The sequence below is a fragment of the Hypanus sabinus genome, chromosome 1 (genome assembly GCF_030144855.1).
Source record: "Hypanus sabinus isolate sHypSab1 chromosome 1, sHypSab1.hap1, whole genome shotgun sequence".
Taxonomy (NCBI): domain Eukaryota; kingdom Metazoa; phylum Chordata; class Chondrichthyes; order Myliobatiformes; family Dasyatidae; genus Hypanus; species Hypanus sabinus.
In genome coordinates this window covers 84093955-84166043 of record NC_082706.1, presented here as the reverse complement: position 1 = coordinate 84166043, position 72089 = coordinate 84093955, and positions in this window count along the sequence as shown.

Genomic DNA, 72089 nt, shown 5'->3' with positions numbered 1-72089 from the left:
ACTAGCTGGGCTGAAGGGCTGTCTTCTGTGCTCTACTCTCTGACTTGATGAGCATAGTCTGAGGGGAATGGTTGGACAGATGATTAGAGTTTAGTCAAGCTCACAACTAGGGTGAAGTTAAGGAGCAGTTGAACCACATGTAAAACGAAAGTTCCTAAGTACTTCATCAGATTCAGAGTTCAGGTGGGAGCAAGTGTGATGAAAGTTACATAAAGAATTGACTGCCAGAAAGATGATACATGCTTCAAACTGCTTGGCAGCAAAGAAGGGAAAGATGGGGCATCTTCCTTTAAAGGCCAACTTTGGTGTGTAGGTTGGCAGTAATCAGTAGTCCCATCTGTGCAGACAAATTTTGCATTTTTCCAAATATTCATTCCTCCTATTTGATGCTGCTGTCCATGCCAGACAGCCTCTGTGGCTTCACCATGTTGTGCACTGGGAGGACTGAGAGCAAATTTGAGGAACAGACAGATGGCACACGAAGTACTCAGTCAGATGCCTGGAACAATTCAGTTTTGTAGCACATAAGACATGGTACTATGGAGTAAAGGTTCTTGACTGTGATGCCCTTCTGATTTAAGTTGCAGTCAGAGTTTAGCAACTTAGACAATTCTCAGACTGAGGCTGGTTCCACAAAACAATCATTAATCATGTTGCAAGTTGCTCCTGTTCACTAACAGAAGAAGGCCGGACATTTCTGAGGTGGAACCACTCATGAAAACTGCTGTTCCATCTTTATGTAAACTTTGTGAATAAAGAGAACAGTCAGAGATCCAAGTACTTAAGAGTCAGATTGGATGAAGTCTGTACTAATAAAATACAAGCTGTGATTTTATAGGGCTTTGCCTCAATCTATGTGAGTAGCTCGAATATTGATAATTCTTTGCAGGGAAAAATTCACATTTTGAAATGCATCTGGAGTGTTTCCCCTTAAAAATGTTACTTGCTTCTGCTGCTGAACTAGTTACACTTTTTGGAATACTCCAGTTATAGCCTCCATATCACCAAAATTAAAGGAAGATTTGAAGAAAATGTAAATATGGCTTGAAGAACATATGCCAGAAATGAAAGGCTTTATTCGTTGGGGAAATCAAAACAGAGTGAGGATCATTTTTTTTCCCGGGGGAAAAAAAAGATGACTGAGGGATGCTACTGAATTTATGAAAGGAGTTTCCAGCTATGGGTAGAGAGCAATTGACGACTGTGAATTTAAACTATCAGAATAATAGCGTACAGGAATTCAGGGTAACTTCTTGATCCACTGGAAGGAATATTAGTTAAAGTAAGTAGCATAGCTAGCTTCACAGGGAAAATAGATACAGTGTTTGTCTATCTATCTACTTATCCAACTAGCTAATTATCTATCACCTACTTAACTAGTGGCCTGCCTGCCTACCTATTTATTTATTATTTTCAGTTTGTATTATTTTACACATTGGTTGTTTGTCAGTCTTAGTGAATAATTTTCATTGATTCTATTGTATTTTTTCGTTTTGCTATGAAAGCCTGCAAGCAAATGAATCTCATGTCTGTATATGGTGACATACATGCACTTTGATAATAAATTTTCTTTGAACTGGAGCATAAAGCAGTTGCTTGAAGTTCCATGGATGTCCACATTCTCAGTTGGGCATTTATTTCAGTGGTATTGCAGAGCTTAATAGATGTTTTGATATTTGCAAGTTCTTGCAGCTTACAGAGGTCTTGATCAATAACAATGAAGATCTATAACATTAGTCACTTTCTTTCAGTCTGTGATTTCCATATACAAATATATTACGAAGAAGCTACCACCAGTAAAACTTATTTTTTTCTCAATCTCAGGCTGGGATCAACATGAACCATGTAGACTTTAACCCTTTAATATTGTCCCAGAATTTTCTGTCAACAATAAACCAATCACACTTGTGTTTATCTGCATGATTAAGATTTTACATTTTAACTGGATTTACCAAGGACACCTATGCAAAGATATGACAAAATATGTCAACCTGTAACGGGGTGGCTACAAGCAGCGCTGCAATAAACGACACGGAGTCGATAAGCTGCAGTTGCAAAAGAGGTTTATTCAAACTTCACGACATCACTTTAAAGCTTTCCTGACAGTCCCGTCTCGTGCACAGGCTTTTCCCCTTGCTGGTGAAGCAGACTTGGCGCCCTTTTTTGGACTGGCCACTATGCTGGCACGTGCCACTTTGTGAGCCGGTTCGAGTACGCTGGGAAGTGTATCACCACATAACCCCACCCCCCCAGAACTGGCGATACACCCCCTCCCCCCCAATGTCCACAGTCTGGGTTGGACTCTGTTTGGGAGGTCTGTCTCTGCGCCACGGTGCCAGAATCTCAACTGGCTGCGCCACGTACACATGGGCCGGTTTGAGTTGGTCCACCGTGAAAACCTCCTCTTTCCCCCCCAGTACGAGTGTGGACCCGTTGTTTCTGATCACCGTAAATGGCCCCTCGTAGGGCCGCTGTAGCGGTGTCTGATGTCCGCCCCATCATACAAAAACGAACTTACAGTTTTGCAGGTCTTTGGGTATGCAGGTTGGGTTCTACCCATGCTGTGAAGTGGGTATGGGGGCCAGGTTACCGAGCCTCTTGCATAGTCTGCCCAGGACTGCTGCGGGTTCTTCCTCTTGCCCCCTCGGGGCTGGTATGAACTCTCCTGGGATGACCAGGGGTGCGCCGTACACCAACTCGGCCGACGAGGTGCGCAGATCTTCTTTGGGTACCGTGCGGAATCCGAGCAGGACCCAGGGAAGCTCGTCCACCCAGTTAGGCCCTTTGAGGCGGGCCATGAGAGCCGACTTCAGGTGACGGTGGAAACGCTCCACCAGTCTGTTCAACTGTGGGTGGTAGGCAGTTGTGTGGTGCAGCTGCGTCCCCAAAAGGCTGGCCACAGCTGACCACAGACTGGAGGTGAACTGGGCGCCTCTGTTCGAGGTAATGTGGGCCGGTACACCAAAGCGAGATACCCAGGTGGCGATCAGTGCCCGGGCGCAAGATTCGGAGGTGGTGTCGGTGAGCGGGACCGCCTCTGGCCATCTTGTGAACCAGTCCATGATAGTCAGGAGGTGCCGCACTCCTCGTGACACTGGCAGGGGGCCCACGATATCCACATGAATGTGGTCGAAACGCCGGCGGGTGGGGTGGAACTGCTGCGGCAGAGCTTTGGTGTGCTGCTGCACCTTGGCTGTTTGGCAGTGCATGCACGTTCTGGCCCATTCACTGACCTGCTTGCGGAGTCCGTGCCAAACGAACCTGTTGGAGACCATCCAGACGGTTGTCCTGATGGAGGGATGCGCCAAGTTATGAATGGAGTTGAAAATGCACCGCCACTAGGCTGTCGGGACGACGGGATGGGGTTGGCTGGTGGTGACGTCACAGAGTAGGGTCCTCTCACCTGGGCCTACAGGGAGGTCCTGAAGCTGCAAACCGGAGACTGCAGTCCTGCAGCTAGGGATCTCCTCATCTGCCTGCTGTGCCTCTGCCAGTGCTTCATAGTCTACCCCCTGGGACAGGGCTAGGATGTTAGGGTAGGAGAGGGCATCCGCCACAACATTGTCCTTTCCCGAGACATGCCGGACATCCGTCGTGTATTCAGAGATGTAGGACAGATGTCGCTGCTGGTCGGACGACCAGGGGTTGGATGCCTTCGTGAATGCAAAGGTAAGCAGTTTGTGGTCCGTAAACGCGGTGAAGGGCCTACCTTCTAAGAAGTACCTGAAATGCCGGATTGCCAGGTATAGTGCCAAAAGTTCCCGGTCAAAAACACTGTATTTGAGCTCGGGTGATCGTAGGTGTTTGCTAAAAAACGCCAGGAGTTGCCAGTGACCTGCAATGAGTTGCTCCAGTACCCCACAGACTGCCGTGTTAGATGCATCCACTGTGAGGGCAGTAGGGACGTCTGTTCTGGGGTGCACTAGCATCACGGTGTTTGCCAAGGCTTCTTTGGTTTTAATGAAAGCGGCGGCGGACTCCTCGTCCCAGGTAATGTCCTTGTCCTTACCCGACATCAGAGCGAACAGGGGGCGCATGATTCGGGCAGCTGAAGGAAGGAAGCGGTGGTAGAAATTCACCATACCCACGAATTCCTGAAGGCCTTTGATTGTGGTGGGTCGGGGGAAATGGCGGACTGCGTCTACCTTAGCGGGCAGAGGGGTTGCCCCGTCTTTAGTGATCCTGTGGCCCAGGAATTCAATGATGTTGAGCCCGAACTGGCATTTGGCTGGGTTGATTGTTAGACTGTATTCACTCAGTCGGGCGTAGAGTTGACGGAGGTGGGACAGATGCTCCTGACGACGGCTGCTGGCTATGAGGATGTCATCCAAATAGATGAAAGTGAAGTCCAGGTCGCGTCCCACTGCGTCCATTAACCGCTGAAACGTCTCTGCGACATTCTTTAGGCTGAATGGCATGTGGAGGAACTCAAAAAGGCCGAACGGGGTGATGAGTGCCATTTTGGGGATGTCGTCCGGATGCATTGGGATTTGATGGTATTCCCGGTCGAGGTCTATCTTGGAGAAGATCCGTGGAACGTGCAGGTTTGCTGCAAAGTCCTGAATGTGCGGCACAGGGTAGCGGTCCGGTGTTGTAGCCTCGTTCAGCCTGCGGTAGTCACCTTATGGTCTCCAGCCCCCTGTTGCTTTGGGCACCATGTGCAGGAGGGAGGACCATGGGCTGTCGGACCGCCGTATGATCCCCAATTCCTCCATCCCCTTGAACTCCTCCTTCGCCAGTCGGAGCTTGTCCGGGGGAAGCCTTTGAGCACAAGCGTGGAGGGGTGGTCCCAGAGTCAGGATATGGTGCTGCACGCTGTGTCTGGGCATGGCTGCCGTGAACTGCAGTGCCAGAACCGATGGGAAATCCTCCAGGACCCTGGTGAAGTCGTTGTCGGAAAGCGTGATGGAGCCGAGCTAAGGGGCTGGCAACTGGGCTTCACCCAGGGAGAACGTTTGAAAGGTCTCAGCTTTTCCCCTTGCTGGTGAAGCAGACTTGGCGCCCTTTTTGGGACTGGCCGCTATGCCGGCGCATGCCACTTTGTGAGCCGGTTCGAGTGCTCTGGGAAGTCTGTCGCCACAAACCCAATCTTTCCTTCAATTGTAAGTTTGGATTTGCTGGAACCACAAAGGTTTGGTTAATAATTTTCATACAGTATCATTACCAAGACAATAAAAGAATAATTATCAGATTTGGCTTAGTTAAATAGTGCTTCTGCTCATGAATAAGAATATTGCATTTTCAAATCGCACTCAGGAGACTTAAGAAACTCTAAGCTCAGAAAGATTACATTGTTGTGGGTGCCAAATTTTAAATACGATATAAAACTATGTGTACAAAAATTGTCTTCTTTTGATCAGTGTTTATACCTCATTTAACACAAATAAAATGTGGATATCATTGGGCATTATTGTTTTATGGAGGAAGTCACTATGTAGAAATTGCCTGTTGCATTTCCTACAGCATAACAATGAATATGCTTTAACAATATTTCACTAGCTGTAAAGCACTCTGAGCTGAGCAAGGATCTTGAAAATACCAACACTCAGCTGCAGTAAAAAATACTGAAAACTAAATATGCTAATTTTAATGAAAATCTAAATGATTTTAGAAGTAGCAGGTGATGCTAAAAAGGATATTTGGATAAACATATGGACAGGAATAGATTAAAAGGATATTGGCTGGACACAGGCAAATGGGACTTGTTTGGATGGCCATCTGATTGCCATGGACAAAGTGAGTTGAAGGACTGTTTCTATTATTCTAAGTACATCTGGTTATGTTTTAATGCATTGCCTTAAAAGTGGTACAATATGATTTATAATAATATGAGAGTTACTAGCACTCTTCTGAGCAAGGTTAGATTTCCATTTTGCCACTGTGTTGCTTCTCTTATAGATTTGATCACACTACATCTTGCATTATGGAGGGCTTGCATTCCTAGAAAACAATCCATAATTGCAGTTTTCTGTAACACAAGCCATTAGCAAATTTGACAAAAATCGTTGTTTCTTTTGATTTTGCGTTTAATTTCATAAATAAAACAAAAATTTATTCCTTGCTCAAACTTTATAGCAATGTTTTGTGAATTCCGTGAGATAAAATTTCTGTTACTCAAGCCACCAGAACGTGAATGTTCACTGTACTTATATAAAATAATCTGCTTTACACCATCAAGTTCTAGTAACTGATTTGCTAATGTGTACATATTAGTCAATTCTGTAAGATTGATTGCTGAGTCTTCCTTGGATGTCTTTGATCATTTAAGATATTCTGGACATTTCTCGTGTAAATGGTCAACAATTCTATATGGCTTTTGGTGCCTTAATTAATACCAACCACCACCTGAATCAAATTACTACCTTAAGCCTCATTTACAATATTTCATATTCTTCATTAATGTGATACAAAGTGGTTTGGGATACCTGTAAAGGTTGTGAAAAGTGATGCAGTAGTGCAAGTCCCTTTGGCTTAGAAGAGAGTTCTTGCCCAAAAACTGCCTCTGCAGTATTACCCTCCCTTTTCTCCAGTCAGAGATTTCCAGGTACAATTATATTACAAAGCAATTGCCACCAGTAAAATGTATTCCTTTCTGGAGATCAGGCTGAGATCAAACAGGAGCCATGTAGTCTACTAACCTTTATATATTGTTCCATAATTTCCTGTCAGCAGTGAGCTAGTCACACATGCCCTTATCTACGTGATTTAAAACGTCAGCACTTAAATGTAACAACTCCTTCTGCTCTAATTGCCTGTAAGGTTCCAAATCCATGCTACTGGTGGATCACTGAGGAAGTTAAGGAAAGACATTCTTTTTTAGAAGCTTGACTAAATATTTAAGTTTTCAATTAACAATACTTAATTAATTAATAAATAAATAACATTTTTATTTTGTTAGCAATGTTTATTTTAAGTAATAAACCAGTTTTAATTATTTTGAGATATCCTTGATCGTCAGATTAGGCCTTTGAAACACAAGAAGAGGGTGCAGATGACCTAAGGATGCAACAAGCCTCAAGGAATAGCCATGGAAATCAGTCATGATCACTGGTAACCACATAGCCATAAATAGTTAGTGAGACTGCAGGACTTAAAAACTATACAAAATTTAATAAGACTTAGGAACACTGAAAAGTAATTAAAATGTTTAAACTCAATTAATTAAATGAGGTACCTTGTAATAGAGACTCAAGGGACTGCAGATGCAGGAATGTGGAGCAACACAAAACTAGATACATTTATTTAGAATTATTTATTCATTTACATATTACATGTACATTGAAACATACAGTGAAATGTGTCAGTCGTGTTTATTGACCAACACAACCTCATGATGTGATGGATCTGCCTTGGACCTTCCCAGCTCCTACACTTAATACACTGATCAATGAAGGCCACTGTGCTAAACAACCTCTTATATACCTTATCCACTTTGAGCGGAACATTATCCCAATCTCTTGGCATTGGTCTAGACAAATATTTGATGCTGTGGACTTCTCTCCTTTTGTTAACTATTCCCTCCAATAGAACAAGGTTTTCAAAGATTAACTGCCTCACAGAGAAAAAAAAACTGAGGGTTATTCCATCCCACCTAGACATGTATCTCTACATCTACAGAGCAACATATTGTGGCAAACATTTGGTCCATAATGACAGGCAAGGAAGATCGTTATAAATAACGATTTTTGTTATAAATACAAAACAGACCAGGCATCGCGACCCGGTGAGTGAACCCAACCAGTCTCACAGCGACGGGGGAGGTGACCATCACACGCCCCGGTTACAGTCAGGGTGACTCACAAATACACAAGCAAATAACTGTATAACCCAAGCTAAAGTGTAACAATAAATGAACTGGAACTTCGCACCAGAACCACAAAAGCATTTAACACAAGAACAATAAACAGTACAGATCATTAGAAAGGCAGGGGCATGCTGTTGACCACACCCACCCACCCCCACCGCCCCTGAACGTCTCAATATAAAAACTATTTGATCAAGACCTGTAATTTGTTAGTTAACTTCGTCACTACCTCCTCCCATAGATGCTGTCTGGTTTGCTGAGTTCTGCCAGCATTTTTTGTTTTTATTTATTTCCAGCATCTGCAGATTCACTCGTGTTAACTTTTATTAATTGTTTTTCTCTCCTTCCCAGGATTTTTAACCGGAGACTTTAATTTCCTTTCTCTTTCCATAAACATGGCTTAATGACTTGAGCATTCATTGGAAATCAATCTGAGCTGGAGTTTGGGCAAGTAAATACATAATGCAACATTTGCTAATGGGTACTGTCTGTTCTTTAGCTAGTTCCCAAATGCAAATTGGATTGACATCCTTTTTCCAATGATGTATTAAGATTGCAGTCAAGACTCTCATAAGGATATAAGGAATGAATCTTTAACTTAATGACTATGTTCCCCTCCAACTTCACCCTCCTCCTTCTTGGTCTCTCTTCCTTTCGTCTAACTTGATCTATCATCCCCAGCTGTCTTTGTATCCCAACTTGATCCAGCCTTCTCTCTTGTCTGGCTCAATTTACCTGTCGTACTTCCCCACCACTCCTTTCCCCCTCAGTTCAGCAAGCTGCCGGTGACACAGAGAGCACGGTGCACTTTCACTAGATCTGGTTCCACACAGTGCCACAGAGATCAGTACAACTCAGGGGTTCCCTATCTTCTTCATGCCATGGAACCTTACCATTAACCAAGGATTCCATGGATCCCAGGATGGGAACCGCTGCATAGCTTTAAGGACTGACAATTGTCTCAGTACAATAGGTGGATCATTGGCTTTTCCAGACTCACTCATTTGCTGTTGCTTAAGACCCCCATGAGAAAGAACAGGAGGTTCCAGGAGGCTGTGATCTCTGCAGCCTTTTTCTTCTGCAAACTAGCACAGAAGGGTTTGCAGCTCTCAGGCATGTCCATCTGATCTGAACCCTTCCTTAAGGCTGCAGAAATCACCAAAACCTTTTTGCGAATCCTTGGAAAAAGCAGGACAAGCATGTCTCTTTCTACTCCAGAGAGAGGAGGGTGGATCTGAAGATGATCTTGGAAGATTCCAAGGCAAACAGTAAGGTTTGTTGGCTCCTTATCTTTCAAAGTTTCTCTCTCACATCCATCCCTTCAATGGCAGAAGGGGAAAATTCTACGAGTCTATGTGCACTTGACCCTCTGACTCTCCTGCTTTTGAAACACCATTGAAGACAAAGAATCTCTTTAGGTTTTCTTAATTGCTTCTCGCCGTTGCATGGGGGAGGGATGAAATAGGGTACTTCACTGTTCTCAGTCTTGCATTATTCCTCTTTATTTCATCAATGTATTCTGCAATTCTTAACATTCCTCCTTGTTGCTTTCTATCTTTCTGCATGTGACAATCAGATTGAAGGAGGAAAGGTTTGGAGAGGGACATTAGTGTGACCTCATCTGGGTGACTTGGACACAACAACAAAGTCTGACAAGAACCAAGCAGAGTTCAAAGTTCAAGGTCAATTTATGATCAAAGTTTGTAGATGTCGCCATATATTAGCCTGAGATTCTTTATTTATATATTTATTTATTGTGATAAGGTGGGGAATAGGCCCTTCTCCCCTTCAAGCCTCACCACCCACCAACCCCTGATTTAACCATAGCCTAATCAAGGGATAATTTACAATGACCAACTAACCTACCTACTGGTATGTCTTTGGACTGTGGGAGGAAACCGGAGCACCGGGATGAAACCCACATGCTCACTGGGAGAATGTACAAACTCCTTACAGGCAGTGGCAGAAATTGAACCGGGGTTACTGGTACTGTAAAGCGTTGTGTTAACCACTACACTACTGTGCCACCCCATTTTGTACACTTCCTTTAACTTCATGGTCTTTAATCTTGCACTGGTTCATTATCTTGCAGGTATTCACAGTAGAACAAAGAAATACGTTAGAATCAATCAAAAAAATTTACACACAAAGTCTGAAAAACAACCAAAGTGCAAAAGAAGACAAATCCAAAAAAGACAACTAATAATCATCATAAATAAATCAATAGGTAATATTGTGAAGATGAGTCATAGAGTCTTTGTGCTCCATTTGTAATGTTGCTGAAAACATTGCTTAGCTTGTTATTTTTAGTTATTTTTATCTGAAGTCTAGAAATGCTGTCCAGTCTGCATCAACTGTGCCAAACGGCCGAGCTGTGACAATGATACAGTTGAAATCACTAAGCAGAACATACAGCCGGGATGTGCCAACAGTTAGAGGATCCATTGATCTTCGAGTACAACAAGATGTCCATAATTGACTGCTGTTGACCACAGGAAGCACTGAAGCTTGGTGCAGCCAAGACAAAGGCTTTGAGGGAAACAACTAGTCTAAGATCCTACTGCCACTAAGCTCCAAGAGGCTGGGTCCTGTCTTAAACACCAAGTTTGTTTTGCTCAAAGAGGCCACAGTACCAATGTTCTTCTGTACATGAAAGGTATTAACTTGATAATATAATAAGTGTATTAATTTAATTACACTATGAGTGTCTGCACTAGATGGCATTATGAATGTAACTATTTTATGTCTCAATGATACACTCAGCGGTCACGTTATTAGGTACCTCTTATACCTAATAAAGTGGCAATTGAGTGATGTTCATGATCTTCTAGTGCTGCAGCTCATCCATTTCATGTTTCAATGTGTTGTGCTTTCAGAGCTGCTCTCCTGCACACTATTGCTGTAATATGTGGTTATTTGAATTACTATCACCTTTCTGTCAGCTTGAACATTCTTCTCACATCTCCCTCATTAACAAAGTGTTTTTTTCCCATAGAACTACCGTTCACTGGATATTTTTTTCTTGTTTTTCACACCATTCTCTATAAACTCTAGAGACGGTTGTGCATGAAAAGCCCAGGAGATCAGAAGTTTCTAAGATATTCCAACAACCCTATCTGGCACCAGAAATCTTTCCACTATCAAAGTCATTGAGATCACGTTTCTTCCCCATTCTGATGCTTGGACTGAACAAGCTTTTCAAACCTTTATGCATTGAGTTGCTGCCGCATGATCTGCTGATTAGATAATTGCATTAATGAGCAAGTGTACAGGTGCACCTAATAAAGTGGCCACTGAGTGCATGAATAGAATTGATCTCTGAAGTTGAAAGAACCACAAATGAAAACATTTGTGGCCCTGGAAAGAGTAGTTGCTGAGTGGCAGATCAGTCTATCATCCAGCCTGCAAATCCTTTCACTGATACTCACTGTTCTCCAGGAGGACTCAAGTATAACAATGCACACAAGGCATTGACATTGGCTTTCTTACTTTAGTGACGTTGGTCCACTTTGGCAAGGTAGTGCTGGGCGCACAATTAAAGCTGGGCTTGGTTATCATGTTAGGCTGGTGTAAGCACTCTCCAGGAATTTTTTCTGTCAACTGTCTGTTTAACAGGGAAGACATTTACAACCCGCAGCTGAAAATTCCTCTCCTCAACATTCCAATTATGAAAATCCCTGACAGGAAAGATCCCATTGTTAGAGGTGAACCATAAACATTGATGCAACAGCATCAAGTTTGTCAAGAGACTCATCTCACTCAAAATATCCGTAAATTTATAGTGAGATCATTGACCCAAGCAGGGATCTGTTCTCGCCCCTCGCAGAGAACTTGTATAAATGAACTACAGGGCTTGGTTGAGAAATACAGCTAGGCTCAAATCTACATCAATTATTATAAATATATAATGCACCTTATAAAGCAAAAAATTCATAAATGATGTAATTCAGAGGTAAAAGTCTACATTAATTGGCTATAAAAATAAAATTGCGTATCTCAAGAGAGCTTGAGCTCAGAAGTAGTGGGAAGAGGCAATGCAGACAGAGGTCAATGCAAAGAGTTTCCTGTGAAAATATAGATTCAGTGCAGAAAGCAGTTTAATAATTCCACTCAAGATGTCAAGGTAAGTTCACATTCAAGAAGCTTATGCCACTAATGGTGTCACTTCACTCATTTACCCCCATCACCCACCTAGCCCCGTTAATCAGTGCTCAGTCAGTCAACCTATTTTTCCAGCTCCATTCAAACCCTCACAAACCAACAGCACATTCGAGACTACTGTGTTCGGTTCCGGTTGCCTCATTATAGGGAGGATGTGGAAGATTTGGACAGGGTGCAGATATTTTCCAGGATGCTGTCTGGATTAGAGCGCAGGTTGAGCGAGCCAGAGCTTTTCTCTCTGGAACGAAGGAGGTGACTGGGTGGAGGTATATGAGATGATAGGAGGCACAGCCAGGGTTTTCCCCAGGGTGGATAATGAGCAGGCATAATTTTAAGAAAGTTGGAGGAGAGTATAGGGGAGATATCAGAGGTGGGTTTTTTTCACACAGTGGTAAGTGCGTTGAGTGTGCTGCCAGGAGCAGTGGTAGAGGAAGATACATTAGGGGCATTTAAGGAACGCTTTGATTGGCACATGGGTGTCTGTAAGTTATTGTGTATGCAGGAGGGAAGAGTTAGATCGATCCTGGAGTAGGTTAAAAGATCAGCACAACATCACACTGTGTCATTATTCCATGTTCTAACAGCGGTCTCACTCTGACAGAGATACCACTCAAGTGCCTCGAACGGCATGCACTGAATTACTTACCAGAGAAGATCTGCAGATGCTGGAAATCCGAGCAACACACACAAAATGCTGGAGGAACTCAGCAGGCCAGGCAGCGTCTGTAGAAAAGAGTACAGTCAATCTTTCGGGCTGAGACCCTTCAGCAGGACTGAAGAAGAAAAAAAGATGAGGAGTCAGCGTTAAAAGGTGGGGGGAGGGGAGGGAGAAACTCAAGGTGTTAGGTGAAACCAGTTGGATGAGAGTGAAGTAAAGAGCTAAAAAGTTGATTGGTAAAAGATGTACAGGGCTGGAGAAGGGGGAATCTGATAGGAGAGGACAAAGAAAAAGGGGAAAGAGAACCAGGGGGAGGTGATGGGTTGGCAAGAAGATCAGGTGAGAGAGGGAAAAGGGGGTGGGGAATGGTGAAGGGAGGGGAGGCCATTACTGGAAGTTCGAGAAATCGATGATCATGCCATCAGGTTGGCGGCTTCCCAAATGACATATAAGGCGTTTCTCCCTCAAACTGTGTGCAGCCTCATCACAACTGGAGAGGAGGTCATGGACTGGCATGTCAGAATGGGAATGGGAAGTGGAATTAAAATGGGTGGTCACTGGGGGATCCTGCTTTCTCTGACGGAGTGTAGGTCTTGAGCAAAGTGGTCTCCAAATCTACATTGGGAGGGGAAGAAAAAAACAGCCATGTTTGAGAGGCAGAGCAGAATCGATGGGATGCATGGCCTAGTTCTGTTCCAATGTCTTATGGTTTTATCTCCTCCTCTCTTTTCTTTCTTCCATGGCCTTCTGTCCTCTTCTATCAGACTCCCCCCTCTCCAAACTTGTATCTCTTTCATCAATCAACTTCCCAGCTCTTTACTTCACCCCTTCCCCTCCCGATTTCACCAATCACCTGTGTTTCTCCCTCACCAATCCCACCTTTTAACACTACTACTCAACTTTTTTTCTCCAGTCCTGCCAAAGGTCTCAGCCCAGAACGTCGACTGTACTCTTTTCCATAGATGCAGCCTGGCCTGCTGAGTTCCTCCAGCATTTTGTGTGTCTTTCACTGAATTACTTCTCTTCTTTTTATAGACAGAAGCGGCAGGTCACAATTAGCACAACACATAAACAAGGCAACAAGTGCAGCAATATTTATTAACTAACCAGGAGGAGAGAATGCTGGTTATGAAGTGGATGCGCATTGTTGAGGCCTTGGCCACTGGCCATGTAAATGTGATCACTGATTGTAGGTTCTGCATGATCATTTCTCCTCCACTACAGATTATAATCTGTAAGGGTCATCAGCATGCACTTTCTCCTTCCCACAGGGTTATATTGAGAGCATCCTGAGCAGCTGCATCACTGCCTGCTTCAGAAATTGCACCATCTCGGATCGCAAGACCCTACAGCAGATAGTGAGGTAGCTGAGAAGATCATCGGGATCTCTCTTCCAGCTATCACGGACATTTACACTACACGCTGCTTCTGCAAAGGAAACAGCATTATGAAGCACCCCATGCACCATACATCTATTCTCCCTCCTGCCATCTGGGAAAAGGCTTCGAAGCATTCGGGCTCTCATGACCAGACTATGTAACAGTTTCTTCCCCCAAGCTATCAGACTCCTCAATACCCGAAGCCTGGACTGATACCTTGCCCTACTGTCCTGTTTATTATTTATTATAAATGCCTGCACTTTTTTGTGCACTTTATGCAGTCCTGTGTAGGTCTGCAGTCTAGTGTAGCTTTCTCTGTGTTGTTTTCTTTATTACGTAGTTCAGTCTAGTTTTTGTACTGTGTCATGTAACACCATGGTCCTGAAAAATGTTGTCTCAGTTTTACTATGCACTGTACCAGCAGTTGTGGTTCGAAATGACAATGAAAGTGACTTGACTTGAATAGCCAATCTTTACTCAATATCAGATTCTAATGCCACTGTGCTGCAGCTTGTGGAGGTAGTGAAGAATGTAGGCAATGCTACTCAATCTGTACTTGCAGTACCTGAGTCCTGCTGAAGGGTCTCAGCCCAAAATGTCGACTGTACTCTTTTCCATAGATGCTGCCTGGCCTTTTGAGTTCCTCCAGCATTTTGGGTGTCTTGCTTGGATCTCCAGCATTCACGGGTTTTCTCTTGTCTGTACTTGCAGTTACAATCTTGCAGGACCTACATTTCAGAGAACCTTGGCATCTTAGAGGAAGGATGCACAGAAGACAGGAGAGAGGAAGGGATAACCAAAGGTGACAACACCAAAGACTGAAGTATCACAGGGTGGATATTGGTCATCCAGCAATGACATCTTCTCCACCATCACCATTAGCATGTGTACACCACAAGCCTGTGTGCCTAACCCCCTTCTCGAATCATTTCATACCTATTATTGATTGGTTATCACAGCTCCAGTGCTTCTCAAAGCAACTTGTGGTTAAGCCCATGAGAGGAAGTGCAATTCTGGACTGGGTGTTGTGTCTTGAACCAAATTTAATTCGGGGTCTTAAAGTAAAGGAACCCTTGGGACACAGTGATTATAATATGACAGGATTCACTGAGAAGTTAAAGAGAGAAGCTAATGTCAGTATTACTATAGAGTAAAGGGAATTACAGAGGCATGAGAGAGGAGCTGGAGCAAGTTGTTTGGAACAGGACACTACCAGGGAAGGTTGCAGAACAGCAAGGCTGGAGTTTCTGGGGCAAATTGGAAGGTGCAGGATAGATACATCCTAAAGAAGAGAATGTATTCTAAAGGGAGGGTGAGGCACACATGACTAACAAGGTAAGTCTAAGACAGCATGAAAGCAAAAGAGAGGGTATGTAATATAATAAAAAATAATGGGAATTTAGAGGGTTGGGAAGTTTTTAAAAATGAACAGAAGGCAACTTTTTAGGCCATAAGGAGAGAAAAGTCAGCATTCAACACAATCATCCCTCAGAAACTAATTGGAAAGCTGAGCATACTGGGCCTGAACACCTCTCTCCGCAACTGGGTCCTAGACTTCCTGACTGGGAGACCTCAGTCAGTCCAGATTGGAGGCAGATTCTCCAATACCATCACACTGAGCACGGGGACCCCCCCAGGGCTGTGTGCTCAGTCCACTGCTATTCACTTCGCTGACCCATGACTGTGCTGCAACACACAGCTCGAAACACATCATCAAGTTTGCCAATGACACGACCATGGTGGGTCTCATCTGCAAGAATGACAAGTCAGCATACAGAGAGGAGGTGCAGTGGTTAATGGACTGGTGCAGAGTCAACAACCTGTCTCTGAAAGTGAACAAAACAAGAGAGATGGTTGTTGACTTCAGGAGGGCACAGAGCAACCACTCCCCGCTGAACATCAACGGCTCCTCAGTAGAAATTGTTATGAGCACCAAGTGTCTTGGTGTTTACGGGGTGGAGAATCTCATCTGGTCCCTCAACACCAACTCCATAGCAAAAAAAAAAACGCAGCAGCATCACTACTTTCTGAGAAGGCTGAGGAAAGTCCATTTCCCCCCCCCCTCCCCCATCCTCATCACATTCTACAGAGGTTGTACTGAGAACATCCTGAGCAGCTGCACCACTGCCTGGTTCAGAAATTGCACCATCTCGGATCGCAAGACGCTGCAGCGGATAGTGAGGTCAACTGAGAAGATCATCGGGGTCTCTCTTCCCGCCATTACAGACATTTACACTACACGCTGCATCCGCAAAGCAAGCAGCATTATGAAGGACCCCATGCACCCCTCATACAAACTCTTCTTTCTCCTGCCATCTGGGAAAATGCACCAAAGCATTCAGGCTCTTACGACCAGACTATGTAACAGTTTCTTCCCCCAAGCCATCAGACTCCTCAATACCCAGAACCTGGACTGACACCAACTTACTGCCCTCTACTGTGCCTATTGTTTATGATTTATTGTACTGCCTGCACTGTTTTGTGCACTTTATGCAGTCCTGGGTAGGTCTGTAGTCTAGTGTAGTTTTTTGTCTGTGTTGTTTTTACATAGTTCAGTGTAGTTTTTGTACTGTGTCATGTAGCACCATGGTCCTGAAAAACATTGTCTGGTTTTTACTATGTACTGTACCAGCAGTTATGGTCGAAATGACAATAAAAAGTGACTTGACTTGACTTGGCAAAATAAAAAAAAATATGAAGGTAAGCTAGCCAATAATATCAAAGAAGATACTAAAAGTTATTTTTCATACATTTAAAGAGTAAAAGAGAGGCAAGAGTGGATAGTGGACCTGCTATGTTTCTGGTACTGGAATGCTGGCTGGCTGTGACTAACACACAAAAGAGACGGAGAGATGAGGAACTAACATGTAACTGTTCATTTTTACTTGTAAGTCATCCACCCAAAATGCCCTCTCACATTACAGTCAGTATGTAACACACAGGGAAGCTCAAAAGCAACATAACATATCCCTCTCTCCTTATTTTAAAGGTTTCTCCCCCTTCCCATATGCAGACCCACTACTGAACTATTAACATTCAATGGAGTAATCATCAAATTCAACCGACAGCTCAAAACAGTTTTTATCTAAATGAGGGAAAGAGGGTGGACTGCCTCTATTCCCAAACATTACCTTGCGATTTTTTTACCCCAAGTGTGGAAGATTAGTCACTGTGAGGGTACCAAGAACCTGGAGATGAAACCAATGTCATTTTATCTCATGGTGGTGTGTCTGTCAACAAGAAAATGCTAAGACCCAGGCTGAGAGATCCATTTCCCACTGAAGTCCTGATGACTTGTTTCAATATTTGTATGAATCATTCAGCAAGACCATGAGTGGCTGGAGGATATGGTGCTGACTTGATGTGTCAAATACTGGTTTACTTCTTAAATTTCTAGAAATCTTCAGGCAGGAGTTGTGGGCTATCATCACAAGCTGTTGAGGAAGCCCAAACAACTAAAGATGGAACTTGGCTCCTCAGTGCATTTTTCAGATGTATTGCTCTTCACGATGGCAACTTCAGGCCACCTGCTCTGTGTGTCCACTACAACCAAGAGCACGTGGCCTTCTCCAGGTCCTGTGAAATCTATGTGAATCCTCTACCTTGGTTCTTCATGGACGCAGAGGAGCAAGTAGAGGAACATTTCTCACGTACTGTCAATGGCGGCATGCTTTCACCTTCCCTTCAATGGTTACATCCGGCCTTGGCCACCAGAAGTAGCTGCATCTAATTGTTTTTCATGTGCACTATGTCATGTGTCAGTACTACCCTGCTTTGACTGTGAGATCCTTTTGTTGAGCCTGGTAAAGTTTCAATTCTATGGTTGGCTCTCCTTTCCATTTGTGAGTTACCATGTGCAGCTCTTCAGATAAAATAGGGTCAGTACACGTGTGCTTCTGAACTTGTGCCGCAGTTATCGGAGCTCCAAGTACTTTCCTGGCTCTGAATCCGTGGCAGCTAAGGGAAACCTGGACAGTCTATCAGCATCCGAATGCTGCTCAGACCTCCTGTACTTTATATTGTACTGATGTGCAGCTAGGAACAAAGCCAAGCATTACATTTGACTAGCAGCCCGCATGTGGACCAAAAATTAACATCAAGAGACAATGATTTGTCAGTAGTGTAAATCGTCAACCAAAAAGAAATTGATGGTATCTCTTAACTTCAAAAACAATTGCAAGTGCTTCCCTTTCAATCTGGGCATAGCGGCTTTCTGTCTTGCCTAAGGTCCGTGATGTAAAAGTGATTGAAAATGTTCTTCACTTGACAGCATGATGTGTGAGGTAACTGCCCCCACACCATAGGGTGATGCATCACAGGCCAACTGTATGGGCAATGATGGGTTGAAGTGTGTGCGTGCTTCAGATTGTGACAAAACTGTTTTAGCTTTTAAAAAAAAATCTCTTCACAGCAATCTGTTCACTCACAATGAATTGATTTATTTAAAGGCTCGCGAAGTGGTTTCAGCATGCTAGCTAGGTTAGGAACAAACTTTGCAATGTATGTTAGCAGGCCTAAGAAAGATCTTAATTAACATGTTCTGTAGTGATGGAGCCTAATAATTTCCTTCATCTTTGATGGTGCCTTGTGAAGCCCTGAGTTGTCGATCACAGGGCCCAAATATTCATTGGATGTTTGAAAGAGCTCACACTTGTCCTTCCAGACCCTTAGCCCATTTTCCTTGAATCTTTGTCATGAAGCATCCAAGTTTTTTAGGAACACACACTCATTTTTCCCAGTAACAAGTAAGCTGTCCAAATAGCATTTCACCTCTGCCAACCCACTCAGGATCTGGTCCAATGCTCACTGAAAAAATGCGGGAGCCAAGGTGATGCCAAATGGAAGCCTTTGGTACCTGAACATTGCTTTTTGAGTCAGTATGGTCAACAGTTCCTGTGACTCTGGTTCCACAAGCATCTGCAATACATGGGACAGAGGTCAATTTTGCTAAATGTCTGTCCTTCAGCCAGTCCTGCAAAAGGTCATCGATGAGAGAAAGAGGGGGCATTGTTCATCCCTAAGAACTGTAGTAATGGTTGCCTTGAAGAATCCACATAGGCTTAAAGATCTAGCCTTTCAAGACAAGAAGGTTACTCTCAGAGGGTTGTGAGAGTTTGGAATGAGCTGTCAGCACAAATGCTGCATGCAAGCTCGATTTCAACATCTAAGAGAAGTTTGGATAGGTATGTGGATGGTAGGGATATGGAGGACTATGGGTGATGGGAGTAGGCAGTTTAAATAGTTTTGGCATGGTACTAGATGGGCCAAAGAGCATATAACTGCACTATACCTTTCTATGACTATGACTCTATAAACCACTGGAGTGGCTCATTTTTGCTTTCATAATTGCAAGTGCTTCCTGTTGAATCTGGGCATAGCAGCTTTCTGTTTTTGATGCAAAAGTGATTGAAAATACCAATTTTCCAATTTAGCTTCGATCTTCAGTTTGAGGGTACATGGAACAGGTCTTGACTTCAGGCATTTAGATGTTGTGTCAGGCTTAACAGTGATTCCCTTCGTACTGCTGAGTTCTCCGTTGGCTACTTCTTCATGGTTCTTCAATACCTATTGTAGGCTAGTTGTTGGTCCTTTCTGCTCCTTGTGGCTCATCAGGCACCAACATTGCCATTTCTCTTTTCATCTGATTTTTACAAGACCGTGTTGTTACCTTGGTGCTCAACCCAGCATGGGTGGGAAGAGTGGAGGGAGTTAGCCAGATTCGAACCCAGGACCACTCGCTCGAACTCCGGTGCAGATTGAACTCCAGTCCACTGCCAGCTGGCTGTTGTAGACCAGCACTCCCACCAATCAAGTGCACTTTGTGCCAGTTAAATTTGAGCTGCTCTAACCACAAACAGCCCTGAAGTACCAGATAACCACCTTTAACAATGTAAATATTATATATTAAGGACTCTATCCCTTAATCTCCACTGTACTATACAACTCCCCTCACTGGAACAGTGACCAGTCTCTAAAGTCAACCTTGACCCTTCTGGGGTAAGATGCTGCAGTTTCTCCTGTCTCTTACACCAGTGATACAGCAGCACCCGTGTCCACCTGCATTCTCACTGAGGCCACATCCAACCACAGGGTCACCCAATAGCAGTCTTTGTGCCCTGAAGCAGATAAAACATGCAAAGTTTCATCAACCACAGGATGAGAGTCACTCAGTCTCTCCTCAGTATGCTCCATCTTGTTCTTGTGTTTTTTTTTGTTGGTTTGTTTTTTTCCCCCAAAAGTCATTTTTCTTTATTACAGAATTTTTGGGTGACAGTGTCTTTTTACTGTACAGACATGCTCAATATGTCTCTTTTTGCCACTGATTCAGCAATCTAAATCTTTATACCAGCAGTCTTTTGCTGAATGCCCTTTTTTGCCACAATGGTCACATTGATTGCCAGTCAGTGTCTTATTCTTAGAGTCAGTAGAAACCTTATGAACTTGGGAAGAAGTGCTAGATAGCTGTGTTTCTTTAGCTGCCATCTCCTTAGAAGCACTAATCTCAAATGTCTTCTGTAATGTTAATCTGTCTTCTTGAATTGAATTGAACTGACCTTGTTACTTACATCCTTCATATACATGAGGAATAAAAATCTTTATGTTACATTTCTGAATTGCCTCCCTACACAGACCACATATGAGTCCGTCAGTAACGTGTCATTCAGCGATTGCCCACAATCACAGTGTTCAATCAATTGCTTCAGCAGCACCACCATGAACTGTGAAATAGACTCACCTTCCTCTTGACTCCTTTTATGAAATCTAAACCCCTCAGCATTAATCAAAAGTTCAGGTAAATAGTGGACATTTAAGACTTTAATGATGTCCTCATAAGGTTTATCGCCAGGCTTAGCAGTTTGCACATGACTGTGGAATACATTTTAAATTTTTACACCGATCTCAATCAGAAAACTTGGAACATGACTATCATCTGAAATTTGATTAGCCAGTGCAAAATATTCTAACGTTTCTGTATAGACTCCATTGCTCCTGTCATGGCATCATGACAAAAGTTGTCGCAATTTTCAAGCACAGAAGTTAGCTCATCTTATCTCTCTCTCTCCTTTTCTTATTTGTTTTGTTGAATCATCTCATTCTTGTTCTTCCCCTCAGATTCATCAGCTATGATGTTTTCTGCGGACATTTTCTCATTCCGTGTGACGTCTTCTTCTCACTCACCCACATTGCACAGAGGAACACCGCCAGCATTGTGCACACACTTCTCTTCCCCAACCGATCAAAACAATAAATATCGCATGAGAAATTGTCAGTTTGTTGCCAGTTTGTGGTACTGGGAAGACAGGTGACCATGAATAATACTCGTGCAGCAGTCACATCAACAGTGATGAGTTGCTTTGAGAGTTTGGTTATGACTAGACTGAACTCCTGCCTCAGCAAAGACCTGGGCCCACTGCAATCTGCCTATCATCACAACAGGTCTATGGCAGACACAATCTCAATGGCTCTTCACATGACCTTAGACCACCCGGACAATCCAGCCATGTATGTCAGGATGCTGTTCATCGACTATAGCTCAACCTTTAGCACCATCATTCCCACAGTCTTGATCAATAAGCTATGGAACCTGGACCTCTGTACTTCCCTCTGCAATTGGATCCTTGACTTCCTAACCAGGAGACCACATCTGTGCAGCTTGGTGGTAACATATCCTCCTCACTGACAATCAACACTGGTGCACCTCAGGGTGTGTGCTTAGCCCATTGCTCTACTCTCTCTATACCCACGACTGTGCAGCTAGGCATAGTTCAAATACCATCTATGAATTTGCTAATGGTACAACCGTTGTTGTTAGAATCTCAGATGGAGATGAGAGGGGGTACAAGAGTGAGATATACCGACTGCCACAGCAACAACCTTGCACCCAACATCAGTAAGATGAAATTACTGATTGCGGACTTCAGAAAGGGTAAGATCAGGGAAAACGAACTATAGAGAGATCAGAAGTGGAGAGAGTGAGCAATTTCAAGTTCCTGGGTGTCAAGATCTCTGAGGATCTAACCTGATCCCAACATATTGATGTAACTATAAAGAAGGCAAGACAGTGGCTATACTTCATTAGGAGTTTGAAGAGATTTGGTTTGTCACCTAAAACACTCAAAAACTTCTGCAGATGTACCATGGAGAGCATTCTGACAGGCTGCATCACTTCAGGTATGGGGAGGGAGTGGCTACTGCATGTGACTGGAAGAAGCTACAGGAAGTGGTAAAATTAGTCTGCTCTATCATGGCACTAGCTGCATAGTTTCCAAGACATCTTCAAGGAGCGATACCTCAGAAAGGCAGTGTCCAACATTAAGGACCACCATCACGCAAGACATGCCCTGTTCCCTTTTCTACCATCAGGAAGGAGGTACAGAAGTCTGAAGGCACACACTCAACAATTCAAGAACAGTTTCTTCCTCCCTCTCCCCCTGCCATCCGATTCCTGAATGGACATTGAACCCATGAACACTACCTCACTTTTTTAATATTATTTCTGTTTTGCACTTATTTAAATCTAATTATTTACTTATTTATTTATTTTTCTTTCTATAATGTCATGCATTGCATTCTACTGTTGCTGATAAGTTAACAAGAGTCACGACACATGGTGGTCATACTAAAGCTGATTCTGATTCTGAAAGACAGAGAGGTGAAGAATAAAAGTGTAATTGTTTGTTTTATATGTAACTCGTCCATCCAGAATGCCCTCTCACATTATTTTCACTACATAAAGTGAGCTTGGCAGCATACTGTGAGGGTCAAAATATCATGAATATATAACAGGACTGTTGGAAAATGATGCCAGAGAGGTAGTAATAATGGGGATGAAGAAATGTTGGACAAACTTGTAAGTATTTTGCATCAGTCTTCAGTGTGGTAGTGGTATGTCAAAAATTTTAGTGTTGGGGCAGAACTAAGAGTAATGGCTATTACTAAGGAAAGAGTGCTTGGGAAGTTGAAATACCTAATAGTAGATAAGTCACCTGCACCACATCAACTACAGCCCCCAGAGTTCTGAAAGCGGTAGCTGAAGGGATTATGGAGGCACAATTAATGACTTTTCTGGAATCACAAGATTCTGGAATGGTTCCAGAGGACTAAAGAATTGCAAATGTCACTCCCCTCTTCAAGAAAGGAAACTATAGGCCTGTTAACCTGACTTCAGTGATTGGGAAGGTGTTGGACTCCATTATTAAGGATGAAGTTTTGGGGTATTGGGAGGCACATGGTAACATAGGCCAAAGTCAACATTGTTTCCTTATCGGGAAATCTTGTCTGACAAATCTGTTAGAATTCTTAAAGGAAATAACAGGCAGGAGAGTCAGTGGATGTTGTTTACTTCAGTTTTCAAAAAACTTTTGACAAGGTGCCACACATGAGGCTCATTAACAAGATAAGACTCCATAGGATCGTAGGAAAGATACAAATGTGGCTGATTAGCTGGAGACAAAGAGACAGAATAAAGAGGGACTATTCTGGTTGGCTGCCAGTGGCAAGTAGTGTTCCACAGGGGGCAGTATTGAAATTGTTCTTTTCACGTTACATGACAAAGATTTCGATGAAGGAATTGATGGCTTTGTATACTGATGATACAAAGATAGGTGGACGAAGAGGTAGTGTTGAGGAAGAGGAAGAGAGTATGCAGTAAGACTTAGATTAGAAGAATGGGCAAAAAAAATGGCAAATGGAATATAGTGTCAGGAAGTGTATGGTCATGCACCTTGATAGAAACAATAACATCATAGACTATTTTCTAAATGGAGAGAAAATTCAAAATTCAGAACTACAAAAGGATTTGGGAGTTCTTCCCTGAAGGATACCCTAAAGGTTAACTTGCAGTTTGATTTGCTGGTAAGGAATGCAAATTTAATGTCAGCATTCATTTCGAGAAGATTAGAATATAAGAGCAAGGGTGCGATGCTGAGGCTTCATAAGGAATTGGTCAGATCGCATGTGGAGTATTGTGAGCAATTTCCAGCTCCTTATCAAGGAAAAAGTAAAGACCCTCTGGCATTAGAGAGGGTCTAGAGGAGATTCACAAGAATGATCACAGAAAGAACGGTTAGTTTGATCTGGGCTTGTACTTGCTGGAATTTAGAAGAATGAGGGGAAATCTCATTGAAACCTATCAGATATTGAAAGACCTAGTTTAAATGGATGTGGATAGGATGCTTCCTATAGTAGGGAGTCTAGTACAACAGGGCACAATTTTAGAAGAGAGGGACATTCATTTAGGACAGAGAAAAGATTTATTTAGCCAGATGGTGGTGAGTCTGTTGAATTAATTGCCATGGCCAGCTGTGAAGGCCAAGTCATTGAGTATATCTAAAGCAGAGGTTGACAGGTTCTTGGTTAGTCAGGATGTCAAAAGTTACAGAGAGAAGTCAGGAAAAAGGGGTTGAAAGGGATAATAAATTAGCCATTTTGGAGTGGTGGGGCAGACTTGACGATCCAAGTGGCCTATTTCTGCTCCTGTCTTAAGGCTTAAGTTTGCTGATGACACCACTGTTTAATTGAATCAAAGGTAGTGACAAATTTGGCATACATAAGGGAGACAGAAAATCTGGTTAAACAGTGCCATAACAACAACCTTCATTCAACAGCAGTGATTATTGACTACAGGAGGTAGAAACCGGAAGTCCATGAGCCAATCCTTATTAGGTGTGAGAGTCAGTAACATTAAATTCCAGGTGTCACCATTACAATGAAGGCACGGCAGAACATCTACTTCCTTGGAAACTTGCATAAATTTGCATGTCTTCTAAAACTCTGGAAAAAAATGCTATAGATGCTTGACACAGAGCATCCTGACTGGTGGCGTCATGGCCTGGTATGGAAACACCAATTTCACAGAGCAGAAAAGCCTACAAAGTCTACAGAAAGTGGATGCAACTCAGCCGATCACAGAAAAAGCCCTTCTAATAGAAATGAGCATCCATCATCAAGGACCCTCATCATCCATTTCCTCTCTCAGGTAGCATCCGGTAGGAAGTCCCACATTTCCGAGTTACAGGGTATTTATTACCCCACATCATTCTCCTGAACCCACACGGATTACTTCACTCAGCTCAATTCTGAACTGATTCCACAACCTATCAACTCACTTCCAGCTTCCAAGGACATGATAAATCATGTTCTCAGTTATATTTTATTATTTATTACTGGCACGAATTGTCCTCTTTTGCTCATTTAATATTTATCAGTCTTTGTATGTAGAGTTGTTTTATAAACTCTGTTGCTTTTCTTTACTTTTGCGTTAATGCATGCAGAAAATTGAATCTCAAGATGGTATATTGAGACATATATAGTATGTAAATGTCTTAGGTGCCTAGAAACATAGAAAACCTACAGTACAATACAAGCCTTCGGCACACATATACATAGCTAGGGTGCCCCAGACCTTTGCACTGTACTGTATCGACTAAATGCTTACCAATATTAACAAAAACTTAAGACTCACAGATATTGCTGTTTCATGGGCAAAATAAAGAGACAGTCTTTCCACTTCAAATCAAATCAAAATTAATCCATGCAGGAAATGATATTAAAAACCCTGCTTACTTCAATATTAAACTTTCTTTAAACTTTTTGAACTTTGAAAGAAGATGCATTGGAAGATTATTAGAAAGTCAGGGAATTGGGAAAGTGACTTCTGTCTACATGCAGAATATGAAATGCATCCTTCCAAACATGGAATGGAGATTGCCTCCATCAGCTCAGGTGGAGACAATAACATTTCAGCATCTAAGCAGTGGTATCTCAACCACAACAGTAGCATAAACAGATTCTGCCAGGGACTGCAATGGGATCTCTGAAAACATTCACTGTGGGTTTCAATATCACTATTCATAGAGGCTTCCAGAGTCCCATAGCTTTCCGACAACAAGCAAATCAAAAAGAATGATACCTTAGAAGAACGGCATTAGCTCCATGGAGGATGAATGTACAGCTAGTCTGAAGATGACAGCATTCCTGCTTCCAGCACAGCTCTCTGCCAGTGTTTATGCTGTCTGGCATGTTAGAATTGTATTCCACACCTCATGCAGAGCGTTTGGAGGCACAGTACAGAAGGAGCACCAGGAGAAGCACAAATGGAAAGCGTAAGAGTGAATAGGATGGGACCTTATTTTATTCATGAACCAATTATTGAGGATATAAAACTGAATTAGAATATGCATTTACTCCTGCATCGTATTCCTGTGCTGACTTCACAATGTGTGCTAGGTACCTTCTTATAGCAGTTGGTAAAATCCCATCTTCCCCAGAATATACTGGTGCAATTCTCCGCTGCCTTCATAGAGAGCATCCTCACATCAGACATTACTGCCTGCTTTGGTGCAGCAGACTCTCACAATATGCATTAAAAACTATAGTGAACGGTCCAGTCAGCAGAAAAGGTCACCTACCATCACTGCAGGACTTGTATGTGTCCGGGGTGAAGAAGCAGGCAGGAGAAATCACTGCTGCAGACCCTTCCCATGCTGCAAACTGCATTTCCCAAAAGCTCCCTTCTGGAAAGTGCTGTAGGACTAGGGTTTCACCCCATCTCAAAAGTTGAAAGTTAGCCCGGCCCCCCCCCCCCATCTATTAAACCCATCTTGAAACCTTGAAACCTATTTTTATAATCTGTTTACACTGTATTCGTATATCTATTTAATTATGCACATGTTATTCCATATCTGTCTTTTAACCTCTAACTTATTAACTTTCTAAATACAATTATTTAGTTTTTATATAATTCTTTATTCATTATCATTGTCAAATGCTGTTTATCATTGCATATTGCGCCCTGATCAACACACCACAGTAAATTCCTAAACATATAGAGGTATGTGATGAATGAAGTTAATCCTTGGCCATACTGCAGTAATTCTTTTACAGTTCAGTTGAGTTGTCAGGGCTACTGATGTGTTCCATTGTTCTTCTTTGTTTTCAGTGTAGGACTTCTGTATGTGGATTCTGGATAGATCCTAAGCTGTGTCAGAAGTGAATTGCCCATTAGCTGGCTTTTCAGTTAACAATGGTGCATCAATGTCAAAAGGTACAAAGGGCTTCCTCAGGATGGAGGAACAATGACAACTTCCTGGATAGCTACTATTATAGATTAGCAACTACTCATTTTCATGATATGTTGCAGCAATTATACCATCTGCAACCCAGAGAAGAGCAGGACAATATCATCCCATTTAAGGAAAATGTTCATTAGACGCAGACTAAGATTTCTCATGCAACTGGTTATACCCCACCCACGTAAAGGGTAGAAACAGGCCAAACTCTCATTCTCACTCCTGTTCGTCATCAAATTCAAGACATAGAGCACTACAGCACAGAAACAGGCCAATCAGCCCCCCACCTCTGGGCCAAACTATTATTCTGCCTAGCCTCATCAATCTTCACCTGGATCATCACCCTCTATACCACCCCTGTACAGGTACTGATCAAAACTTCTCTGAAATGTTGAAATAGAACCTGCATCCACCACTTTCACTGGTAACTCATTCCACATTTTCACCATCCTCAAATTTGCCTTAAATATTTCACCATTTTCCCTTAATCCATGATCTCTAAACTTTCCTCTGATAAGAAAGGATAAAGTGAGACTATCTCTCTGTAGATACACAGCCTTGGTGAACACTCTCCTGTATTCAAATTAAAATCAGGCCAGTGTTTCCAGGAGCAGCCGGGAAGAAGCCAAGCAGATAATAGTTAAGTGCAGCAGTGATAATATTATGGCCCCTCGCCTGGTTACAGATTGGAGTTGTAGCCATCAATGTTAGCAAGTTTCATTTAGTGCTGTTTCAGTCAGGTGAAAACATGCATTAGTCAGCACTAAACTCATGGGCTGGTCTAGAACTGAATGACTCTGGGATTGCACTACCAGCGGATGCTATAACACAATGTTTTGTTGTCTGCAGTGTATACTTCTAACTTTTGATTTTCTCCCATATCTAAAATAATTTCAAACTTACAGTAACACACACAAAATGCTGGAGGAACTCAGCAGGCCAGACAGCATCTATGGAGAGAAATTAACAGTCAACTTTTAGGGCCAATGCCCTTCATCGGAGAATTCCTCCATCATTTTGTGTATGTTACTCTGGATTTCAAGCATCCACAGAATTTCTTGTGTTTATATACTAAAGCTTACCCCAGATTCTCCCAAGAAACATTTCAAGTACCCTTTATGAAAAGAGAAATAAATACACTTAAAAGATAATCAATACCTAGCTTATCCATATTCATTACTTGGCCAGATGTTAAATGAAGCCATTAAAAGCTGGTGCAGTTAGATGGAGAGAGTGAGACATGCAAGAGAGGGAATTCCCTCTTGACTGGGAAATTCACTGTTGGCAAGCCCATCATGAACAAGATTTCCTCTATGCCTCTCTCACACCTTGTTCTGCCTCCAAGGAACATGCCCACATCCTACTTCAAGGAGAATACATTCCCATCTCAGTTGTATCTCCCACACAGCCCCATTATGAGGAGACATGATTTGGCTGTTAGTAGCATTGGAAGTTAGTTAAAAGTTTAATTACTAGGTTTTCTTGTAATTACTTCATTGCTTATGCATGTTTATTTTTCAGGATGCAGCATGTTTTCCAGTTTATGAATCTTAATCATCCCAGACCCTTGTATTTTAGAATGAGTAAACTTAATACCTCAGAACCAGAATCAGGTTTATTATCGCTGACATATGTCGTGGAATTTGTTGTTTTGTAGTAGCAGTACAGTTTAATATGTAAAAGATCACTATAATTTATAACAAGAAAAAGATTAAAAATAAATACGCATTGCAAGAAGTCAGTAAAATAATGAAGAAGTGGACATGGGTTCATGGACCTTCCAGTTCCTAAAACATTAAGTGTGCATTTTCAGGCTTCTATACCTCCTCCCTGATGGTAATCATGAGAGGAGGGCATGTCATGGATGATGGATGCTGACTTCTTGAGGTACCCCCTTTTGAAGATATTCTTGAAGATGGAGTGGCTAGTCCCCATGTTGGAGCTGGCTCGCTGCAGAATTTGTTATCATATGCATTGGAGTCTCCACTTCAAGTAGTAATGTAACCCATCAAAATGCTTTCCATGTACACCTGACAAGATTTGACAGAGTCTTTGGTAACACACTAAATCTCTGCAAATTCCTAATGACGTTCAGTTGCTGATGCCTGCATCATGATTGCATCAATGTGGTGGGCACAGCTTAGATCCTCTGAGATGATGATTCTCAAGAACCTGAAGCTGCTTATCTTCCCACTGCTGACCCCTCGAAGGGGGCTGGCAGCTTCACCTGCCTAAAGTCCACAATCAGTTCCTTGGTCTTACTGCCTTTGAGTGCAAGGTTGCTGCCGAGACATCACACAACCAGCCAATTTATCTCATTCCTGTTCCTTCCTTGTCACCGTCAACAGTGATTGTGCCATTGGCGAATCTATAGATGGTATTTGAGCTGTGCCTGACCCCCCAGTCATGAGTGTAGAGAGAGTAGATCAGTGGGCTAAGCACCTGTCCTTGAGGAGCACCTGTGTAGATCATCAGCAAGAAGGAGACGTGATTTCCCATTCTGCCCCGTAAGTGGACTCCCGATGAGGAAGTCAAGGATCCAGTTGCAGAGTGAGGTACAGAGGCCTAGGTTTGAGGCTCGTTGATTAGCACTGAGGGGATTATGGTGTTGAATGCTGAGCTGTAATCAATAGATTATAATTTCCAGTCGGTAACCAGGCAGTGCAAGTTGCCTACAGCTATTGAAAAGCTTTTAATTTAACTTTGCCATTTTCAATTGGTACACACCAGCTGATGCTTTAGCAAGTTTAAAGCACAAATGAAGCATTATGTAGCTTGAGGCAACTTCACATAATCTTAGTGGAATAATTAATGTTGTCTTAGCTGCCAGTCGAGCCACTGCAGGTCAACTGTAATTCCTCCTTATAGTTTTTTTAGATTGTGGATAGTACTGGTGAGTAAGTTTTAATAACCATCTCTAAGGGCCCTAGGTTATGGGGACTAAATTGTATAGTTGTCGATAATGTGATCCATAGTTATCCTGTGCAGGTTTGATTAGTGCAACTTGAAACCAATGTGCATTCAGATGTAGGATCTCAGTCTGAAACTTCAGCTGCCCATTTCATTCTATAGATGCTGTTTGGCTCATTGAATTCCTCCAGTGTCGATGAACTTCCGGTAAGATGGCGATTGTATAGCTGCTCCAAACTTTTGCTCCGTCGTTCTCCCTATCTTTGCACTATACATCTCCATTCTTAAACCTTAGTTAGGTATTTTATTAGGTCTCTTTTACTTGCCTGCGAACACATCTATCTTATAATGGCTTCCAAAAGTACTAAAACCGGGAAAAAGGAAACTTCTACGGCTTTGCCGGCTGACATTCTCGCTGCTTTGGAACAGCATTGACAAGATATTTTAAAGGAATTTAGAACTTCTTTCAAACAGCTGGATGTCAAATTGGATCGGATCAACGCTAGAGTGGATGAACATGCTGAACACTTATTTCGCATTGACTCAACTTCTGAAGATTTAAAACGCCGTGTTCAATATCTTGAAACTCTCTGCTCCAACCTAGAGGAGAAGAATTGCAAACTTTTTTCCAAAATGGTGGATCTTGAAAACCGGAGCAGACGTTGCAATCTACGAATTCTTGGTTTGCCAGAGGCCACCGAACTGGGCTTCCCCGTGAAATTTTTTTCCGATTTTCTCTGTGAGATTTTTGGGAAAGAATTTTTTCCGACTCCACCTGATCTTGAAAGGGCACACAGGATCTACGTTCCCCGTGCAATTCTGGGTTCCCGTCCACAGCTGGTAATTTTGAGCTTTCATCAATACCAGGTGAAAAACCATTTGATTATGGAGGCATGCCGCAGAGGTACTTTTGCTTTTCAAAATACAGTCATTCATTTTGTGGAGGATTTTGCCCCCCAGGTTCTAAAGATGCGTGCTGAGTTTAAAGGTGTAATGAAAGTGCTTTTTGATCGCGGACTCAGACCCTCCCTTCGAAACCCAGCCGATCTTCGAATTACGCTTACTACTGGAGAATATAAGTGATTTAAATCAGTGAAGGAGGCTGAGGCATTTGTTGGAAGTCTTCCGGCCATCCCGTCTTCTTCGGAACCAAAAAAAAACCGAAGACCTTCTAAAATGGTGGATAAGTACCTCTCATAGTAAAGCTATTTTTTTTCCAGACTCACACTTTACTTGAATAATTCAGACATTATCTATTGAAACTCTAAGGGCTGTAGACAATCTCTCCCTGGACTTGGTGCATTTTTTCTAAATAGATAATCTGAGTTTAATGTTTCCCTGCGGACGTCTAGATTGTACTTGTGTAATCTACTTTATTCTTGTATAACTTTATCTATAGAGATCTACAATTGACTCTAACTTGTTTTGGAGGTTTGGAGTTTTTATTGAAGGCCTCCCTGTTGGTTGATTCATAGTTTAAGTCTTGATTTTTTTTTCTGTAAATGGTTGATAAGTACTCTCTTCAAATCTATAATTTCCCCCTTTTCTCCCTCCCTTTTTTGTTCTCTTTTAATCTATAATTTTTCGCAGGTCGGTTAGTTTTGGTTTTCTTCTGATTTTCTTTGTATTATGTTTTATACTTCTGTTGAAGTTGTTCCTATTTGTAATTATGTTTTCTGGTGCATAAACTAGTTACCATTTGCTATAGTATTTATACGGAACTGTTGTTAACGACACAGAACTGGAAGTCATACTTGGGTTAATTTTTTTGGTAGAGCTAGCTGCTTTTTTTGGTAGCCGTCTAGTTTTGGGTTGCAAGGATGGAGTGGATTCTCCAGTTCCAACACTACTCATTGTTTCTTTTGCTTTACTTTGTTACTCAGGACATGTTTCTGTTTTGATTCTACGAATCGATATTTACATTTTTCCTCCCAGACTGTTATTGTACTGCTTGACTTTTTATATGCCTGCTGCCTTCTATGCACTAACAATTGATAACGGTTAATACACTTAAATTTGTGAGCTGGAATGTAAAGGGATTGAATCACCCTGTTAGAAGAAGGAAGGTCTTCTCACATATTAAACAACTCAAAGCTGACATTGCTTTCCTTCAAGAAACTCATATTTGTTGTTTTGATAACTCCCGGCTTCTGTCAAAGTGGGTGGGTCAGCATTTTCATTCATCCTTTGCCGCCAAAGCTAGGGGAGGGTCTCCATCCTTATTAACTCAAATATTCCTTTTGAACTCCATAATAAGATACCTCATACAAATGGCCGTTTTATTATTGTTTCTGGTAAACTATATAATACTAAAGTTGTACTAGCAAACCTGTATGCCCCCAATTTTGATGATGTTAATTTTTTTGAACGTTTTTTCTCCTCACTACCAGACTTAAACTCATACTCTCTTATAGTGGGTGGTGATTTCAATTGTTGGTTAAATCTTAATTTGGATCGATCATCCTCTGTTACTAGACCACCTACTAAATCTGCCTTAGCTATTCAATCGTTTCTCTCTAATTATGGTATCTCTGATATATGGCGTTTCCTTCATCCTACTGAGAGAGATTATTCTTTTTTTTCACATGTTCACCATACCTTCACTAGAATTGACTACTTCTTACTCGATAATTAACTCATTCCATTTGTCTATTCTTGTGATTATCAGAGTATACTGATTTCTGACCTTGTCCCAATTACTCTGTCTTTAAATTTTCCTGGTCTCCCTCAGAGGAATAAACACTGGCGGTTTGATTCGACTTTATTATCAGATGATGATTTTCTAAAATTTATTAAGGATCAGATAACCTTTTACTTTAACACCAATACATCACCTGAAGTGTCATCCCAGATTGTCTGGGATGCCATGAAAGCATAGTTGAGGGGTCAAATAATCTCCTACACAGCAAATCTTAATAGAAATTGCTGTGCAGTTCGTTTAGACCTCATTAATCAGATTAAAGAATTGGATCAACTGTATGCTCAAACTAAGAATCCTGAACTATACAAGAAGCGTGTAGAACTTCAAACTAAATTTAATCTTCTGTCTACTCAACCTGTCAAATGCCAAATTCTTGAAAGTAAAAGTCGCTTTTATATTCATGGTGACAAATCTGGTAAATTTCTAGCCAATCAGCTGAGGCGTTCCAAAGTCAAACAACATATTACAAAGATCTGGAAGGAGAATGGAGACTTTACATCAGATCATTTAGAAATCAATGACACATTTAAAATTTTCTATTCTTGACTTTATTCCTCTGAATCTTTGAATGACAATATCTCTGTTGATCATTTTTTTTAAATAATCTGAATATTCCTTCGCTTTCATCTGATTCTAAAGCCAAACTTAATGCACCTATATCATCAGAAGAAATATCTTTTGCAACTTCTGCATTGTCTACAGGGAAATCTCCTGAACCTGATGGGTTCCCAGTAGAATTTTATAAATCATTCTCTTCACTTCTTTCTCCTCAGTTACTCTCAGTATTATCTCTGACTCGTTTAATTATGGCAAATTGCCACCCTCTTTTAATGAGGCATCTTTTATTCTTTTATTAAAAAAGAGTAAAGACCCAACAGAGTGTTCCTCATATAGGCCGATTTCTTTGCTTAATGTTGATGTTAAAATCTTGGCCAAAGTTTTGGCTTACAAATTAGAAACTGTTATTCTCTCTATTATTTCTGATGATCAAACTGGTTTTATTAATAGCCGTCTTCCTTTTTTTTTAACATTCGGCGTTTATTTAACATTTTATACTCACCTCCAACTGGGATTCCTGAATGTGTTATTTCCCTCGATGCGGAGAAAGCATTTGATCGTATAGAGTGGAACTACCTTTATGCAGTTTTAGAAAAATTTGACTTCGGTCAAAGTTTTATCTCTTGGAGCAAATTGCTGTATTTGTGTCCTACTGCCTCTGTTTTAACTAATTTTCAGAAATCCCAGTTATTTAACCTCAAACGTGGCACCTGTCAGGGATGCCCTTCAAGTCCCTTTCTCTTTGATTTGGCTATGGAACCTTTGGCGATAGAATTTCGAAATTGTCCTGAATTGACCAGGATTTGGAGAGGGGGTGTTGAGCATAAAGTTTCTCTTTATGCTGATGACTTATTACTTTTTCTTTCAAATCCGTCTACATCCTTACCTTCAATATTTTCACTTCTTGACCAGTTTAGCCAGTTCTCTGGATATAAACTTAATTTACATAAGAGCGAACTTTTCCCAATTAATAAAGAAGCACAAGAATTAACATTTTGTGATCTCCTTTTTAAAGTAGTTCATAATCAATTTACTTATCTTGGGATTACAGTCACAAGGAAGTTTAAAGATCTCTTTCGTGAAAATTTTGCCAATCTTTCATATACTATAAAACAGAGTTTGTTACAATGGTCACCTCTATCTATGTCTTTGATAGGTCGTATTAATGTTGTTAAAATGTATGTTCTCCCTAAACTTTTATATTTGTTTCAATCAATCCCAATTTTTATTCCTAAATCTTTTTTTGATTCCTTAGACTCTATTATTTTGTCATATTTGTGGAAGAATAGGCGCTCCAGAATTAATAAAGTTTATCTCCAAAAATCTAAAAAAGAGGGTGGCATGGCTTTACCTAACTTTTGTTTATATTATTGGGCAGCCAATATATGTTGTGCTACCTTTTGGTCTTTTTTCCATGGCCAACCTGAGTGCCCTAATTGGGTGGCAATGGAGTTGAGCTCCACTAAAGAATTATCTATCTCTGCACTTCTTGGCTCTGTACTCCCTAGTAGTCTGTCCAGATTAATAGTTAATCCTCTTGTTAGACACACTTTGCATATATGGGCTCAGTTAAGGAAAATTTATGGTTTCCATGGTTTTTCCTTTTCTAGCCCAATCTTACATAATCACCTTTTTTTACCTACTATGTATGACTCAGCATTCCAGGATTGGTATAGGAAGGGCATTAGACATTTTGAAGATCTTTTTATTGATAATCGCTTTGCTTCTTTTCAACAGCTCTCTGTTAAGTTCAATCTGCCCAATGCTCATTTTTTTAGATATCTCCAAATTAGACACTTTATTATTCCTTTAATTCCTAACTTCCCTGAAATGCCTGAGAAAAATGTTATGGACTTATTTCTTTCTATTAATCCACTAGGTAAAGGTTTAATATCATTTATTTGTGATAAATTAGCAGCCTTACGACGTGCCCCTGTGGATAAAATTAAAATGGCATGGGAGCATGATTTAAATACCTCCTTATCTGATGAGACTTGGGACTCGATTCTCAAATCAGTTAATTCAACCTCTCTTTGTGCTCGCCATTGCCTTTTACAGTTTAAGATTGTTCATAGAGCCCAAATGTCTAAATCTAAATTATCTCGATTTTACCGTAACATTAGTCCGCTCTGTGATAAATGCAAAAGGGGCGAGGCCTCTCTTATTCATATGTACTGGTTTTGTCCTAGCTTGGAGAAATTTTGGAAAGATGTCTTCATAACGTTATCGTATATTCTGAATCACCACCTAGAACCTAACCCTTTAATTGCTTTATTCGGTTTCTGGGGTGAGACAGATTTACGTCTGAGTTCGACTAAATGTTGAATATTATCTTTTGCCTCTCTCCTGGCTAGACATTTAATCCTCTAGATGGAGAGATGTTGCCCCACCCACGCATGCTCAATGGCTTAACGATATTGTGGCCAGCTTAGACCTTGAAAAAATTCATTATTCAGTTCTTAATTCGGACTTAAAGTTCCATAAGATCCGGGGACCTTTTATTGAGTACTTTCATAACCTTCCTCTTAACTAAGGTTTTTTTTCGGTCCCTTGCTTTCAGCTCCTTTTTTTTGGTAGTAGGCATTAATATCTTCTGTTGCTAAGTGTATTTACAGTTTTGCGGGTTTAAATGTCCTGATTTATATTCTCTATATTGTGTTGTGGTTGGTCTGGAGTTTGTTTTTTTGTTGCGGGGCTTGGGGAGGATACTAATTTTACATGTCTTCCATTTGGGTGCTTTCTCAATTATCTTCCTTTGTATCATATTATTATTGTATATTTTTGCACTGTATCAATGTTCTTCATTTTGATCTGGGGTTTTATTGTCTGTAGTTATGTAGAAAATGTATAAAAAAACTAATTTAAAAAAAAAAGAATTCCTCCAGTGTCTTTTGCCTTGCAGATTCCAGCCCCAAAATGTATCTTGCAGACTTTAAGGTAATTCAGCAATAAATGGGATTTGACTCACCTGTTCCAGTTCTGTCATCAAAATTACAGCATTGAAATGGCAGTGTTTTATGTCTCTTTATCACTGGCTGATTAGTGACTGGCTACAATATGGGGCATATATCACAAAACAAGGGAAAGAATAAACACAAGAAGTTCTGAAGAAGCTGGAAATCCAGAGTAACATGCACACAATGCTGGAGGAACTCAGCAGGTCAGGCAGCATCTATGCAGAGCAACGATCAGTCAACATTTGGGCTGAGAGCCTTCATCAGGACTGGCACAGAAGAGGTAAAAAGCTAGAATAAGAAGGTGGAGAGGAGAGGAAGGAGTACAAACTGGAAGACGATAGGTGAAGCCAGGTGGGTGGGGTAGAGGGGATGAAATAAGAAGCTGGGAGGTGATAGATGGAAAAGGTAAAGGGCTGGAGGGAAAAGAATCTGATAGGCAAGGAACGTGGACCATGTGCAGAAAGGAAGGAGGGGCAGCAGGGATGTGATAGGCAGGTGAGGGAAATAGTAGAGGTAAGGGGAGGGCAAGAGTGAGGAACTGATGAAGAGGGAAGGGAGAGGTAGAGAAATCACTGGAAGTTGGAGAAATTGAAGTTCACGCCTTCAGGTTGGAGGCTATCTGGATGGAATGCAAGGCCTAATCATCATGGCTGATGGTTAAGAGGCCACACTAAGATTAAGTATCTAAGATTAGCTTTATGTGTCACATGTACATTGAATCATACAGTGAAATACCTTGTTTGCATCAATAAAATCAAATCAGTTAGGATTGGGCTGGGTCAGCCCACAAGGGCGGTAATGCCTCCAGCACCACCATAGCATGCCCATAATTCGTGAAACCTAATCATACATCTTTGAAATGTTGGAGGGAACTGGGAAACCCAGAGGAAACCCATACAGTCATGGGAAGAATGTACAAACTCCTTACAGGCATGAATCGAACCTTGATCTTACAGTCAGTGCTGTAAAGTGTTACATTAACTGCTACGCTACCATGCCACTAGGAAATTGTTATAATGTTGTAATGTAACCCCTCATACAAACTCTTCTCCCTCCTGCTGTCTGGGAAAAGGCATCAAGGCATTCGGGCTCTCACGACCAGACTATGTAACAATTTCTTCCCCCAAGCTATCAGACTCCTCAATACCTGGAGTCTGGACTGACACCTTCCTGCCTTATTGTCTTGTTTATTATTTATTGTAATGCCTGCACTGATTTTGTGAACTTTATGCAGTCCTGGGTAGGTCTGTAGTCTAGTGTAGTTTTTTTTCTGTGTTGTTTTTTACGTAGCTCAGTCTAGTTTTTATACTGTGTCATGTAACACCATGGTCCTGAAAAAACGTTGTCTCATTTTTACTATGTAGTTATGGTTGAAATGACATTTTTACTATGCAGTTATGGTTGAAATGACAATAAAATTGACTTGACTTGACTTGGTGTAGTGGTTAGTATTGTTCCCTCACTGCAAATGTGAACCAGGTTTAATCCTGTGTAGAGTTTGCATGTACTCCCTGTGACTGAGTGGGTTTACCCGAGCTTCACTGCCTTCTTCCCACATGCCGGAGATGTGCAGGTTGCTTGGTTAGTTAATGATTATAACTTATCCCAGATTGGGTGAATCAGGCAGGAGGGACATAGCTAAGGTGCAAGTAAGTGGGCAAATGGGATTGATAGACTGGACTGGTACACACCTGGTGGGCTGAATGGTCTTCTGCTTCAGTCACCCAGTGGGTCTCTTGGGCCTGACCAGGGTGGCATTTCTCCAGTCTTGACAGTCAGCAGCCAAGTATTCTGCCCAAGCTGAGTGTCTGTCCCCATTCTGTGTGTCCGTGGAGAAGGAACCAAGAGGCAGCCACAGGTACAATGGGGAATTCCTGGAACCGGTGGATTCCACAGGGGTCAAATACATTCTGGATAGCAATGACATACCTCCAGTTCTGAACATAGTCCAAAACCTGTGGACTCACTTTAAAGGACACTACAATTCATGTTCTCAGTATTATTTTATTAATTTATTTGTATGTGTGGGGTTTATTTATTGTGCTAGGTTTGTTGACTTTTACACATTGGTTGTCTGTCAGGTCTTTGTGTGTAGTTCTTCATTGATTTTATTCCATTTCTCTGTTTTGCTGTGAAAGGCTGCAAGGAAGTTCATCTCAAGGTGCCATATGGTACTTTGATAGTTTACTGAGAATATTGAACTTTTAACTTTGTGTAAAAATTGAAACTAAATAGTCTGTATCATGAAATACTGTAATAAGGTATTAATGTCATTGTCATAATCGCTGAATAAGCTGCCTACAGAACAGGAAACCACTAGACAATGAATTGCCTAGTGACAGAGGTCACAAAAAGAAATCAGAAATCAGCCTGAGCACTGTCTGGTGTGATGAAACCCACCTCCAGAGCGGAATATGCACTGAACATGTTGCTTGAGGACTTCAATTAATTTGCAATTGACAACATGGTTTTCGGTTTATACACATTTCTCTGTTAGTGTTGGGCTTTGGATGGGTGTGAGGAGCAAGACAGTCAGTATATACTGTACACATTGCCTTTAAGCATGGATTCTTTGGACTAACTCGGTGCCTCAAAAGTGCAGCATAGGAGATGGTCACAAGATGCATGACTCACAGTTGGACTTTGGTGTTAGGCCTTTGCAAACTTCTGTTTGGAGGAATGATTTTAACCAACCAATTAAAAAGAATTTTTGAGAAAAGAATGTCTCTGTTAGTTACTGCATGCCACGGGGTTTGAAATGATGCCCTCTGGGCAGTGATAGTGTCCCCTTACACTGCGGCCCCTTACATCTGCAGACACACACAATTCACTAAAATCTTTCTACTTGTTTTTCCTGCTGCTCTTTGCTCAAGGCACAGGTGAATTCAGCTCACAATGAAGAGATAAGTTACATTAATTCCTCTCTGCAATGTCACGCTGCAAACTGAGCGATGTCATTTAAAGTATTCAGATTCCACCAAACTCAAAAATAATTACTTTCCCCAAGCAGTTTGGCTGATGCCCAGCTCCACCCAGTAACCCACACCTCCACACCCCCCGCCCTCCAACACCACCAATGCTTTATCATTTCCTGTCAAAGTCATCTTATGTATGGACACTCCTGTGCCTAGTGTCACTTTATAATCAAGCTATGTACGTAAACTATCTTATGTATTTAAATCTATTGTGTTTTTTACTAAATATACTTTTTCTCAAGTGGATTCTTATAAGCTGAATTGGATCTACAGTATTCACTCTCCTTTCCACTTGTGTACTAGAAATGGCATTCAACAGTCTTGAATCTTCAGACCAGCTTCCGGCCAAGATGGCAGTCAACGGCACTCTCCTTTGAGGCACTGGCCCAGACTTAGCTGTTTCATAAATTCATAGATATGGTTTTGGGGGCAGGGAGGGGGGTTAGGGTTCAGATTAGGGTTTAGGGAGAAATTGGAGGTCAGGTCTCAGCTCCACACTTGAGGTCTAGAGACACGGTCATGGGGATGAAGGACATCTGGATTCTAGGCATCTGCTCCATGTTTGGAAGCCTGTAATGTGGGTCATTATATAGGCCATCCGTGGATGTCAGGCTATTTCAGGTGAGTAGGTCCCAGGATCAGATGTCTATGTGAACAGAAGGCATGAGGAGGCACAAGGGCTAGTCAGCCAGTGAGCCTGGAGTTGGAGCCTTGAGTTTGGAGTTCCATCATCAGTTAATCTAAAGATCAAAGCCCAAAAGTCGTTCAGAATTCTGGAAGTCAGAGTCTGATAGCTGAAGCCTGGAATGGGACGATTGTCCATGTGTGTGAGTGAGTGGGAGTAAGGAAGAGCCTTGCTTTGATCCTTGTTGTTTTCTGTTTTGTTGTGTTCTGTGATGTTCTGCCAAATACTGCAGGCATGTTATGTTGGTCCTGTAATGTGCGAACACATTTGTGGGCTGCTCCCCAGAAAATTCTCAGGTGTGTTGGTGTTAGCACAAACATCGCATTTCGCTGTATGTTTCAATGTACATGTGATAAATAAATCTGTATCTGAAAGAACTGGAGCACAGAAATACAAAGCAGCAGGAACACTGGTATCCGCGACCAAGGGTGGTCCGATTCTTCCTTGGGGTGGCATGTTTCAGAGCTTCAGTAGTCCTGTTACTTTAGGAGAAACACTGGAAATTCTATACGGATAAGGGTTCCTCCTGCTGAGAGAGTTTCCTACCTTGTTCCTCCTCCCTCTTGCAGCAGACAGCATGAACGGCAAATCCTACTCTCGTGCCATCGTCATCGCAAGTTGAACGGGTTGTTAAGAAGGCATATGGTCTGTTAGCCTTCGTTAGTCAGGGAACTGAATTCAAAAACCAAAAGATAATGTTTATTTGTTTGTTTATTATTATTTGTACTTGTATGGAATGTCGTATTTTGCACATCGGTTGTCAATCTTTGTGTGTAGATTCTTTTGTATTTCTTTGTTCTACTGTGAATAAATGAATCTCCAAGTAATATATGGTGACATGCAGGCACTTTATAAAATATTTATTTTGAACTTTGATTGTGCCGGTATCATCCCAGTGCCCCAGTGTCTGCTCACGTCCCAATAATGTGCTGTTTCATCAATCAGCCCATTCCTGTAAATTACCCAATGCAGGTGAATGGAAACTGAATTAGGTGGGAATGATGTGCAGGTTTATCAGTTCCTGGAAACTACCCGATGCAGGTGAAGGGGAAATGCATCGGTGGGATTGATTGGGTTTAATTCATTAGTTAGTGATTCAGTGCACAGGAGGCCCTTCTAGCCCTTTGAGCCATGCTATTCCTGCACCCCACAACACAGTCTTTGCCCTGTGGGAGCATTGGGGAAAACCCACACATTCCATGAGGAGCACGTAGAGAGAACTTCACTTCGCTCGGAGGGTGGTGAGTGCGTAGAACGAGCTGCCCACGGAAGTGGTGGATGCAGGTTCCCTTTCAACATTTAAGAGAACTTTGGGTAGGTACATGGATGGGTGGGGTATGGAGGGCCATGCTTCGGATGCAGGTCGATGGGACGAGACAGAACAACATTTCGGTATGAACTAGATGGGCTGAAGGGACCGTCTCTGTGGTGGAGTGTTCAATGACTTTATGAATCTATAACCTGAAGGCTTCCATGGGACTAGCCCCCTATGCCGTGAGAAAATATTACATTAGATACAAATCAACAATCCACCGATGTGTCCAATTTTCCTTGCAGAAGAACTTGGAAAACTAATGCTGGAATCATCATTAAACAGGGAGCAAGATGATACAGCTGGAGCAACCTTCAGAAATGAAGAAATCACCAGATTTAAGGGGACTGTTTCAGCCTGTTCAAATTCATTCCATCAGACTCAACGTTTATATTTAGGGGTACCGGTCCGCACCAGTGACCCAGGTTGATTTCCTGCTGTGTCTGTAAAGAGTTTGTACATTCTCCCCATGACCATGTGGGTTTCCTCCAAGTGCTCTAGTTTCCTCCCACAGTCTAACCAGGTACAGGTTAGTAGATAAATTGGTCACATGTGTGTAATTGGGCAGTGTGAGCTTGTTGCCATGCTGTGTCTCTAAATAATACAACAAAACACAATTTAATAATGGCGTAAAGTGGGTCATGTTTCAATTCCTTCATTAAACAACATGGTCTGATCATAAGCAGAAGAGATTTTGCAGATGCTAGAAATCCAAAGCAACATAGACAAAATGCTGGAGGAACTCAACAGGTCGGGCAGCATCTATGGAGAGGAATATACAATCAATGATTCAGAATGAGAACCTTCTTCAGGACTGGAAAGGAAGGGGAAAGAAGCAAGAAGGATAAGTAATAATAAATTTACCAAATTTCTGGCCTCTTTGCAGTCTCTCATCAATCAATAATTTAACTGTCTACAAACACAACTTACACTTCCATTTGATGCATTGGCTTTATGATGTTGAAATCAAATTCCCAGGCTCAAGTAACAACCATGGACAATAGTAGAAACTGCTTCTTAATCAATGGGATGGGAAAGTCACAGTTTGTTTTCCCTGTCGAATATACAGTAAGTCATGCCTAACAAAGAAGCTGGGAGACAGGGCACAAGCCAATGATGATCTACCCCATTTCTCACCAATCTTGCCAGTTAAAATGCCAAGAAAGATTGAAAACACGAGGCAAGTGCAGAAGGTGAGAGTGTGCTTAGGGCCATCTACCAGCCTTTCACTAGGTGCTGCTGAATGACACTGTCTGTGTGTGACAGTCTCTCTCACTTGCTACTCTTGAAGTAAGGTCAGTGTTCGAGTCATCTCGCTCTACCTTGATGCTGTTGGAAGATGGTGCCGGAGTTCTTGGACAAGGTTTGATGGACACAGTTTGTGGTTTGGACTCTAGTTCATGTTATCATGTGTTCCTGGTTTCTGTTCACTCCTTTCTTTTGTTGCTATTTTGGGCGAATTTCAATCAGTACAGCCTGTAGATAATGGAAACTGAGCTGAATATCTCTTCTATATTTTATATTCTGTTTTATTTGGTCCTTTTGGTTGCTGGTTGCATGATTTGTTTTTTTTTTGTGTGGAGGGGAGCGGGGTTGTTGTTTTCTTTGAATGGGTTCCATTGAATTTCTTTGTTTCGTGACTGTCGGGGGAAGAGAAATCTCAGGGTTGGGTACTGGATACAAACTTTGATAATAAAAGCCCTTTGAATCTTTGACTTCCTGTAGCAGTATCAGTACGTTAATACAGATGGCATGCATGTCCCTCAAGAGTAACACACACATAATGTTGGAGGAATTCAGCAGGTCAGGCAGCCTCTATAGAGAGAAGAGTCAGTGTTTCAAGCCGAGACCCTTTATCAGGGTTCTGATGAAGGAGTTTGATCAGGGGCCTCGGCATGAAATGTCAAGTGCTTATTCTTTCCATAGAGGCTGCCTGAACTGCTGAATTCTTCTCGTATTTTTGTGTTACTCTGGATTTCCAGCATCCACAGAATCGCTTGTGTTTAGAAACCAAAATATACTTCAATAAAGGCAACTTGCTTGAACTTTTCTGGCAAGTGGTGGGAATTCTGAATGAAACTCGTGTCATTATAACCCACAATGCCAGCGAGTTCCAGACTTCTCCCTGTGTACAAAGTACCACGGACGGCCCAAAAATCCAGGCAATTGCTCACAGTGACAGCGTCCTGACTCTGGACTCCTATAGATTCCCCTGAAACAGACCACACATCCTTCTGAGAAACCTGCAGCAGTTCCTGTGCTTGACTGGACCAATATAAGAACAATACCATTGATTTTAATGGAGGGAAGAGACTAAGGATCAATTAGCAGCAGTTACACTTCAGTAAACATGGTTTATTGTTAATTTTAATGTTCATGTCCCAAGACAATTGCTTGCTTGAGATATAACAGTCTTTGAATCTTTTTGATTGTTTTGAGAAGCAGAAATGTTCAAAAGCACTCACAGCTTTGACAGTTGGCATCGCCGGCGTGGCTAATATTTTCTCAGCTCCTTTTGTGACTGTAGACATCTCCTCTGATGGGCTCAGAGCTAATTGGCATGTATTAGCTCCAAAATTACTTCAGTTATCCAAACAACAAAGCAAGTGATCAAAGGATCCTCAATGGATTTAATGAGCAGTTTCCCTGTGCTGGCTATGTGTGTTTCTACATGGAGAAGTTATTGCTGGAGGGTTCACCAAGTGTGGGCTAATCAAGATGTTGGTCAGTACAACCACAAGTAACGTGCTTACAGGAAATTCTTGGCCAACAAAGGCACCATCAAACAGCATTCCAAACGTCTGCATGGATTAAGAGTGTCTAATAATGCAAATCTTCCTGGCTCTCCAGAAACATTGTGCTTTAAGTTCCAAATGTTGGGCAGTTAGAGAAATAAACCAGCAGCAAAATTCCAACCAAATTTGATGCACCTGCACCAGAGCTAATCCACCCCAATTACACAATTCTCTCTCCACTCAGTTGCCCACAATTCTCCGAAAAATAACTGTTCACCTGTTATTACTTATTGTGAACTATGGACGATGGTATCAAGATCCTGCCCCTGGCGGAAACTTGGCTCCAGTGTATTGGAATTTTTCCTGTTATTGTGGCCCTTCCTTTAGCCTGTTACCACAGGCTTCTCACCATTAAATCACAGCCCTCTGCCCAGCCTGGCAAGGTGGTACACGTCATTGCATCTTTAAGAGTTACAGAGCAGCAACATGCCTTCCAGACTACTGAGCTTGTGCTGCCCAATTACACCCATGTGACCAATTAACCTAGTAACCCATAATTCTTTGGAAAGTGGGAGGAAACCCACACATTCATGGGGAAAACAGGCAGCAGTGTAATTGGACCCAGGCTGCTGGCACTGTAATAACATGACACTAACTGTTCCACTACTGTGTCAGCCCCATGTACTGCATTTCAATGGTATTATCTTCCTATCTCATGCTCTGTGTCCTGCTTTTCCACTATGGTATCAACTTTTTTGACATCTCCTGTCTGTCCTTTCACCTGGACATCCTTTACCAAAACCCCAAGTACCACATCAAGTTTCTCACAAGAAACTACTGATTCCTTTTCTTTCTCATTCCTCTCACTGAGCAAATTCCCATCACAGTCACAGAATTAAACAACATAGAAGCAGATCCTATTGACTAGTGCGGCCATGCTGACGAAAGTGGCTCCGTTTGCCTGTGCCTGGTCCATATCCCTCAAAATCATTGCTATTCACATGTCTTTTTACACTGTAATTGTACCTGCCTCTACTGTTGTCACAACCAGGGATTCGACAGCACAGCAGATACAGCAATTGCGCTTGAGAATATGCACATGTCAGCTAATTATTATTTCATTGTGATAGTACTAAACTAATTCTTTCCATCATAGTGCTTGTCGAGACTTGAAACCAGCACAGAAATGCTTCACTGGCTGTCTGCTGTTGGCCTTGCCGGAGAAATTGGACTGTTGAGTTAACTGACTCTGAAGACTAGCGGTATTCATTTAAAGGTCAATTGTTCTTTTCAGCCATAGTGTTGGCTTCTTTTTCCATTTGAGAGTTTTAGTTAACGGCCCAGTTTGATCGAGTGTTTGTTGTTTTCTTTTCCCTCTAACTCTGTTTGCCTTAAAGTCTGTGAACTATTGACCCGCTTCAGTGTCTTGCATCTGCACTGTGGCCATATCCAAACCCAGTGACACCCAATTCTTCTGGCCATTCATTCAATATAACCACCACTTCTGTGTGAAAGAGATGCCACTCATATACCTCTTAAATCTTTCTTCTCTCACCTCAAAACTAGGCGCTTTAGTTTTAGTCTCCCCAACCCCCAGATAAACACTGTGACTAACTCCCCTATCTATTCACTTCTTTTCATAAACCTCCATAAATCCTCCATAAACCTCCATGAATAGTCTAAATCACTCTGGGGAAAACAGTTTCAACTTATCCAATCTCTCCTTGCAACTCAAGCTCTCATCTTGGAAGCATTCTTGTGAATCTTTTCAGTCTTTTCTCTAGCTTAGTCACAGTTTTCTTCGAGTGTGGTGATAGTTCTATGCACAATACTCCAAGTGCAGTCTCACCAAATTTTGTACAGCTGTAACATTATGTCCTAACTCTTGCTTTCATTGTCATGACTGACAAAGACAAGTCTGGCGTATGCCTTCTTCACGAGCCCATCTAGCTCTGCAGACACTATCAGGGACTTGAAATCTTATATCTCTCTATTCAGCAATGTTCCCCAGAGCCTTGCCATTTTCTTTGTATATAGTTTGACTTCTCAAATTGTATTGTATCACACCTGTCTGATTCAAATTCTATCTGACATTAGTCCACCTACGTTCCCAGTTGATTCATATCCTTGGTGATTTCAAACTCCATCTTAAATATTTAACTTATTTGCTCAGAGGATTTTCAACTCCTTTTAATTCTGCCTCCATACATTCTATTACTATATGCCCTCTCTGTACCCAACATCAAAATAGTTATGACGTGTTTAGTGTGGTAATGCAGTGGGTAGTGCTTGTCACTCTCACTTTCAGCTTCCATCACTGGCTAGCAGTCTTGTGAAAAGGAGAGCTGAATGTGTAAGTCTCTCCCTGCCCCTTCTTCTCCAGTCTTGATGAAGTGTCTCGGCTTGAAACATAAGCTCCATAGATGCTGTCCGGCCTGCTGATTTTGTGCATGTTGTTATAAAAACATTGCTTGACACTTCCATAACAGAGGAAAGGAAGAAGGTCTGGCCCCTACATGCATATCACGAAGGTTCACCAGTGTGCAGATGCTCCCTGGTGCTTGTGAAGCAGATCCCCAGCTATGGGTAAATAGCCCCACTGTCTTGCAGGCAGCCTCAGGAGAGAGGAAGGCCAAGGAAATAAAACCAGACAGTGAATCCAGAGCGGAGCCCCTAAGGTGGCTGGACGTCATTGAACATCCTTCCAGCAGCTCCTGCAGTCAAGCTGGTGCCAAAGATATTGTCTCATAAGCTTTGCTTTGGACCACACTGGTGAGACCAAGAAGGGGGATTGTGATGAAAGGGCATCTCAGGATCTTCCATAAAGGAAGGAACCTGATAGGAGAGGAGAGTGGACCATGGGAGAAAGGGAAGGAGGAGGGGACCCAGGGAAGGCGGTAGGCAGGTGAGAAGAGGTAAGAGACCTGAGTGGGAACAGAAGATGAGGGGAGGGGGTAAGATTTTTTTTGTTGAAGAAGAATCAATATTCCGGCTACTGGGTTGCAGGCTACCCAGACAGAATATAAGGTGTTGCTCCTCCACCCTGAGTGTGGCCTCATCATGGCACAAGAGGAGCCCATGGACAGACATGTCAGAATGGGAAAGAAAATTGGACTTAAAATGCTTGGCCACTGGGAAGTTTGGTTTTTGGCAAATGGAGTGGAGGTGCTTGACGAAGCGGCCCTGAACTTACAATGGGTCTCGCCAATTTACAGGGGGCCGGATAACGAGCACCGGATACAATAGATAACACCAGCAGATTCACAGATGAAGTGCTGCCACACCTAGAAGGGCAGTTTGAAGCCCTGAATGGAGATGGCGGAGGGGTGAATGGGCAGGTGTGGCATTTTGGCTGCTTACTGGGATAAATACCAGGAGGGAGATTATTGGAGAGGGGAATTATTGGAATGGACAGGGGAATCATAGACAGAGCGATCACTGCAGAAAGTGGAGGGGGGGGGGGGTTGGTGGGGAGGTAAAAATATTTTTGGTGATAGGATCCCTTTGGAGATGGGCGAAGTTGCAGAAAATGATGTGCTGGATGCAAAGGCTCATTGGGTGGTAGATGAGGACAAGAAGATATATTTCCCTGTTAAGGTGGTGGGAAAACAGGATGAGATTTGATGTTCAGGAAATGGAGGAGATGAGGATGAGGGCAGTGCCAATCATAGGGGAAGGGAAATCCTATTCTTTGAAGAAGGAGGACATCTCTGATGACTTGAAAAGTTGAGGAATTGAAACAGAAAACAAATTAGACAAAAAGTATGAGTTCAGGCAAAATTCATCAAGGAACTTGGAGAGATGTTTGGCTTGAAGCTGAGGGAATTGATAACAATCTTCTTTACCAAGTAGTTGTAAGCTGTTGTTGTTAGGGATGAGATTGGAGAGAACTGAATGTGAACATTTAACAATGGCTGGTTATGAACAGAAATTCTGCATAATCTTGAAATAGGGAGCAGGAACAGCAAGGCTTGGGTATGTATGGTTTGTGGTCCAGTGAGCAGTGTACTGTGATGTGGACTGTACACCAGAGATGGGAGTGATCGGGAGCAACAATGAAAGGAAAGGTAAGGGCATTGTTATAAAGATGGAAATGATGTGTCATTGTATCTGAGGGTTGCCGCCTGACCTCAGGAAGGTAAAGGTCAGTCGGTCACAGTGCAGCAGCTCCCCCTTATCTGTGAGTTTGATTATAACGTTGGGATTGGTGTGAAGGGCAGTGTATTCAGAGGGGGTAACGTACAAGGAGAGTAGAGGAGTGCTGAAGTTGAGCCAGTTGATATCTCGTCAGCAATTCAAGATGAAAAGATCCAGAAAATCATATACTTCCATATGTGTCTTCCATGATGCTTTGCTCATATGATTCCACCCCCCACATACAGTTTTGGGGAAGTAGTTCCCCAGGTGATGTAAAAGAGTAGCTCCAACAGATATTCTTTGGTTCTTTACTCATGACTTTGTTACTCAACCATATCCTCATTTCTTCAAGTATGCTCTAGCATATGAACAACATTTCATTTCTCCGAAGATGAGTGTTAACTACTCAGAGATGCTGCCAGAACAAATTAGTATTTCCAGCATTTTCATTTTTTTTATTTAGCTAAGTGTGTGATTTTAGATTGCATGCACCTTTCCACAGAAATTGCCCCAATCTGTGTGCAAGCTTAACCACACAGTTCTACAGTTCAGGAACTCCAAAACATCAAAAACACAAGAGATTCTGCAGATGCTGAAAATCCACAAGAACCCACACAAAATGCTGGAGCAACTCAGCAAGTTAGCCCATATCTATGGAGGGAAAAAACAGTTGATGTTACAGGCCGAGACTCTCCATCTAATTTGTCACTTAATTTCAAAGCAGTTGGCTAAAACTAAACCATCAAAATTATTTTTATAGGACAAAATTATTACATGTAGGACATTGACCTAGTACTCTTATACCCATTTAACCACAATATTTCAAAGGAAACTGATTGCAACAGAAGGATGATTGCACTTAACCAACGTTTATCCAGACATAATTTTGACAAATGTGCAAGTTCGCATCACTCTTCAGTGCGCTGAAAGAAATCAAATCTACTTGAAGCATATTAAAAATATTAGAGTTAGCACATAAAAATATTTATTAGTATAATTTTCTAGTTTATGAATTCTCATCAGTAAAAATATAAATGTAAATATAAATTCTGCTTACTTAGCAGAATTCCAAATTAATTTCTCCAATACTAACCGAAATGTGAAATGCATAACTGAAATATAAGATATTCCTTATAATTATATCTGTAATCAGAGGATTAATCAAATGTAGAGCATTTACAGATAGATTTTCTGATATATACAGCAGAACACAGAAGAATCACTAGGTTAGAACATTCGTAGAGTAGGCTTTGTCGACAAGAATATCTGTTTACCATTGCCAAACCAGAACACAGTTTCCTACGTTTTCATTAGCCTCTTGGTAAAAGTTTATTTTTTATATCTGTATTCCTAAACCTCTGAAAATTACAGTAAATTTATTAGAGAACACCTTCTTGGATACCAAGTGAAAGTGAAAATATACTGTACCTCCAGCTTTTGTCAAATCAATACTTTGTTTCTTTTTAAAATAATTCAATTAGTAATTGGGGGAGAGAAGCGGACACAAGATCAAATAGTCCTCAAGTCAAGATGGACGTCTGTTGAGGTTATGGCTCAGATTTAGTTGTTCTTTATGTTCATAGGGATAGTTTTGGAGACAACATAGTGAGTTAGTGATTAGGTTAGGGTTTAGGGACAGGGATAAGGGAGAGATACTGTATAGCTCATGGATGGTAAATGTGAAGTTAACAATAGGAGCAACTGGTCAGGTTAGAGTGTTCTGTGGTTAAATACCAGAAATCTCCATGGATGGAGGTCAAGGGGGCAGGCACTGAGGATGAAGACCAGCGATCTCCATGCTCAGGGACCTGTGTCAGTGGGTTCTGAGCACGTGGGCCAGTGTGTCCCAGGGTCAGATCCATGTAGAGCAGGTCCAGTAACCTGAGGTTATTCGGTAGGTCTGGAGACACAAGGTCGCTCAGCAGATCCAGAGGTCTGAGGACATTCAGCAGGTCCAGAAACACAGGTTGATGAGTAGTTCCAGAACTCTGAGGTTGGACAGTAGGTCCAGATGTCAGGCTCCAGTGATCCCCAAGGACAGAGTTTAGGTCAGCATGCAGTGAGGATGAAGACAGGGATCACAGTCAATGGGCCCCAAGGACAAGGGCACTTGATCCCCAATGGAGAGTGGCTGGTAGGAAAGAGTTTGATTTGCTGTTGCTGTGTCCGTTATGTTGAATGTTGGCTGTGCGTTGTTCTGCGAAACATTATGGGCATGCCACGATGGCATCAAAAGCTGTCCCCAGCACATCCTAGACTGTGTTAGTTGTGAACACAAACCATGCATTACATGTTTTAGTGTACATGTGGTCAATAAACCTATTCTAATCTAACCTTAATGCATTAAGTTGATTTAGCATCTGATATATGTGTACTCCTTGAATGGATGGTGAAATCAGATTTAGAAACAACATTATAAAAATGATTAAACAAAAGCAAAAGGAATAAATCTGCTTGAATTTGGTAAAAGGATGTGGAAAAATGCTTATGGATATTGACTGAAACACATCACTAGACTTGTTCCTCGTCCTTCTTAAACACAGAAACCATGCTGTAACAGTTTTTCAGTCACATTATACATTTAATTATTGAAATTTTACAAGCATACAATTGTGTCTTTGCTTTAATTGCTAATTCCTTGACTAGACCTCATCTTGTTGGAAACAAGATGCAAGAATAAAAACAACACACATTGCTATTGATGTGAAAACCAGTCTGCAAGTGTACAGTTTTTAAAAATAGCCATGGACGTGGATCTTCAAACTTCCTTTACTTTTTCACACTCTTCATTCTGGCTTTAACCCCCCAGCTGTTGAACCCTGCTGCCACCCAGCCCATAGGCACTCCCTGTGTGAATAGCCTGTTGCTACCCCTCCCCGCCACTCCGAAGTCACAGACACCCTCTCATTCGGCACTGTTCATTTTTTACCTTTTATTGCGCTGTTTCACATATTTACACAACTGCTTGCTTAAGTCTTACAGTTTACTGTAAACTGTCTTACAGACATGCACCTCACACTTTATGTCAACCTGTCAGCCTTCAGCCCGTGCCACTCAGGGACTTGTACTGATAGTATCTTGTGACTCTATGTGCTGGATGGTGACTATATGTGATCTGAGTGACTATATATGTACTGCGTTTTGCAACCATGGCCCCTGAGGAATGATATTTCATTTAGCTGCATACGAGTGCATGGTTGAATGACAATAAACTTGAACTTGAAGAATTGAAGGCTAAGGCTGGTAAACTGTGTTGGGAGATGATTGCTTCAGCAGATAGTGTAGTTCCTGATGCTTGTGGAAATTGTTTTTCTTGACACGTGCTTTCTACATATAGTATAGTCACTGCCCCTTGCCAGCCCCATGCACAAACTTGGCTAGTCCAGATCGAGGGGGCTAGCTTTCCAATGCAAAGCATCTGTTGGATGAGGGAGAAGAATTGTTATTTTTCTTGTAATTTAACTTTCCTATCATTGCTTGTATTTTTATATGTATACATGCAATTGTTCAGTGAAGTTTCCAGTTGCTTCTGTATTTTTCTGTAGAAAGTTTCACACCAGTTAAATATGATTTTTTTTAGCTTAATTGTTATCACATGAATCTCTAGTCTGAGTATGAGATGACTATGACTTTTTATTGTTGTCCTTCTTTGCTCGTTCTTTGTTCTGGTAACACTTTGTAAGGCAGCTATAGGCAACAAGTTATAGGCTTTATTCTTGATTTCTGCAATATAAACACACCAACTTATCCTAAGAACTTAGCAGCAAGGACTGGAGTAATACATGGGAGCTGCCCTGGAGCTCCCATGTACGTTTTGTAAACTGACAAACTCTTGCATTCAACTCTGCTAACTGTCAAACATGTAAGTATGGTGCTGTGCAGACCTCTTAAGCACATTTGTATAGGTAGGGTGCTTAAGACTTTTACACAGTACTATATTAAGTCAAGTCAACTTTTATTGTCATTTCAACCATAACTGCTGGTACAGTGCATAGTAAAAATGAGACAACGTTTTTCAGGACCATGGTGTTACATGACAAAGTACAAAAACTAGACCAAACTACATTAAAAAAAAACACAAAGAAAGCTACACTAGACTACAGACCTACACAGGACTGCATAAAGTGTGCAAAAACAGTGCAGGCATTACAATAAATAATAAACAGGACAGTAGGGCAAGGTGTCAGTCCAGGCTTCAGATATTGAGGAGTCTGATAGCTTGGGGGAAGAAACTATTACATAGTCTGGTCATGAGATCACGAATGCAAGTTTGTAGATCAGGTGGGAGTGAAGGATGTTGAGAATGGCGAGGGTGGAGTGTCGCGGGAGGGGTGTGGGACAGGGAAGGAATGTACAGATGCAGACACACTCAGCCCTGAGACAACAGCTGAGGTCATCTGGATCCAAACAATTGGTTTATTGTTCATTACAGAATATATCTCTGGTGTTTCCTGCTCCCTCCCTTCTCCCTTCCCCTTTTCCCAACCAAGATCCCCCTCTCCCTATCCCCTTCCCACTCTCAGTTCACAGTAGAGACCCATATAGGAATCAGGTTTACATCACTCACTTACGTCATGATCTTTTTCTGAGGTATCAGTACTGTGCAATACATAAAATTACTGCAGTACTGTGCAAAATATATATGTGCCTAAGACTTTTGCTGAGTACTGTATTTGAAATTCAAAATCATTTTGAAACAATTAATAATGAAAATAAGATGTTTAAAATTCAGAAATAAAAACTAGCCTGAAAACACCTCTGAGTAAATTAAAAACAGAGCAAAATATATATAATCAAAGATAGGAACTTACTTGTCCATCATTACTCAGAGCCAGTCCCCCGTGAGGACGCAATGCATAGCTCTTTTCTCTAATGTCTAGAATCATTTATGTTTGTCTAAGACGGCAGCCATGTGTTCATTTAACTGTTTATCAAAAGGCAGGCCCAGATTGATATATCAAATCACTGGAATGGAACTACAACCAGAGCTTTACCAACTCAGGGATAAAGCAGTCTCATACAATCAAGCTGGAAAAAGAAGATTTTTTTAACCTGTTGAGGAAAGCTGTTGGCTCTGAAAAGTGAGTCAAGTCAAAGTCAACTTCATTGTCATATGCACAATGGAAAAACTCATCTGCAGCAGCATTATAGTCATGTAACATCAGAAAACAAAAATTATGCCTGAATTGTACAAAAACCATACAAGAAAGAGCATAAGTAGAATGAAACAGGCCAATTTAGTTCAAACTGATCAAAGTGGTCATAGAGGTGCTAAACTGTCATAATTAGTGTTGTGTGGGTTGATTCAAGAAGTGGATGGATGAAGGGGAGCAGCTGCTCTCGAACTTCGTGATGTATGACTTCATGCTTTTGTCCCTCCTGCCAAATGATAGCTGCTGGAAAATGGCATGCTTCAGATGGTGGGTCTCATGTAGATACTATGGACAGTGAGGAGGGAAATGCCCAGGATGCATCATGCTGAGCCCATTACTCTTTGCAGCTTCCTGCATTCCAACTGCCGTAGTAGACCAAAATGCAACCAGTCGGGACACTTTCAACAGTGCATCTATAGGAGTTTGTTTGAGTGTTCTGTCGTGCCTTCTTTGTGATTGCATCTATATGATAAGCTCAGCACAGGTCCTCCATTATGTTATCACCCAGGAAATTACATCTGTTGAACCTCTCCACCACCAATCCACCAATGTAGACTGGTGCATGTTTATCCTCCTTCTCCTTGTGTTGTTCTGCCGAGCAATATGGGCATGTTCTGTCAGCACCAAAGTACATGGTGATACCCATAGGTTGCTTCCAGCACGCTGTTGGGTATGTTGGTTGTTCGTGTGAACAATACATTTCACTGTATGCTTTGATGCACAAGTAATAAATAAATTTCATTCTTGATCTTGATCTTCCAGAAACCAACAATCACCTCTTTAGTTGAGTGAGTGGTTGCTGTTGTTGTGGCACACTCAATCATGTGTCCTACCTTACCTCTTGCAGCCCTGAAGTCCACCTGTGTCGATGGTCAGCAAGGAGGAGATGTTGTTACCAATCCTTACTGGCTGATGTCTACTAATGAGGAAGGTGAGGATCTCATTCAGAGGGAGGTATAAAACACAGGTCTAAAAGCTTGATGTTTGAGAAGGACAATGATGCTAAACACTAAGCTGTGGCTAATAAACAGTAACCTGATGCCTGTGTCCCTATTTTCCAAGTGATTCAGAGAAGAGTGATGAGCCAGATAAATAGTACCAGCTTTTGACGCTGTGGAAGTAGGCCATCCTCTGAGGCAGGAGGAGATGTGTTCTAAAACCAGCCTCTCAAAGCACTTTATTACGTCACTGAGGCAGCTCGATACACTTCTGTTGCATGCCAATGCAATTGATGTCTTTTATGAAGCAGGTGGGGAACTGAGAGTGCAGAAGCATGAGGTTGTGTATGCCTGTAAGTACTTCAGCTAGTTGGTCTGCACAGGTCTTTAGTATTCGGCTAGCTATGCCATCCGGACCAGATGCCTTTCATGGATCCACACTCTTGAAGAATGCTCAAATGCTGGCCACAGAGACCGTGGTAGCATAGCAGTCAGTGCAATACTATTCCAGCTCTGGGCTTCAGAGTTCAGAGTTCAATCCCAGCATCCTCGCTAAGAGGTTTCTGTGGAATTTCTGGATTTTATCTGGGAGCCTCAGTTTCCTGTCACAGTCCAAAGACACCGGGTAGGTTAATTGGTCATTGTAAATTGCTCTGTGATTAGGTTCGGGATAAAATGGGGTTGTTAGGGATTGGTGGGTGGAGCATCTCAAAGGGCTGGAAGGGCCCACTCCATGCCAGACCTCTAAGTAAATAAATCTCCAAATAAAACAAAATAAAATTAACATACAGGTGCACAGGAATACCTAATAAAGGGCCCATTGAGTGTACAGTTCTATTGTAAGTTGCTGACCTTCACCTCCCCTCTGAAATTATAATTCTGTAAATTTCAAGTGTCCGGGTGAGGTAAAGTGAGCCAATACTCAAAGCAGTGACATTTACTGTTCCCTAATTAACTTTATTGTTCTTGTGACATTAAGTATTATTGATATTAAACAGCTTTTGAACACAACGTGCACCAGCAAGAACTCAGAAGTCGACTCTCGTGAGCAAGGGTGATCAGTCATGTCCATAGTCCCCTAGCAAGTTGTTGCATTTTGCTCTCCACACACTTTTTTATATAATACAACATAACACCTGTTATATTATTTATTGACACCCACCCTACCGCATTGATTGTAATGTCTTTTAACTAGATTTGTGCTGTTTCTATATAATTTAATGAGTGAGAGACATTGTTGCAAGGTGGGCCCTATTTGAAAAGAATAAAAGTTCTAGGGAGTGAGTCATAATTTATAGTAGCGAGTGAGAGGGAGACATCATTGAAAGTCAGGAGCCAGGGGAAGAGAACAAGTATCTTTGGGAGTGAGTTTTATCTCAGCCAATAAAACGAAGAGAGGTATCAGCTGAGTGGCCATTGTTGGGCTGGGCCAGTGTTAGAGTAGGAGGCTCTGGCTGGACAGGCTTGGAGAGCACAGGTGGAGATTCCAAGTAAGTTTCTAGTAGGTTTTTTTTTCTCTTTCTTTGTCTAATATCACGTAGCTGGTGTACTGAGGAAGGTCCAGAGTTAGTGGAATGTCTCCGTGTGAGATGAAACAACTCTGGTAGGCCTTCAGTATCCCTGAGAGCTACATCTGCACAAAGTGCATGAAACTGTAGCTCCTTAGACGCCATGTTAATGCAATGCGGCTGTAGTTCAGTGACCTTCCACTCTTCTGGGAGAATGATAGATAGGAGCTATACGGAGGTAGTCATCACCACAAAGTTGCAGAAGGTTGGTACCTGTGTGAATGTCAGGAGAGGGAGAGGAAATAGGCAGCCAGTGTCGAACACCCTATGGCCATTCCCCTCAATAAGTATTTCACTTTGGATACTGGTGGGAGGGGGAGACCCACACTGCAGCAAGGAGGTATAGTAATGACATTGAGTCTGGTGCTGTGGCTCAGAAGGGTAGGGAGGCAAAGAGGAGTGCTGAAGTGAGAGGGGATTCCACAGTTAAAGAAGCAGATGGGAGATTCTGTGAGTGTGTATGTAACCCCCTAACTTAAACCCTGACCTCAGTGAAACTGTATGCCACAGGCCATTGGTGGTTGGCAGTATTGTCCGCCTATGATTTCAGCCTGAAGTACTGAACAGGGATCCAGAACAGCGATGCTGATGCTTTGTCCTAACAGGTGTATGAGGGACTGATCAGAGACTAGGAGAGGGTGCATTCCTGCCCTGGGGTGAAGGCCATATGTCAGTTTGCCATCACCATGAAGGCAGAGGGAAGATAGGGGCAGGAGCGGGCGGTGGATCAATTGGGAGCTTCTGATGATGCCATTCCCCAAGTTTACTCTAACCTGACTGCTCTGAAGACAAATCAGCTGCTGGAATTGAGCTCTGGGCAAGTGGCTGCTGCTCAACGAGATGATCCGGGCATCGATTCCATTTGGCAGTCAAAAAGGGAGACAGGGCTCAGGCGGAGAGGACAAAACACACGTCGGTGCCTCCATTACTGAGAGAATGGCCTTGGTTGGAGTGGTGGAATCAGATCTCGGACGTCAAAGAATACTGCAAGTCATTCATTCAATGCACATTGTGGAAGACACTGCCTACGCGGGCAGCTCCCTTATCCTAACTTCAGAGTGCAAGGCCCCTGGACCTGGTGTGTATGGATTTCCTGTCAATAGAACCTGATGCCAGCAACACGGCGAATGTCTTAGTCATCATGGACCACTACAACAGATATGCTCTGGCTTTTACTACCAAGGACCAGAGAGTGACTACAGTGGCAAAGATGTTATGGGAGAAGTATTTCATCTTCTATGGCCTTCCCAGTTGAATACATAGTGATCAGGAAGGGGATTTTGAGGGCAGATCATCCATGAGATACTGGGCATGCTTGGAGTTGAGAAGTCGAGGACCATGTTCTATCACCCGCAGGGTGATCCCCAGCCAGAGAGGTTTAATCTGACCTTGCTAGACATGCTCTGGACCCTGGAGATCAGCAAGAAGAGCAGGTGAAGTCAACATATTGGGCATCTGGTTCACAGTTAAAATGGACACAAAATGAAGCTACTGGGTACTTGCCGTATTATCCGAAGTTTGGGCACGAGGCAAGGTTGCCCATTGACCTTTGTTTTGGGACCGACGAGGGTGACTTATCTCCGAAGACTTATCTAAAGTATGTGTCTGTCATGAGAAGAGAGTTGAAAAGGGCTTATGAATTAGATGGGGTTGTGGCTGCCCAGCAGAAGCGAGGAAATAAGAGGAGGCATGATCAAAAAATGATGTTCTCCGAACTCCTGCTGGGAGACCGAGTTCTCATAAGGAATTTGGGGCTACCTGGAAAGCACAAGTTGGTTGACCACTGGGCAGCTATACTTTATGTGGTGGAGGGTCAGATGCCAAACATGCCAGTTTTCCAGGTGAAACCAGAGGATGGGAAGGGGCCTTACAAGATTCTCCATCAGAACCACCTGTTGCCCTTGGGACAAGAGGTGCAGGGAGACCCAGAGCCCGGCTTTGAGCTTACACCTAAGTAAGAGAACTCTGTGGAAACGTGGGGCGACTGCAGGGCCCACAGTAGGAGAGGTTAGGCCAACCCACACCCCTGAGAGGGACACTGATTCGGAGGATGAGGCCTGGATGTGAGGTATATGCTGCCTTTCGCTAACTCCCCAGTGACTGAGGAAGAGATCCCTGACCTCCCACTGAGTCAGGTGAAGTGGGGGTGTGGCTATCTGTGGGCAGCCTGGGTTACAGCGGGACACTGAAGGAGAGGAACCAGGGCCTGGATATGGAACAGAGGGCTCTGAGTTGCAAGGGGGCTTGAGTGACAGGTTGGGAGAGGACTCACCAGGTAGGCCCGAAGTATTCCCAGTAGCGTCTGAGCCTGACGAGGTAGGTGAGAGGGTGCAGAGGTCTCAGAGAATTAGGAGAGCACTGAATAGGTTGGCCTATGTAGCGCCAGGGGAACAGGGCATGATCTCTACCATTTTGGGGAGCTATGGCACTTCCTTTTACACCTTAGTGTTTTGCAGGATGGGTTGGTGAATTATCTCAACGTCATGAGGACATGACTAAATTTGGTGGAGGAGAGTGTAACACGCTGTGATGGCTTCTCTGTAACGCTTCACAGCTGAAGTAAAGTTTTCTCTGTAGTGGCAATGTTTGTGTTATGGCTGGAGATAACAGGATGGTGGTATGCATGTTAGCCAATCAGGGTTTTGTTGCACTGTCTGGTGAATCCGGAAGGAGGTTTTTTGCCTGGGAGAGATGAGGAGAGAAGAGGAGAATGGAGAGAGTTGGTAGACCGCCGGATGGGGTGGACTTGGAGCAAAGGTCTGAAGGGCAGTGATGATCGGAGGAGGTCGATGGTCGACTTATCAGTGAGCTCCAACATCGCACAACAGACTGTTTAATAAGATTGGGCATTTTTAAAATTTCATTTCTCTACTAACCGTACAGTCGAAGTAAGAACTATAAAGCTTAATCACATATTGTGTACTGTTTGCTGTTTCAGGGTACTGATTTATAACAGGGGACACATCACATAGCATCTACCTAAACAAGATTCTTTAAGTTTGGACAGGCTGAGAGCTATCACCCCCTATGTTAAGCTGCTAACCGAAGCGAGAGTTACACGTAGAAGAAATCTGGATAGTATTTTGCCTCCTAGGTGCCAGGGTCAGGGAGTTTCAGATTGGGTCCACAGTACTCTAAGGGGGGAGGGTAAACAGCAGGAATTTTTGGTACATATTAGTACCAATAGCAGAGGTAAGAAAAGGGAGGAGACCCTGCAAAGGGAATATAGGGGGTTAGGTAGACATCTGAAAAGCAGCACTGCCAGGATAGCAGTACACAGATCACTACCTGTGCCATGTACCAGGGAGGGTAAGAATAGGATGATTTGTCAACTGAATGCATGGCTAGGGATCTAGTGCAGGAGTAGGGTTTGAGCCTTAGAATAGAGGGACATCCATCTAGAACAGAGGTGAGAAACAATTTCTTTAGCCAGAGGGTATTGACTGTGCAGCCAGATTCAAGGAGAGCCTGATCATTAAATTTGCTGATGATACCATAGTGGTGGGGCTCATCAGCAAAAATGATGAAACAATGTACAGGGAGGAGGTCAAACACCTAGAGAGCTGGCGTAGTGACAATAACTTGATGCTTAATGTCACCAAAACCAAGGAGATGATCGTTGATTTCAGACAGTCTCAGCGTGAGCACACACCTCTCAGCATCAGCGGCTCCACAGTGGAGAGAGTGGAAAACATCAATTTCCTTGGAGTGCAGATCTCGGACAATCTCACCTGGTCCAGGAACACCACTGGGATTGTGAAACGGGCCCAGCAGAGATTGCACTTTCTGAGCAAGCATCACTCCCCACTAACATCTTAACTACATTCAACAGAGGTGTGGTTCAGAGTGTGCTGACCTTTTGCATCACAACCTGATACTTCAGCTGCAGTGCTGCTGACAAAAAAGCCTTGCAGAGGGTGGTTAAGGGAGCAGAGAAAGTTATTGGGGTCTCCCTACCTTCTGTCCAAGACCTCTTTCAGAATCGATGCCTCCAGAAGACATGGTACATTATTAAAGACCCCTCACACCCTCTCCATGAACTGTTTGTTCTTCTGCCATCAGGTAAATGTTACAGGAGCATCAAAACTAAAACCACAAGGCTAATAAACAGCTTCCTCCCACAGGCAGTCAGACTGCTAAATAGCTGCTCTACCTGACTCTGCTTTGGACACTTTTAACTTGCACTGGACAGTTACAACTTGATTTTAACCAACGTATGACTGTTGTATTTTACTATTTATTGTTGTATTTACTATTTATTGTTAAGTTTGTTATGTTCCCAGGCACTTGCCCCTTGGAAACGCTGTCTCATTCTGCCCTGCAGAGCTGATGTATGATTGGAGTGACAATAAAGCTTTTGAATCTTGAATCTCGAATCTTGCGGAATTCATTGCCAAAGGCAGTCGCGCAAGTCAAGTCATTGAGCATAATTAAAGCAGAGATTGATAGGTTCTTGATTAGTCAGGACATCAAAAGTTATGGGGAGAAAGCTGGAGAATGGGATTGGGAGAGAAAATAAATCAGCCCCATGTTGGAATGGTGGAGCAGGTTCATTGGGCCAAATGGTCTAATTCTGTTCCTATATCTTATTGTCTTATGGTCTGTGAAATGGTTCTCTCATGAGAACACATTCAGTCATTGTCTTCTCAAGTGTATGTCACCTAGTCTGATATTTTAGCAATTACCACACAAAAAAAATATGATTTGATGCGAAATTTCCAACTTCATCACCATTTAAATTGCGGATGAATAGATTTCACTCCAGCAATGATCTGAGTTTTGGTACTTCTAAAGGCCTTGGGGAGGAATCCCGACTTGGTGGCTGTTCCCTTTCTGTGGATTTGTAAGTTTTTCAATCAGGAACATTATTGTTTTGTCTGAATACTGCTGATTGTGTAGTAAATCCTGATCGTGTCTCTGCATGAGCAATTTCCCCTGAATTTCCCTCATCACACAGCACCATCAAGAACCCACACCATTCAGGACATAAGGTATTCTTCCTACTACAATCAGGAAGGAGATATAAGCCTTAGGTCCCATGCAATCAGCCATCAGCCATCTTTCAGACATCAGGCTCCTGAATCAGTGTAGACATCTTAAATCATCACAATATTGAACACAACCTGGGGACCAACTGTCAAGAACACTATTATCTCAGTTTTATTTATTTATTCATTGTTTATTTTTTGTATTTGCACAGTTTATCTTCTTTTTCACTTTGTGTGTAGTTTTCCATTGATTCTATTGAACTATATTCTGCTGTGAATGGCACCTTTTCTGAAGTAAAAGTTTTACAATACCTACAGTATCAAGTATTACAGCAAACAATGAAGAGACAAACAGGGGTGAGGCCGATTCGGAGGATGGGCCATAATGGTGTATTGCAAAAACCAGAGAGCAGCGTGTTCCAGGTGGGGTGGCAGACGGAACTGGTATCACTCTCACTGTTGGAGAGGAGTCGATGAGTAAGAGTTGCGATGTGTGAGGCTGGATGGGTCCAGGGTGTGCTGAGCCGGATTGGTGAGATTAGGAATGGCTTCAGGCTGTGCAGCCCAAGCGTGACACTGTCTAGGGCACAAAGCTAGGATCTGGATGCTTATACTGCACCAACCGCCGCCACTGGGCTATAAACGTGCAAGAGCAGTTAAGTGCCTTGCTCAAGGATGGACACACTGCCTAGGCTGAGGCTCGAACTAATGACCTTCAGATCGCTAACCCAAAGCCTTAACCACTTGGCCATGTGGCAGCACAACAGGACTGGAGGCGAGGATCGGGCTGGTTTCACTCGCTTTCCTGCAATGCTCATGCGTCTCTCTGCAACACCGAAGCTGTGAACTGCTTCAGCAGCTGTCGTCTCTGCGAGTTACGTGGCATTTTTGCTCAGCTAACACAATGAACTGAGATTGAGGCTTGGACCTACCCCAGCTGCTCTAAGGAGTGGATCTAAGGACTCATTCTGGTTTGGAATGCTGTCGTTGGCTCCTATGGTTTGCATGATGTGTGTGTGCTTTCTCTCCCCTCCTTCCCAGCACAGTGGTTATGGTTTTATGTTTTTTTAATTAGGGTATTTGGTTTTGTGCTTTGTGGCTTCCTGTAAGCAAACAAATGTCAAGATGAATTAACTTTTCTCAAGCTTCTAGTTGGGCACAGGTATGAATTTTAACTGATGTTTTGATGACAAATTCACCATCTCCATCAGGGATGATGCCAGTGGCATATATTCACCATCCCACCCCCCATCCATCCCTACTGATTGGGGTCTTCACCCCATCAGGTTTCCGCTGTCCCACCTTGTTTACAATCAAATTCCAGTTCTTGCTTACAGTGAGACATTTGTCTTTGTTAAAATTCTTTTCCTCCAGTTTTATTTCAAAGGCCTCCTTTACCATGTGGTCCAAAACCCACTGGTGCCACGCCTTGGTTTTGTGCCGGTAAAGTCAGTGCAGAGCAGTGTATATCAGCCAGATGGGGCGCACAGTGGAAACACGCATCAGGGTGTGCCGGGAGTGAACTCGATGGGGTTCCCTGGAGAAATCAGCCAGAGCAGAACACTGCATTCGCAATGGCCATAGGACTGAGGTCGAAGGCACAGAACTACTATGCTGTGCCAGTGGGCTTTGGGACCGCCTGGTGATGGAAGCCATTGAAATAAAACTAGAGGAAAAGAATTTTAACAAAGCCAAAGGTTGTATTCTAAGTAAGAACTGGAATTTGATTGTAAACAAGGTTGGACTGCAGAAACCTGATTGGTTAGTCCTCATCCAATCAGGACAGATGGATGGGGGGTGGGTAAAAACCACCAGACCATTTGTGCCCAGGTATCATCCTTGATGAAGATGGCAGAGCTTGTCATTGAAATGTCAGTTTAAATCAGTACCTGTACCCAGCTGAAAGCCCAAGAAGTGTTTATTCATCATTTCATTGGGAAAGCACTAGATCTTAAATCTCAAGGTGTATAATTTATACATTATTTGATAATAAATACACTTTTGAATTTATGAATCTCTTGCAAAAATTAACCTCTGGGTAGTCTATGGTGGCATGTACATTCTTTGATAATATATTTTCTTTGAACTTTGTTTTAAAAGTTCATTTGGAAGCTCCTTGGTTCCTCACAGTATTCTGAGATAAGATGTGATGGTCACAAGCCGCATTTACAGTACAATTGCCTAACTCATTTAAAGTTGACTTATTGTGACTGATCTCCCTCCTGGCACTTCTCCTTGCAAGTGGAACAAGTGCTACACCTGCCCCTGCACCTCTTCCCTCACTACTATTCAAGGCCCCAAGCAGTCCTTCCAGGTGAGGTGACACTTCAGTTGTGAGTCTGGTAGGGTCATATACTGAGTCCAATGTATACTGGTGAAACCCAACGTAGACTGGGAGACTGCTTCACCGAGCACCTACACTCTATCCACCTGAGGAAGTCGGATTTCCCAGTAGCCACCCATTTTAATTCCACTTCCCATTCCCATTCTGACATATCAATCCAAGGCCTCCTCTATTGTCACAATGAGGCCACATTCAGGGTGGAGGAGCAACACCTTATATTCCGTCTGTGTAGCCTCCAATCTGATGGCATGAATATTGATTTCTTGCACTTCTGGTAATGCCCCCCCCACCATTCCCTATCCTCTGTACCCTCTCTCGATGGGCAGAATGGTCTACTTCTGCTCCTATATCTTATCTCCGTCAGCTCCCTCTGGTCTTCCTCCCCCTTTTTCTATATTCCATAGCATTCTGTCCTCTGCTATCAGACTCCCCCTTCACCACCCCTGTATTTCTTTCACTAATCAACTTCCCAGCTCTTTACTTCACTCCCCCCTCCCAGTTTCACCTATCACCTTGTGTTTCCCCCTCCCCTTCCTCCACCTGTTAAATCTACTCATATTTTTTCCCCCAGTTCTGCCAAAAGGTCTTAGCCTGAAATGTCAACTATGCTCTTTTCCACAGCTGCTGCCTGTCCTGCTGAGTTCCTTCAGCATTTTGTGTGTTGCTTTGGATTTCCAGCATCTGCAGATTTTCTTGTTCGTTATTGTGAGTTTAGTTCTTCCTTGCTACAAGTACACCAACACCATCTATTGATTCCATAGTATTTATGTATCTAGCTACAGAGCCAATCTTGGGTCCATCTTCTAACAGAGTGAATAATTGTATGAAAAAGACCCTTAAAGACAATCCTGCTGATCGGAGAATAAGATAATGATTAATTTCTTCTGCTTTGTGAGAGCTGAATTTTTGCCTGCCCTTGATCCACAAGTCCTTTTAAAATCACTGGTGTAAATAATGTCAACTAGTCATCAGTGAAACAGGTTTAAGAGGAAAGTGAAAACAGATACGCCTACATATTTTCTAATGATAAGAGAAAACTTCTTCTGCTCTCTGATAAGCAGCCACTTTATGACATTGCCAAAGAGAATCAGGAGTTGGCGGAGAGGATATTGATCCTAAAAGCTGGAATTTTAGCAGTAAAAGCGTTATTACTATAAATGAAATCAAGGAACCCTGGGGAAAATGTTAGCCTTCATTACCTTTGTACTGCCAAACTAAATGTCACATTGCAAAGGTGCACTCAGTGGCCATTTTATTAGGTACATCTGTACTCCAGTTTTCTAATGCAAATAGCTAATCAGCCAATCATGTGGCAGCAAATCAATGCATTAAAGCATGGAGATGTTGGCAAGTATTTGATGTGGACCAAACATCAGAATGAGGAAGAAACGTGATCGAAGTGACTTTGACTGTGGAATGATTGTTGGTGCCAGATGGGGAGGTTTGAGTATCTCAGAAGCTCCTGATCTCCTGGGGTTTTAATGCACAAGAGTCTGCTAGAGTTTACAATGTGAAAAACAAAGAAATATCCAGTGAGTTGCAGTTCTGCAAGTGAAAATGCAGAGAGAATTCAAAGGAGATTAGCCAAACTGGTTCAAGCTGACAGGGAGGCAACAGTAACTCAAATAATCATGTGTTACATCAATGGTGTGTAGCATCTCTGAACATACAACACTTCAGACCTTGAAGGGGATGAACTACAATAGCAGAAGCTCACAAGCATACACTCAGTGGCCACATTATTAGTTTCAGAAGTCTTTATTAAGTGTGTATTATCGAGATATAGATTTGTAGAGTATTATAGCACTGATACAAGCCCTTCAGCCCAACAAGTCCATGCTACTCACTCTGCCCACTCAAGTAGTTGCAAAATCTTGCACTCAGCCCATATCCCTCCTAGTCACAAAATTCAATGTACAGTACATATTAAAGTGTTTCTTAAATTTACCTCCTTCAACCATTTCCTCTACAGCTCATTCCATATACTCACCACCTTCTGCATAAGAATAATTCCAGTTAGGTCCTTTTAAGTCTTTGTCCTCCCACCCTAAAACGTTTGCTCCCAAGTTTTGGGTTCTTCAGACCACAACCTTGTTGTGGTTTAGAGGCTTGTGAGCTCATTGACCTGTACAGCTGTACTGATTGGGGTCAGGACTTCATGCTTCGGCCCTTGGTTGGAATACCCATACCAAACAGGTCAAATGGTAGAGGCCAAACTAACAGTGGTCCACTGGTCCTCCAGGTTCAGGGGTTCAGGGGCTCAGCTCAGGTCTAACGACCCTAATCGGTCGAACAAAACTGTAATGGAAAAGCAATGAAGAATCCTTCTACATCTGTGTGCAGAGGCATTCTTGAGTCTCCACCTGGGACTTGCATGGCTGACAGTAGTGGAAACAAATAGGAAGCTGCTGGCACGATGAAGAAAGATTTGAACACTACCAAGCCTGGCTGAGGACAGACTGAGATGGAGGAATTCACTGTTGTTCAGAATGCCAGCAAGCATACAGGAGGTAATACCAATAATATCCTGTGGAAAAGACTTTTATCATCCACCTTGTCTATGGCACTCATAGTTTTAAATGTCGTTAAGACATGAGAGCTGAAGTAGGCCACTCATCCCATCCAGTTTACTCCATCATGGCTGATTTATTAACCTTCTTAATGCCATTCTCCTGCCTTCTGCCTACAATCTTTGATGTTCTGTCTAATCAAGAACCTAACAAATTCTGCTTTAAATATATTCAATAACTTGGCCATAACTGTCAATGAATTCCACAGTTTCACCACACTGTGGCTAAAGGAATTCCTCCTCATTTCTGTTCAAACTGGATATCCCTCTAATCTGAGGCTGTGCGCTATAGCCAAGAGGCATACCTTCGATAGGAAACATCTTCCCCACAGTCGGTTTATCTAGGCCTTTCAATATTCAAGAGGTTTCAATGAAATATTCTTCTAAACTCCAATGAGTACAGGACCAGGCCATCGAAGCCTCCTCATACATGAACCCTTTCATTCCTGGAATCATTCTTCTGAACATCCTCTGGACCCCCTCCAATGTCAGCACATCTTTTCTTACATAAGTGGCCCCAAACTGTTTAAAATGTGATCTGACCAGTGCCTTTTGAAGCCTTAGCATCACATTCTTGCTCTTACATTCTAGTCCTCTTGAAATGAATGTTATCGCTGCATTTGCCTCCTTACCACTGATTCAACCTGCAAGTCAACCTTTAGGGAATCCTGCATAAGGCTGCCCAAACCCCTTTGCATTTTTTAAATGAAGAATGCTCCAGTAGATAGCTGCCTTATTGCACGTTTTCTTAATGGTCAAGATAGAACAGTTGTTTAGCTTCTGGTCGTAAATGGGAACTAGTCTACAGTTCTTAATAATGTAAGTAGCAAGCGGTGATCAGTTCGAAGTTAAAACAAAGTGCTGACTATAGAACAGCTTTGCAAACAAGCTCTGTAGATAGCAAAACACTGTCTGTAGAAGCAGGATATTGGTCAATGCACCTGGTTTATTGCTGCTCAAAGAAATACAGTATTATTAAATGAGTTATTTAATATGGCTTGTTTCAAATATGACAAGCTGACTAAGTTGCTTAGTTCAAAGAAGTTTGCAGAACAAATGAATAATGTCATTTAGCATATCAAATATCTGATGTGTTTGTAATTGGAAGGATTACATACTCAGAAGTTAGCTTGCAGCCTTAATCATAGGTGGCTTGAAACTGTGGCTCCAAAAAGCTTTCAGACATTTGTGTAAAAAGGGTATCTGAGGAAACAACACATATGTGTGAACCACCGACGTGGCAGAAAAAGTGTATAAATGTAGACAGCGTTGCAGGATTATTGGGAATTGGGTAAGAAACACCAAGAAACCATGGGGCGAACTAAAGTCCATTCCTCTGGCTTTGATTTCTGTGACAAATGATTTGTTCATCTGCTTCATTCATAAGTCTTGATAGTTTACAGGAACTGTGGCCGTGTTCTGGAAATCCCTTGTGTTTTAAAAAATGTTTTGTAGTTTGGAAATGTTTGAGGTAGAAATCCTTTGAATTTTAAGTGTGCTTAAGAATGTTGTTTGGATTTAAACATTCATCTTTGAAAATAAAAGAACTGTGTTTTAAATTGCTTTGTTAGCTGGAAGTTTCTTCTTCTTTGTATGGAGGGGGTATTGGCAGCAAAACATGCCAGGGAGAATAAGCAGGGAAGTAAACTAGAGTTTGAAGATTGGGTAGTTATGGTATAATCTCCCTTTAGTGAGAGTATTTATATCTGATAGGGCTTAAGGTTTTCACTTGAGTTTAGAACTTTGCAGTCAACAATCCCAATACCATCACAATCACTAAACACAATAATCTTAAATGTGGTCCAACCCAAGTTTAAAGGAGCTACAATTTGAAATCAATCCCACTATTAATGTCAAAATACTATATGCCTTCATATTTAACCTATCAACTTGTGCAGCAAATGTGAGGGATCTTTGGATTTGGATCCCAATGTCCCTCTGTTTCTCCATGCTGCTAAAAATCCTGCCTTTAATCTTGTATTCTGCCTTCAATTCCAGTCATTCCAAATGCTTCACCTGAGACTTCAATTGATTGAACTCCATCTGTCAATTCTCTGCCCAGCTCTGCATCCTGTCTATATACTATTTTTAATCTATGACACAATACATTCTATCCACAATACCATCAACCTTTGTGTCATCTGCAATCATATTAACACATTTCTCTGCCTCTATATCCAAGTAATCTCTGACAAATCACAAAGAGTAGTGGTCCTGGAACAGACCTTTGCAGAACAGCACTCATCACTGCCTTTAATGGGTAAGCCAATTCCAAATTCATGCAGCCAAATTTCAGCTGACTACCTCCAAATGCTCATAAATCCTGTCCCTACGAGCTATATCCATTAGCTTGCGTACTAACACAAGACTCCTATGTCCATAATTCCCAGGATTATCCCAAATAACTTGAACAATGGAACATTTTCCATCCTTCAGTCTGCTGATAACACTCCAGTAGAACAGAAAGGAAACAAGAAACATCCTCCATACTCAGCAGTCTCTTAATTCACTTTTCATAACAACTTGGGATGTATAATATCGAGCCCCACCCTGAAACTTATTTATTCTAAGTTTTTTCTAAATCTCCAACACTGCTTCTTTCTTAACCTCAACATGCTCTAGAATGTTATCCTGTTCTATGCTAATTTCACATCCATCATCATCCCGTTCTCCTTGAACACTGAAGCTTTGTATTTATTAAGGACATTTCCACCTTCTCGGCCTCTGGGCTCATGTTACCACTTTTATCGCTGAGCAGTCCTACCCTCACTGTAGACCTCCTCCTAGTATTCTCCTAAGTGTAGAATATCTTGGGTTTTCCTTAATCCTACTCACCAAGTTCTTCTCATGCCCTCTTCTAGCTCTCATGAGTCCCTTCTTAAGCTCCTTCCTGGCTACCTATAGCTCTCCAAAGCCCTGTCTGACATTTGCTTCCTAAACCTTAAGTATGTTTCCTCCTTTCTCTTGAATAAATGTTCCACCTCTCTAGTAAACCATGGTTTCTTCACCATGCCCTTTCTCAATTGGGACAAACTCATTCAGAACCCTATGCAGGTGCTCCCTAAATAATTCCACACATATACAGTGTATTTTGCTTGTCTACCCGTGATGCCACCTTCATTACAAGATACACTAGTACACCAAACTCCCTCTGGATCCTTAAACTCCCTAGTGCCCACCCATCATAGTATAAGTCTACACTGATTTGACTTTCCAAAATGCATCACCTTAGACTTACTTGTACTAAATTTCCTTTGCCACTACTCAACCCACTTCCTTAACTCATCAAGATCACACTATAATCTACAAACTTTTCTTTACTATCATCAAAACTTCCTAATTTTGTGTCATCACAAACTTACTGATGTAGCTTTGTGCGTTTCCAGCCAAATGGTTTATATAAATATCAAATAACAAGGATCCCAAACCAACCTCCCCTCCCATGGTACACCACTAGTCATCAGCCTCTAACTGGAAAACAAACCCCAATCGCCACCTTCTGCTTCCTACTGTACCTCAGAGCCAATTTTGAACACACCTAACTATCTCTCCCTGCATTGCATACAACCAAACCTTCTAGACCATGGTCAAAGTTGTTGAAGGCCTTCCTAGTTGATGATATTAAACTGAAGAGATTTTAAATAAAAGGGGATGTTTGAAACTATTTGTCAGAAAATAGGTCATTACACTACTAAACAGGCTTTTTAGAAATTTGGTCAATACTCATGAATTCTTTCCTAAGCAATTCAGCTCCTTATGCAAGTTGTCTTCCTGCGTTCTTAATATATTATATTACAAATGTTGAAATAGACCAGGAAGAACAATGTTACAAGAATAACGCTCCTCACATTGTTGTGATAGATTGCACTTGTCTCCTGAATAGTGTTACATTGCATTTGTCAACTCCTGTTCCACAATAACTGGAACATGGACGTCCTTGTTCATTTAGAGCATAAAACTAGAAATGGCTTGGGAACAAACCTTAGCTGGCCGAATATTCAAAGAAACTGTTAGGCCATACAAGTAGGATAGAAACCAGTGGAGTGAACTGGCTATATGATGTGGTTTGCACCAGGAATCTAGAACCATGAGATGGAATTCTGAAGCTATCAAATTGTATTCAAGTAATTAAATATCTTTTGGAAATCTAGTCCTTGAAATGCAACTTTTAAACCATCAGATTATTGCAAAAACCCATCTGATCCACTTCAGAAAAGGAAATATGTTTTCTCTTCCCATTGTGATACAAACTCAATGGCGTCTTTATTAGGCACCGAAGTTACCTAAAAAAGTGGCTACTGAGCGAATTCCTGTATGCTGTGGCCCTCTACTGCTGTAGCCCGTCCACTTCAAGGTTCAATGTGCATTCAGACAAGCTCTTCTGCACACCATTGCTTTAATGTGTGATCATTTGAGTTATTGTCACCTTCCTGTCAGCTTGAACCAGTCTGGCTAATCTCCTCTGATCGCTCTCACTAACAAGTCATTCTTGTCCACAGAACAGCCACTCACTGGATTTTTTTTTTGTTGTTTTTACTCCATTCTCTAGAAACTGCTGTGTGTGAAAATCCCAGAATTCAGCAGTTTCTGAGGTACTGAAACCACCCTGTCTGACACCAACAATCATTCCACGGTCAAAGTCATTTAGATCAATTTTTCTTTCCCATTCTGATGTTTGGTGTGAACAACAACTGAACCTCTTGACCATGTCTGCATGCTTTTATGCATTGAGTTGCTGCCACATGATTGGCTGAGTTTTGCATTAACAAGCAGATCTACAGGAGTACCTATTAAAGTGGCCAAAGAGTGCATTTGGTATTCTAGAGCCATCAACATTGTCCTAACTACTCTTCAATCCAGTGGCAAAAGTAGATGTGCAATGAGTATTTGCATTGATAATGTTTGTATCCCATGGATGAATAAATCAGGTACGGGGCAGCACAACCATTTGCACTACCTGTTTAAAATATTCATGAGTGATATGTGACCTATCTCTCCACTGCGGTCGCGCTTGCAATGTGCTGGGAAAGAAGTAAAGACTGTAGGTACTAATATTCTCATTGCTAAGATGTGATTACAAGACACAAACAATCTAATGATGTTTCCTGAACAGTCAAGGTACCCCACAATGCTCAGGAACATAGTGCTTTTCAATACCTTCTTCTTAATAACACATGGGCATGCCACCAACTGCTGATTCGCCTGCAAGTATCCTGACTTGGAATTATATCCTCACTCTTCCAGCAGTTTATCACACTGGATCCAGATCCTGGAAATCCCTGTGCAACAGGGATTTTTGTGTTCTTTAGAGGCAGCTACAGTCGGGGCATAGTAGTGGTTGTAATAGACTTGGATCTCTGAAGCTCACTCTGAAGATCGCTGACTTCCTCATTGGGAGATCACCGACAGCACAGATGGGAAATAATGTCTCCTCCCTGACAATCAGCATTGGCGTAACTGAAAGATGAGTGCTTATCCCACTTAACAGCACTCATCACTGCCTTTAATGGGTAAGCCAATTCCAAATTCATGCAGCCAAATTTCAGCTGACTACCTCCAAATGCTCATAAATCCTGTCCCTACGAGCTATATCCATTAGCTTGCGTACTAACACAAGACTCCTATGTCCATAATTCCCAGGATTATCCCAAATAACTTGAACAATGGAACATTTTCCATCCTTCAGTCTGCTGATAACACTCCAGTAGAACAGAAAGGAAACAAGAAACATCCTCCATACTCAGCAGTCTCTTAATTCACTTTTCATAACAACTTGGGATGTATAATATCGAGCCCCACCCTGAAACTTATTTATTCTAAGTTTTTTCTAAATCTCCAACACTGCTTCTTTCTTAACCTCAACATGCTCTAGAATGTTATCCTGTTCTATGCTAATTTCACATCCATCATCATCCCGTTCTCCTTGAACACTGAAGCTTTGTATTTATTAAGGACATTTCCACCTTCTCGGCCTCTGGGCTCATGTTACCACTTTTATCGCTGAGCAGTCCTACCCTCACTGTAGACCTCCTCCTAGTATTCTCCTAAGTGTAGAATATCTTGGGTTTTCCTTAATCCTACTCACCAAGTTCTTCTCATGCCCTCTTCTAGCTCTCATGAGTCCCTTCTTAAGCTCCTTCCTGGCTACCTATAGCTCTCCAAAGCCCTGTCTGACATTTGCTTCCTAAACCTTAAGTATGTTTCCTCCTTTCTCTTGAATAAATGTTCCACCTCTCTAGTAAACCATGGTTTCTTCACCATGCCCTTTCTCAATTGGGACAAACTCATTCAGAACCCTATGCAGGTGCTCCCTAAATAATTCCACACATATACAGTGTATTTTGCTTGTCTACCCGTGATGCCACCTTCATTACAAGATACACTAGTACACCAAACTCCCTCTGGATCCTTAAACTCCCTAGTGCCCACCCATCATAGTATAAGTCTACACTGATTTGACTTTCCAAAATGCATCACCTTAGACTTA